The sequence below is a fragment of the Saimiri boliviensis genome, chromosome 1, assembly GCF_048565385.1.
Source record: "Saimiri boliviensis isolate mSaiBol1 chromosome 1, mSaiBol1.pri, whole genome shotgun sequence".
NCBI lineage: Eukaryota > Metazoa > Chordata > Mammalia > Primates > Cebidae > Saimiri > Saimiri boliviensis.
In genome coordinates, this window is record NC_133449.1 from 131,670,414 (window position 1) to 131,741,953 (window position 71,540).

Here is a 71,540-nt window from a genome sequence, read left to right on the forward strand (position 1 = left end):
GTCCCAGGAAACTACTGGCCCTTCAGGAATCAAACACCCACAGAGCAGACAAATCCAGCCCACAACTGGCACAGAGCTGATCCTCATGCATGAGTAAGTGATACAAACTCGAAAGCCCCCAGAATCTGGGACTGTTTATGAGACAGCATTAGTGCAGTAAAACCCTGACTGATGCAGCGGCTGTATCAGGTGCTGGGGGACAAGGTGCAAGAAGTAGAGAACGGAAGGACGACTGGGAGTTGAGTCGCACAGTGCGAACTCTGAGCATGTGCTCTGAGATTTGCATGGCAGCTTCCTGCCGAATGCAACCAGTTCCTAGCTCCTTTATTTCCCTAACAGGTAAATACACCTTTGACATTGTCACAGGTGCTCAAGGAGCTGTAGGTGAGGGTGTGAACTGCAGCACTGCTTGTAAAAGGGGATACCACATACACATCCATCTACAGAAGATAGGATAAAATCTATGAGGGGATATTCAAATTCAGTGCAACAGGAAACAGGGTAAATTCCATGGGTTAGAACCACATGTATGTTCACTTGGACGCACTGCACAAACAACACAGAGCCAGAAAAGCAATTCGTGGAATGATGTCCTCTGCATGACAGTATTTTTTTTTTTTTTTTTTTTGAGACGGAGTTTCGCTCTTGTTACCCAGGCTGGAGTGCAATGGCGCGATCTCGGCTCACCGCAACCTCCGCCTCCTGGGTTCAAGCAATTCTCCTGCCTCAGCCTCCTGAGTAGCTGGGATTACAGGCACGCGCCACCATGCCCAGCTAATTTTTTGTATTTTAGTAGAGACGGGGTTTCACCATGTTGACCAGGATGGTCTCGATCTCTCGACCTTGTGATCCACCCGCCTCAGCCTCCCAAAGTGCTGGGATTACAGGCTTGAGCCACCGCGCCCGGCTATTGCATGACAGTATTTATGTAAAATTCCAAAACCTACAAAACCCACATCTTGTTCGTGGATGCATAAATATGTATTAAAAGCATGAAAACAAACAGGTGAAGGAGAAACACCCAGTGGATGAGCGAGGACCCACAGGAGAGAGGAGAGGACAGGGCTTAGCGGCGGCTACACGGGGGCCCCGGCGACTCCAGGATGTTTTATTCCTTAAAAAAAGAAAACCAACCAGAGAGATCTGAGGAGATGTGACACTCAGCTGAGATTTGATAATGCTGTCTGGGGCACACGGGCATTTGTTGTGTTGTTCTTTTTGTGTGTCTTTGAAAGAGTGTGAATAATACTGTTTTCAAGACAGACATGTCCTTCCTATGTGATGCGTGTGGGGAACAACAGGGGTGAGGCGGAGGACTTGAGGGGTGTGTGGGAGGTAACGGGGCAGAGCTGGGGCTGCTGTGGCAGGCTGGGTCTCTGGGAAGCCGCCTTTGAAATGGAGGGCTCAGGAATCTTGACTTTGTTCTGTCAACAACTGTTCATTTCATCCTTAACAAGCCTGGCTGTTACACCTAGCATGTGTTTTGGTTTTTTTGAGACAGGGTCTCATTCTGTCACCCAGGTTGGAGTGCAGTGGTGCCATCACGGCTCACTGCAGCCTCAACCTCCTAGGCTCAGGCGATCTTCCCACCTCAGTCTCCTAAGCAGTTGGGACTACAGGTGCGCACCACCATGCCCAGCTGATTCTACTTTTTTTTTTTTTTTTTTTTTTTTTTGTAGAGACAAGAGTCCCCCTATGTTGCCCAGGCTGGTCTCAAACTCCTGGGCTCAAGTGATCCTCCTGCATCAGCCTCCCAAAGTGCTGGGATAATAGGTGTGAGCCACCATGCCTGGCCACACCTGGAATTTTGGTAACATTTAAAATGTTTACTTCGAAAAATTGTCTAAACCTATGGAAAAGTCACAGGAACAGAACAGCGAACTGCCACACACAGACCCTTCCCCTAGGTCCCTTCCTTGTTAACACACAGGTTCACCAATAGTGTCTTTCAAGGTCTGCTCACGAAAGGACCATTCACTGGCCCTGTCAGTAAATGAAGGCATAACTGCATATAATGCTTAGCTCACATTATTATTAAAAGACATGGAAACCCAAATACATACACACATATATATTTCTTCCTGCTAAGATAAGCAAGGAGTGCCAACATACAGAATTTTAAATGGAGAAGTAAATATAAAGGACATGAGAGACAGTCTACTGAAATTTTCTCGTAGTATATTTCCTTTATATATCTATTACTGAGGACCCTTAAAGGTCCTCAACTGTAATAAATAGCAGGCAGCGTGATATTTGTCCTTAAGTATTTCATCACGTGTCCCATTTGTCCTTAAGTATTTCATCACGTGTCCCCTATGAACCAAGGCAACTTCTTCTGTAATTACAATATGGTGCCTGAGTTCAGGAAGCTCAATATTGATTCAACACTATTGTCTAACCAATCCATACTCCACTGTTTAATACCAGGCCATCTAGCCATATTTTCCATAATTCAGGCTCCCATCTAGGATCCTTTGCTGCACTTCAGAATCATGCTAAATATCTTTTCTTTTTTGCTGAGGTGGGGTCTGGCTATGCTGTTCAGGCTGTTTTCAAACTCCTGGCCTCAAACCATTTTCTCAAAGTGGGGGGATTATAGGCATGAGTTAGTGTGCCTGGCCTTAGTATCTTTTTAAAGAAACAACAGTTTGTGCTTTTTTGAGATTTCCTCACGTTTTCTAGATTTAACTCATGTGAAGTCTCTGCTTGGAAACAAAAGCTTTTCCTAACCCAACTTTAGCTTGGCCCAATGCTGGGGGTAGGAGGGGGCAAGCCAGAGTCCTCTCTTATCTCCAGCTACTCTTCTACATCTGCACCCCAATGCTGTCTTTTAAAATAAGGCCTGAAAAACTGATCTGTTTGTTAATTTAGTTTGCATTTATCTTTTTTTTTTTTTCTAAAGATGGGGTTTCACCATGTTGGTCAGGCTGGTCTTGAACTCCCAACCTCAGGTGATCCGCCCACCTTGGCCTCCAAAGTGCTTGGATTACAGGCGTGAGCCACCACACCCGGCCTATCACTTTTTGTTTGTTTGTTTGTTTTGTTTGAGATGGAGGTCTTGCTCTATTGTCCAGGCTGGAGTGCAATGGCACGATCTTGGCTCACTGCAACCTCCACCTCCTGGGTTCAAGAGATTCTCCTGCCTCACCGTCTGGAGTAGCTGGGATTACAGATACCTGCCACCATGCCTGGCTAATTTTGTTGTTGTTGTTTTTTAAGCAGAGTCTTGATCTGGCACCCAGGCTGGAGTGCAGTGGTGTGATCTCAGCTCAATGCAACCTCCACTTCCTGGGTTCAAATGATTCTCCTGCCTTAGCGGGAGCCTCTGCCTCACTCAGGACACTAATGGTGATTTGTGGGGAGGTGGCACGTGGTGCTCTGGTTCTCAGGCCCTCGGGCCTGGCTGTCTTTCTCCACATGCAGCTGCTCAAAGTCTGAACTCTCTGTTTCTGGGAACTCTGGCCTCACTAGGGGCTTGCAGCTAAGCTGGCTGTTGCACAAACACAAAAATACTACAATTAATGGAAAAATATTTCTACTATATATAGCAGTTTAATGGCCATATCCTTAAGACCAAAAAAAAAAAAAAATTTACAACCCCAATTTTTAAAAATGGGCAAAGCACTTGGGCTAGCAGTTTAGAAAGAACCATCAAAGGCCCATAAATAATCACGAATTCAATTAGGAACTAAAGAAATGCAAAATAGGCTGGGTGTAGTGGCTCACACCTGCGTAATCCCACCACTTTGGGAGGCTGAAGGGGGCGGATCACCTGAGGTTGGGAGTTCAAGACCAGCCTGGCCAGCATTGTGAAACCCTGTCTCTACTTAAAATACGAAAAAAAAAAAAAAAAAAAAATTACGCGGGTGTGGTGACATATGCCTATAATCTCAGCTACTTGGGAGGCTGAGGCAGGAGAATCATTTGAACCCAGGAGGTGGAGGTTGCAGTGAGCTGAGATCACACCACTGTAAGCCAGCCTGGGTGACGGAGCAAGACTCCGTTTAAAAAAAAAAAAAAAAATTAGCCAGGCATGGTGGCAGGTATCTGTAATCCCAGCTACTCCAGAAGCTGAGGCAGGAGAATCTCTTGAACCTGGGAGGCGGAGGTTACAGTGAGCTGAGATCGTCCCATTGCACTCCAGACTGGACAACAGAGCAAGACCCCCATCTCAAAAAATAAAATAAAAAGATAAATGCGAACTAAATTAACAAACAGATTAGTTTTTCAGGCCTTACTTTAAAGGATAGCACTGGTTCCCAATGTTGGTGAGAGTGCAGGGAAGCAAGCCTCATCTCACCCTGCTGGTGGGATTTCAAACGTGTATCTTCCCAGGGGGTCAGATTTTACAATCTCTATCAGGGCTTTCCAATCACTTAGTTTCTAGAAATGTATCTAAGGAAGTAATTATAGATGAGCTCAAAGAGCTTCAAGAATGTTCACTGCCTGTTACTTACCAATAGTGAATAACTGAATGAAATCTAAATGTCTAATAAAAGGGGATCACTTAAATAAATTCTGACCCTTTCACACAATGAAAAACTTTGTACCTTTACACAGTGATAGAAAAATGTTTACTAACTGAAAGTGTTCACAACTTACATCATTCAGTAAAAAAGTAGATTAAACACAAATTGTATGTGTAGTTCAATTTATTTTGGTAACAAACAGAAAGTTTCCTACCAAAGAAAAAATAAAGAAAAAATACTTAGAATACCCCTAAACCTTCAACAGTGGTTATCTGGTTTTGTTTGTTTGTTTGTTTGTTTGTTTTTTTAAGATAGGGTCTACATTACCCATTTTGGACTGGTTTTGAACTCCTGGTCTGAAGTGATCCTTCTGCCTCAGCCTCCCAAAGTGCTGGGATTACTGGTGTGTCAGCCAGTGTGCCTGGCCTTTACTATATTTTTTTTTGAAAGGGGGATAATGAAGGTTGTTTTTCTAGTTTCTTTGGAATCTTCTAGTCTTTTTAAAAATTAGAAAAGAATCTGGTTGTATGGTGTAAATTCTATGAGGGAGGTATACCAGATTACTAATTGAGAGGCTGACACATAACCCTAGAACAGTCTCCTTGAACATCTCACTGAGGGTTTTGGCCTTTGTTCTGTTCTAAGTCCAAAGAAAAGTGAAGTCATCTGCTTAGCAGAGTATTCATTACACAATAAGTCAAACGTAGCCACTGAAAATATTCATGCAAATATCTTCATTAGTAAAATCATGCAATTAACCTGAAATATGTGCTAAATGAAGCAGCCAAATTGTTGCATATTTTCCCAGCTCTTAATTATAATTTTGGTAATCAATTTTTCTCCTGATTACCAAAAAGAAAAAAAAAACCCTTCAGTGTATGCATGATCCAAGGATGAGCTGGAACGTGAGCTAAAACCCTGAATCATTATAGCAAAGAAAGCCATTAACCTTTCCTATGTTTTTGTTCATCGCAAGCATTTCCTGCTAATGCTCATTGCCGAAGAAGACTGGATTTTAACAAGAGCTTTTGGATCAAGCATCAGCCCTTACTGAACTATACGTTTTGCAAGAGCCACGGTCATTAAAGGTTACCAGCGCTTCCATTATCATCTTCCCAGCGTTTATTTCTTAAATGGCTTTTGACTGCAGTGTAAAAATCTTCCTTAAGTGTAAACTGACATCCAGGCTCCCAAGCCCAGGCATGCAGATGGCCAAAAATGCCCCAGAGCCACATTTTAAAAAGCGTGGTGGAGGACAATAAGGCCTAATAGATTTCTATGCTCTTCAAATTCTTATTTTCCAATTTACTGAGCAGTTACTGGATTTGGAGGTGGGAAGGGCCTCAACATATAGCATTTCATAAGGTACGTTAGGAGCTGCTGAGCCATGGGGTGCCTCAATTTCTACATCTGTAAAATGGGACGAAGCATGTGAGGATTGAGGTAAGATGAGTAAAGTCTCTAACATATGTGAAAGACAAAATATATTTGCCAATATTTAAGAAGTTAAAGTTAACATTTTAACTTCCTTTTTTTTTTTTTTTTTTTTTGGCTAGAGTGCAGTGGTGTGATCTCTGCTCACTGCAACCTCCACCCCCATGTTCAAGCAATTCTCTTGCCTCAGTCTCCTGTGTAGCTGGGACTACAGGTGCATGCCATCACACACAACTAATTTTTTGTATTTTTAGTAGAGACGGGGTTTCACCTTGTTAGCCAGGATGGTCTCAATCTCCTGACCTCAGGATCCGCCCACCTCATCCTCCCAAAGTGCTGGGATTACAGGCGTAAGCCGTCCAGCCAGGCCAACTTTCCCTTTTTAACAGGTCCTCCGGGAAGCAGTCTACTCCTCAGGCTAAATCAGAAATGCATTGCCCTGGAGACAGAGTGCCTACTTGATCTCTCTACGAAGATGCTGCTTAGAGACCCTCCCAAGATGCAGAAATCTTTAGTTCTGAGTGGTGAGAATAGAGCTGGGAGGAACAAAAATATATCAGACCTCTAGTGGGGAGCTGGGAGGGAGCCAGATGGGGAGAGCTTTTCTTCTAGTTCCTGTTTAGTTCTCTGCTATCCTGACTGCATTGATCTAACAGTTAAGAAGAAATTACTGGCTGGGTGTGGTGGGTCATGCCAGCACTTTTGGAGGCCGCGGTGGCCGGATCACGAGGTCAAGAGTTCGAGACCAGAGTGGCCAACATGGTGAAACCCTGTTTCTACTAAAAATACAAAAATTCGCCAGGTGTGGTGGCAGGTGCCTATAATTCCAGCTATCTGGGAGGCAGAGGCAGGAGAATCACTTGAACCCAGGAGGTAGAGTTTACAGCGAGCTAAGATCATGCCACTGTACTCTAGCCTGGGCAATAGAGTGAGACTCCACAAAATAAAAAAAAGAAATTATTAGATAATAAGGAAGGGTAAGGAAATCCTTAGGAAGGTTTTCATTTTAATAAAAAACAGCCCCCATATCATTTCTTTTCTAACAAAGAACAGCCTATAAAATCAAGCTGCAGACACACAAAGACAGGCTAGAAGCTTGCACAGGTGAAGAGGGCAGCTGTGCCAGTAGGAAAGGGGCTACCTGGGTCAACGCATGTCCAGCATGGCGGCTCCATCTTCCCTTCCCTTTGCCAGCAAGTGTACAGTAACGAGCAGACAACATGGCGCCAGCCAAGTGGAAAGCCTATTTTCGTAATAACATTAGGGTGGGATGGCCAGCTTTCTGGAATGCTAAGCAAACATCACACCTGGTCCAACCAATCTGTGAGCCCTCTGTAAATCAGACACCCCTCCTCAAGCCTGTCTATAAAATCTGGTGCACTCAGCTGCAGGCCAGAAGTCTCATTCAGGGACCCCTCTCTCCTTCAAGGAAGAGAGCTGTTCTCCTTTCTCTTTCTTTTGCCTATTAAACCTTTGCTCTTTGTTTTTTTTTTTTTTTGTTTTGTGTTCTGTTTTGTGTTTTGTTTTGTTTTGTTTTGTTTTGTTTTGTTTTGTTTTGTTTTGTTTTGTTTTGTGTTGTTTTGTTTTGTTTTGTTTTGTTTTGTTTTTGGAGACAGAATCTCACTCTGTCGCCCAGGCTTCAGTAGAATGGCATGATCTTGGCCCACTGCAACATCTCCTTCATGGGTTCAAGTGATTCTCCTGCCGCAGCCTCCCAAGTAGGTGGGATTATAGTTGCATGCAACCATATCTGACAAATTTTTCTATTTTTAGTAGAGACGAGATTTCACCACGTTGGCCAAGCTGGCCTCAAACTCTTGACCTCAAATGATCTGCTTGCCTCGGCCTCCCAAGGTGCTGAGATTACAGGTATGAGCCATTGCCCCCAACCTAAACCTCCACTCTTAAACTCACAACTTGTGTGTCCCCATGTCCTTAATTTTCTTGGCATGAGGCAAGGAACCTCGAGAATTACCCCAGACAAGGACACAGCTTTAGCATCAGGGTGAAGTCAGTAATGGAGTGAGACTAGGAGGAGAGGTCTTGCACATCCAGCAGGCTCTTGGCAGGAAACAGACGGCCCACACGGGTTGGGAACTTGACCATGTGTGGGCAGAGCACAGAGAAGGCTGCAGGGAGCCACAGGGCCTGAGGCTGGCAAGGTGTAGCCCAATCACCTTGGGCCCATGTTGTCAGGAGCTCCTGAGATGCTATCATGGGCAAGTCCTTAACCTTGGCAAAATAAACTTCCTATATTGATTGAGACTTGTCTCAGATACCTTTGGTTTACACTTCTAAGTTTTATCTCATACTTAGAAAAGCTTTCCTGATGCCAAGATTATTCATAAATTTTCACGCGTCAAAATCTGTGTGGTCCTTCTGCTTGCTTTTCCATAATGTATGCTGTCATACTGTTCCATGAGTCACCTCTGGGTGGCGTCAGTCAGTTCTCTGGACTGTGAAAGTCTGAAAAGTATCTCCTGACCAATCTGAGGTTTTGCAATAGTGATGTTATCTATAGGAGCAATTGAGGAAGTTAAACGTCTTTCCGGTTACATGACTCTGGAGCAGTAAGTGCGGGAACAATGGCTTAACTGTGCTTTACAGCTGAGCAGGATTCCCAACCCTCCCATAATTCCAACCTTGTGGCCTTTTATTGGCTTTACAAAGGCAGTTCTGGTCCTCGAACAAGGAAGTGGGGTAGTTTTGAGAAGGGGTTATTATCATCCTTGCTTCTAGGTTAAACTATAAACTGAATTCCTCCCATAGTTTGCTTGGCCTATGCCCAGGCATAAGCAACAGCAGTCAGCTTGTGAGGTTAGAAGCAAGATGGAGTCAGTTACGCTAGATTTCTCTCACTGTCATGACTTTTGCAAAGGCGGTTTCAGCACAGAATATTTGGAAGATAAATACCTGTGGTACGTCTCTAACATGTAGCATTCTGAAATTTCTATGTTGTCATGATCCAAATAATAAAAACATGAGTCAAGCAGAGTATGCGCAAGGTGAGAGATTCCCTGAGGCCCCCTCCTCAGGTCTGCCCAGCCCCTGGCAGCCCTCTGCTCACTTCAGTCTTCGTCCCCCCCACCTCCTGAGGGCACCGTTCTCTTCATCCTCTGCTCTCCTCGCCTCCTCTCTCTGCGTGATTTCATCTGAATTGGCCACAACAGTCCTTCGTATGCTATTTCACAAAAGCAGTCACTTTTCTGTATGCTTTTAAAGCCAGAAGTTTTGAAGTAGTTGTCAAACTCGGGAAAATAGGAAAAATATTTTATTTGTATTTTTTTTTTTAAATAGTGACTTTGTAAACCAAAATAACCTGTCCTTTTTTTTGAGATGGAGTCTTGCTTTGTTGCCCAGGTTGGCATGCAGTGGTGCAATCTCTGCAAACTCTGGCTCCCGGGTTCAAGGGATTCTCCTGCCTCAGCCTCTGAAGTAGCTGGGATTACAGGAATGCACCACCATGCCTGGCTAATTTTTGTACTTTTAGTAGAGATGGGGTTTCTCCATGTTGTCCAGGCTGGTCTCGAAGTTCTGACCTAAAGTGATCTGCCTGCCTTGGCCTCCCAAAATGCTGAGATTACAGGTATGAGCTACTGTGACCAGCCCCCAAAAATAAAATTCTAAGCCCTCCGACTCTCAGCCAAGAGGATTCCAAAATAAACCTGAAAAGCTAGTTCAGGCCATGATGGGAAGTGGTGTTGTACATGCCTTATTATGCTCTCCTTCCTCTGGAATTCAGGCACAACTGACCAGCATTAACATTAAAACAGAGATTCTAAGACTGATAAAACAGACTCTTTGTAGCCGTAAGACACCAAATTCCAACCTGATTCTTGTACAGCATCACATGACAGATGGCAGGTCCTGAAAGAAACTGAGGTATTTTATCTCAAAATATATTTTTTGACATATTCTGAAATGGCCCTGTAAAATTTTCTCTTTTTTTTTTTTTTAAGACGGGGTTTCACCATGTCAGTCAGGCTGGTCTTGAACTCCCGACCTCAGGTGATCCGCCCACCTTGGCCTTCAAAGTGCTTGGATTACAGGCTTGAGGCACCATGGCCGGCCAAAATTGTCTTTACGTTCTCTAGACTAGAATCCCCCTCCCTTTGCTGGTCTTTTCCTGACTCAGAAGAGATTAAGGATCTGGCACCTTCTTAGGTCTGTTAAGAGCCATTTAGCATCTATTCTCTCCAAAGCCTACTACTGGGAATCTTCATCTACATATTAAGAACCTTGGTCTCCACAAGCCCTTATCTTAACCCAGACACTCTTTTCTACTGATTTCAGGTCTTTAGCTAATAACTCTTGAAACCAATTGCCAATCAGACAAATTTTGAATTCATCTACCACCTGGAACCCAGTCCCCACCCCCACCTCTTTGAGCTATCCCATCTTTCTGGATGGAATCAATGTATACATGTATTGATTGATGTTTGCCTGTAATTTCTGTCCCCCTAAAAAGTACAAAATCAAGTTGTAACCCAACCACCGTGGACACACGTTCTTAGGACCTCTTGAGACTGCCTCAGGCCCTGGTCACTCATTATTTGCCTCAGAATAAACCTCTTTAAATATTTTACAGAGTTTGACTCTTTTTGTTGACAACTTTATAGTATTCATAAAACTATATATGGTATCTTAAAAAATTGAGCAATGTATAAAAGAGCAAAGAATAATAATGCTAATGGAAAGACACTCTCAATCTCCTGCTTCCCAGAAATAGCCATTATTATCAATATTTGGTCTCTGCTACACGGATAAAAAGACAAATAAAACGACGTTAGTTGAAAATGGGGAATTTTACTGTAGACGCTACTTTTAAAGAGAAAGCATTTGATTTTACTTAGATTTGATAGTAAAAGAATCTGAAGTTAAACTAAAGAAACTGCTGACCTTTAGATAAACACAAACGTAGACAACCACAGAGACACACAGAAATACACAAAGGGCACAGGAGCACACAAACACATTCAGGAGAAACGCGTTCTCTGTTCCTTTAAAGTTAAGAAAAATGTTGAGAAAAATCACAGAGGCTGAAGTCCTTAGCTTTTTCTTAAACTCCATGTTTTAACTTTGGGTGGTATTTGTTGACTCTCTGGCAGCAAAAATGAAAAAAAAAAATTGGCCCATTTATTTTTTTCTTTGTATTCTTCTCCCTGTCAGACCCAGGAAATCATTTTTTTAAAAGAAAAACTTGGTTTTATGGCAGTTGATTAACAAATTTTATGACATATAAATCCTGAAAACTGAACTATCAGCTGAATTTAAAATACTGAAAATTTGGGAGTAAAGCAAATTGGGTAACTACAATTGTGACACTTGAATTAATTAATCCGTTTCGTCTTCTCAACTCTGTTTTAAAGCTGAAATCTAAGAAGACATGAAGACAACCCATTGGCTTTGAACATTCTGTGCCTTCTGGTTCTGCCGCAGGAATAAAAAGAGCTTAATACAAGTGGAAAATTAAGATTTCTGTTACTTTATTTTTTAGAGACGGAGTTTTGCTCTTGTTGCCCAGGCTGGAGTGCAATGGCACGATCATGGCTCACTGCAGCGGCCTCCTCCCTGATTCAAGTGATTCTCCTGCCTCAGGCTCCCGAGTAGCTTGGATTACAGGCATGCATCACTGTGCCCAGCTAATTTTGTATTTTTAGTAGAGATGGGGTTTCTCCATGCTGGTCAGGCTGGTCTCAAACTCCCGACCTCAGGTGACCCGCCTGCCTTGGCCTCCCAAAGTTGGGATTACAGGTGTGAGCCACCATGCCCGGCCAAGATTTCTGTTATACATGATAAAGATAAAGTAAAGAATTCCACAGAGTTCAAATTATTGTCAGTGTTCCAAAAAGGTATTTTTCATCTGCATTTGAGGGAAGGAGAAATACCAACCTTACTAATAACAAAGATAACTAAGACAACTAATTTGAGTGTAATTTCCTGAAATGTATTAATGGACTTTTTTGAGATGGAGTCTTGATGTCACCAGGCTGGAGTGCAGTGGCATGATCTTGGCTTACTGCAACCTCTATGTCCTGGGTTCAAGTGATTCTCCTGCCTCAGTCTCCCAAATAGCTGGGACACCATCCCCAGCTAATTTTTGTATTTTTAGTACAGTCAGGGTTTCACCACATTGGCCAGGATGGTCTCGATCTCCTGACCTTGTGATCTGCCCACCTTGGCCTCCTAAAGTGTTGGGATTACAGGCATGAGCCACCGTGCCTTGTTCATTTTAGTTTTTAAAGTAGCCAGAGGATCTGGTTCTAAAATCTGGACATTCTTTTACTCTCCATGGAAAAGACACTGCAAGTAGTTGCAGTGCGATTAGGTGATGATGATGGCTGATCACACTTCCCTTTCTAAGCACATGGTCTATGAAATCAGCAATTAAAAAGAGATCATGGTTGTTGTAACTCAATCCTCCTACTCTGTGGAATTAATCTTTCCAACAGAATAAAAGGGTTGCATCTCTTTCTTCCTCCCTCTCTCATTTTTCCTTTCTTCCTTTCTCCCTCCCTTTTCTTCTTTCCTTCTCCCTCCCTTCCTTTCCTCCCTCCTTCCTTTTTTCCTTTTTCCTCCCCTCTCCTCTGCTCTCTTTCCTTCGTTCCTTTCTTTTTCTCTTCTTTCCTTTCTCCCTCTCTCCCCTCCCTACTGTATCATGCATTCATTCATTTATTCAACAAATATTGATTGAGCATCTACTAGTGCCAGCCCTTTATCCTCTATTCTAGAGGATACAATGGTAAATGTATTGGTTATTCTCTGCTGGGTAACAAGCCACCCCAATACTAAGTGTATAAACTTAGTTTGAAATGGCAATAATATTGCTTGACTCAAGATTCTGTGGTTGGCTGAATAATTCTTCTGCTGGCCTCATCTAGGCTTGCTCATCTGAATGCATTCTGCTAGAGGGTCAACTGGGCTGGAAGTCTTAATATAGCTCACTTGTATGAGTCTGTCAGTGCTGGGTATTGGTGGAGTGCCTCAGTTCTCTAGCAGGTGGGAGTTAGGTTAGACTAGCTCCCTTAGAAGGCAGGAACTAGGACTTCACCACTGGATAGGAGGAGTGGCAAATCACAAAGCAGAGGGACATGTATCAGGATGACAGGAATCTGGCACAATGTGGCCGTATTTTGCATTTCACCATAGTAAATGAGATGAATGGGGTTCCTACCCTCATGTAGCTTGCAGTCTAGTAACAACAAGTAGCAATGACAGTTCACACTTGCAGAGTTCTCACAATGCAATAAGCAAGGCACCATTCTCAATGATATATAAGCATTAAGATATTTCATCTCCTAGCAACCTCATAACATCATAGTATAAGCCCTATTATAATATGAGCCACAGGCGACCTGCCTTACTCCAGGATTGTTAGGGGCTCTTCTCCATGGAAGGGGTGATAAAAGAAGCATCAAGGGAAAAGGGCAAGGGTGGAGAGAAGAAAAAGGGTGCCATGGGAAAAGTCACTGAAAGGTAAGATTTTGTTTGAGAATTGCCATTGCCTACAGTCAAGTGAAATCAAGACCAAGTAAAGAAAGTTGCCAAGTCGGGCAAGAAAAAAGGGCATTCACCCCATCCCAAGACAATTAATCGGGAGATTCTGAAAATAAAGGTTATTGCTTAAAACTCCATGAATGAAATTAGATGGGCAGATACCAAACGGGAAGAATTATTAACAACATAAATTGATTCAACCATGTATTCATTCAACTACTGAGCACCCACTAGATTCTGCAGTTCCAGGCCCTTATATACCCCAATAGAAGCCTACCTAGGAGAGTATTCTCTAACATGGGTTTGAAGTTGATTCCATTTTCGCCGTATTTTTTTCTTTTTTTTAAAAAAAATCTTGAGTCTTTTTGCACATAAGCATATTTTTCTCTTAACAGCATATCTTGATAACAATCATCAGTCTGATAGGTCTAGCTCATTCTTTTTGAACAGATATACACCAATATTCACTTAAATCTCAATGGATTTTAGGTTGTTTATAATTTTACCCTATTGCAACCACTGCTACCGAGTGCATCTCAGTTATTGCTTCTAGGCACATGGAGAAGTATTTCTATAATCTACAAGCAAGATTATTTCAACAAATGGTATGTGCATTCTCAACATTTTAGTAGCTATTGCTATGACACCTTCCAATAAGGCTGAACCAATTCGCATCTTATCAGCATATTATGAGAGTATCCACCCTTTTGCAAATCATTAAATTAACAATCTGAGGGGCAACAACAACAACAACAACAACAAACCCACAAAAAAACCCCACAAACCAACAGCACAACAATGAAAACAACAAAAACCCCATTTTGTCACTATTGGGTTAGTTTGAATTTGAATTGTCCTAATTTCCAGAGCAGTCCTTACCAGTTTTCAAGGGGCCACATTTAAGAGACACCACTCATATTTCAGTAGTAATTTCCTTCAGGAAATTGCCCAGTTTTTTTTAAAGTTTGTGGATAAACTGAGGGTTAAACTGTTTCCAAATGAAGTTTAAGGTTTACAGTGAAATGTATGACTCCAAAGGATATCCAAGTAGCAGCACAGAGCAGTTTCTTTTCTTTCCTTTTTTTTTTTTTTGAGACTGAGTCTTGCTCTGTCACCAGGCTGGAGTGCAGTGGCGCAATCTTGGCTCACTGCAACTGCAACCTCTGCCTCCTGGGTTCAAGAGATTCTTCTGACTCAGCCTCCTGAGTAGCTGGGACCGCAGGCACATGCCACCACACCTGTCTAATCCTTTTTTTTGGTATTTTTAGTAGAGACGGGGTTCCACCATGGCCAGGATGGTCTCAATCTCGACCTCGTAATCTGCCTGCCTCAGCCTCCCAAAGTGCTGGTATTACAGGCATGAGCCACCGCATCCAGCCAAAGCAATTTCAAAGAACTTATAAGGCTCCTATCAGAGTGAGAGCAGAGATGAACAGCGGACCCATGATTTGTCGAGGGCTTATTTATTACAGAGTTATTTTTGGGATAATAATACAAATAGGCAGGCCACCTTACTTCTGAGCAAAATAAACATGATAATGTTCTCTACAAGAAAAGATGTCAATATCCATGGTGATAAATAAATGTATGCTTTATCATTTCAGAAGTTGTTTATGGAAAGAATGACTCAGCAGGAAATGCAGATGAGAAACCACAGGAAATCTGGACTGGGCTTTTGACTGGAGCAGGTTAAATAAAAGCCATTATGCTTTACTTTATGCCTAGACTTTGTATTTTAAATTTAATCACATCGATGTTGTAAGTGGCATAATTTTATTACACATAAAATTGATGAATACAATGCCTTTTTTTCTCATTAAAATTACTCCAAATTGGGCTGAAATGTTTCTAAATGCTCAGACTGAAATGTGGTGAAGTAGTGGGTGGGGGTAGAATATATCCTTGGTAAGTTATTAGGTCCTTCTTCTTATGGAATTTCATATTATGTTACTAACAGAGAATGCTGACACCCCTCTTTGAAGACTCACATTTATAGCAGAATGGTATTTTCTGTGGTGGTTTAGGGATGTGATTATTTGTAAACTGAATTTAGGAAAACAACCATGTAGTATATCCGTATAAAGCCTTAATTTCTTGTACCAAGCTAGCCAATCCATAAAAAAAAAAAAATCTATTGAGTCTTCCTATCGAATGCCTATCAGTTAATCCATTCCTCCCAATGTCTACTGCTAGTCCAAGGCACCTCAGTGATGTCTTGCCTGGAGCCCTGCAGAGGCTTCCAATGGGTCTTTGAGAATCCCCTCTAGCTCTGCGGTTTGGTACCTTCTGGCAACCAACACCCAAGTCGTACTTGATAAAAACACCCAACGACTCAAGGGAAAGTGACCCCTTCTCCAATCCAGGGCTGTCCTTTTGGCTACTCGAAGCCAGTTAGGGCAGTGGCTGGTTTGGAACAAGCAAATGAACTACAGAGTGGGCTGTAAATCCACAAATCTTCATAAGTTATGTCTCCGCTTAAAAACCTCTCACTCAATGGCTTCCTGAGTCTTTTAGGATAAAAGTCTTAATAAGGTCCTTTGTCATCTGTCACAGTGCTCTAGCTTTTCCTTAAAGCATCCTCCCAATGTCTGGGCTCCAGCACAGAGCTCTTCCCTGAGTTGCTGGAAGCTCTGAAATTGGTTGTTCCAAGAGCCTGCACACAAAATGATCATTTCGTTCCACAGACTATAGCAAGTGTTGAAATAACAATAATAATTATAATAATAATAGTGTCACTTTGCTTCAATCTTCTTTCTACTTTCTTTGTTCATACTACTCTTTCAGCTGCTCGGTAAAATCTTCCTATGTTCCCTTCCTCTGAGACATGGGAAGCTTCCCTTTTATAGGTTCTCAAAACACCCTGTATTTTCTCATAACCCTTATGTATTAGTCCGTTTTCACACTGCAATAAAGAACTGCCTGAGACTGGGTAAATTATAAAGGGAAGAGGTTTAACTGACTCATACTTCCTCATGGCCAGGGAGGCCTCAGGAAACTTACAATCACGGCAGAAAGGGAAGCAAGTACCTTCTTCACATGGTGGCAGGAGAGACAGAGCCCAGGGGAAGCTGCCACTTTTAAACTATCTGAGAGCAGAGGGGAAACTGCACCCATGATGCAATCACATCCCACCAGGTTCCCCTTGACATGGGGGGGTCACAGTTTGAGATGAGATTTGGGTGGGGTCACAGAGCCAAACATATCACCTTACCACAGTTTCGAAGAATTGCCTTGACAGTTTTGAGGCATACTGGTTATTTTGTAGAATGTTCCTTTATTGGGATTTGTTTGATGATTTTCCTCAAAAAACTGGGATTGTGAGTTTTGGGGACAAAGACTTAACAGAGGGAACATGTCCTTATCACATTCTATGAAGGGTGCCAACAATGAACAGAATGTCATTACTCATGGTGACCTGGGTTATCTGGCCAGGGTCGTGTTTGTCATGTTTTCCACTTCAAAGTTCCCCTTGTAGGCCTGGAGCTGTGACTTGCACCTACACTCTTGGCCCATTTGGAGGTTGTAACAGGAAGACTGCTTGGGGCCAGCAGATGGAGAGCAGCCTGGGCAACACAGTGAGACCCTGTCTCTACAAAGATAAAAATTAGCCAGGCTTGGTGGCATGCATTTGCAGTCCTAGCTACTCAGGAGGGTGAGGCAGGAGGATCACTTGGGCATGGGTGGTGAAGCTACAGTGAGGCGTGATCATGCCAGTGCACTCCAGCCTGGGTGACAGAACAAGACCGTCTCAAAAATCAATCAATCAATCAAGTTACTCTTTCGTCCCCTCTCTGGAAGAAAGTCATGGCATGCAGCCCACATCTAAGCAGGGGGTGTTATGTTCCTCTTGCAGTGCAGTTTTCAGGAAGCTCGGGCAGAGCTGTCAGGGAGTCTATGGGTCAGGGTCCCCCATCAGAGGAGTCCCGCATTCCCCAGGAATGGGCCTGGCTCAGTGTTTCTTTCATGCTCAGTCACTGGCTGGGAGCAGCTTATGGCAAGCATGGCCTTGTTGCAAAAGTGGGAGTGGATTTCAGGATTCCGCAGGTGGGGCTGTGGGCTGTTACACTCCCTGCAGTCAGAGATCTGCAAGACATCTTCTCATAGAGGCCTGGGAAATGGGCAGCAGCTGCATGTAGCAATCCTATTGATAGCCCAAGCTCAGGTCCCAGCCAACCACTAGCATCAACTACTGGTCACACTAGAGGTGGGGCCTGCAGCCTTCCAGCCCTGGAGTAGGGACATGCCCTTTCTGCTTTGCCCTATACAGACCTCCCAATGCAGGGCAGGCAGTCCCAAACTGGGGCTTAGCCTGGGAGGGCTTCACTCAGGAAAGAATATGAGAGTGAGCTAGTGGTGGAAGAAAACAGCTTTATTGAGGCAGCAGTGTTATAGCTCTGCGGCTGGTCCTCCAGAGCAGGGCTATCACAAGCAGTGTGCCATGAGTAGCAGCTCAGGGGCAGGTCTGCAGTCACACTGATACCCACAGATATGGTTTGGCTGTGTCTGCACCCAAATCTTATCTTGAATTCCCACGTGTTGTGGAAGGGATCCGGTGAGAGGTAACTGAATTGTGGGGGCAGGTTTTTCCTATGCTGTTCTCATGACAGTAAGTCTCACTAGATTTACAGTTATTGTAAGTGGGTGTTCTCCTGCACAAGCTCTTTGCCTGCCGCCATCCATGTAAGATGTGACTTGCTCTCCTTGCCTTCCACCGTGATTGTGAGGCTTCCCCAGCCACAGGGAACTGTAAATCCAATTAAACCTCTTTCTTTTGTAAATTGCCCAGTCTGTGTATGACTTTATCAGCAGCATGAAAACAAACTAATACACCAGGCGTCCCCAAACTTTTTACACAGGGGGCCAGTTCACTGTCCCTCAGACCGTTGGAGGGCCGCCACATACTGTGCTCCTCTCACTGACCACCAATGAAAGAGGTGCCCCTTCCTGAAGCGCAGCCCACCCACAGGCTGTAGTTTGGGGACGCCTGTAATACACTCACTTTTAAGTACATACAAACTAAAGGAAGGATTATGCAGAAATCTTAAGAAAAAGGGTAACTTCTGGGTCATCAGGTCATTGCCATGGAAAGGGGCAGTTACTTCCGGGTGCTGCCATGGCTATAGTAAACTGACATGAAACACTAGTAGGTATGTCTTATAAAAAGGTGCTTCCGCTCAGTCCCTGTTTAGCTAGCCCTCATTTGGTCCAGTGTCCAAGCCTCACCTCAAGAGTTGAGTCCTCACCCCCACTGGAGGGATCAAGGGTTGTTTATGCTGCCTAGTTTTGGGTGCTGTGTTACAAAGCACAGGCAACTGGGACACTGCTTTTGCTTCCAAGAGACCTGCCTGTCCCTTCATGGAAATGCCCCTATTTTGCTTAGACTGGGTGTGGTGGCATCTGTGATGCTGACCCAAGTATCCTGAAGACACTCCTTGACCTGTGGATTAGGCAGACACTGGAGCCACTGGTGAGAAATGCTGAAAAGATTCTGCTTCGATAACAGCAAAAACTAAGCAATCACAGGGGATTCTTCCAACCCCGGGGCTCGGTTGTCCTGGATCCAGGCCATGGGCATTTCTTTTCATTGGTAAAGGCAATTTACAACTCATTCTCACCTTCAAAAGTGCTTTTCTGGGAAGGGATTGTGCCACTGCGTAGAAAGAAGAGCCACAGCATGACTGAGAAGCTTTGTCTCACCTGGTTCTGTTAGAGGCATCCTCTCACCTAGCCAGGGACTTACAGTACCTTCTGAGCTACTCAAATAGAAATGGTAAGACCAATAGTCTGATACAAAGAACCTTCTGGCAAGGACATTAGAACTAGCATTTTCAGCTTATATAAAGAAATGGAAGCATGATTTTAAGCAAACAAGATTTGCTGATCGCTAATGCATTCCAGAGTGTTTATTCACCACCTTTCAGAAAATTAGAATTTCTGTTTAAACAAAAGATTTTCTTCTCATAATCTATTTATGGCTGACATTGCAAAAGTCATTTTATTATGCGAATCAAAGTATGACAAGTGGAAAACGAAGGTCAAGGCAGACTGGATGATGAGGGTCACAGGTGGGAGAGGAGCACTTATTGGATTTTGTTTCCCGGCTTATGCAAGCCCCTTCCCAGGGAGGCAGCCAAGGGAGAGGAGTAAGAGCAGAAGGGGAGGAGGGAGGGCTGGAGAGAGGAGGGCAGTGCTAGGACCCATTCAGCATCTAATTCTTCCAAAAGGAATTTCAGTTTCACTCTGGAATCTCCCCGTGCTCAAAGCAATCCAGCCCTCAGGAGAAGCTGCTCTAACCCCTGGCTCTAGGATGAGTCTGTCTCCTCCACTGGCATCAAGAGATAAGGATGTGGTGTGCATTAATGTAAATGCTGGAGTCACACAGCTTGGGTTAAACTTGTAGCCTATTTACATGCTGTGCAACCTCAAGCAAGTAACCCCACCTCTCTGGGCCATAGTTTCCTTGGCTGTAAAGTGTGTGGATGATCATTACAGACATTTCATAGGGCTGTAAGAGGACTGAATTTATATTGTAAAGTGCTTAGGATGATACTGGGTACAGAGCATTTTGCTACATAAAAATCTCAGTCTCATTGTCTTTATCAGTATTTGGTTCAGAAACGGATATGTGGCTGTCTTCCGCTAAATCTACCTGAGTGACATCTGTCCTTCAGACTTCTGGCTTTGTGAGGAAAACGCCTCCCTATTGGTGTGACCCAGCGTCAAGGGGGTCTCTGCTACCCGCTACTGAAGCCTTCCTCCCTGAGGCCTTCCACAGCAAGAAACTCCCTCTACTGCTGGCTATGAGTTCTCAGCAGTTATCCTGCACACTTGGGAATTTTTGTGACACAAGAAAATGAAACCTACAACTTACTCACAAACACAACATTCTATGCATGCTAAATACACCTGTTAATGACACTGGCATAATGGTATCTTTTGTAGATACTGATTCAAACGTGTTGGGCTTTGGAATTTCACTTTGTTATCAATACCATCTCCTTCCCCACAAAGGTCTCTAGTAAGTGCTCAGGTCCTGAGAAGTTTGTAGGCGCTGCGCCATTTACACCTAATGAGCAAGGCGGTTCCTTCTCGGATGTCCCACAAACTTCACCCTGCAGCAGGGCGTCCAGGCTGCCATCTCCTACAGCCGTGATTTCGAGAAAGAAACACCCCTTGCTACCAACGCTGGGCAAAGCACTCTGCTGGGCCTGGCTCGGCCACGCAGCCACCTTCAGATCAGGGTTGTGGGGGCCGTCATGTGACCCGAATAAGTCATATGGCTTTTTGCCAGTGCCACGTGGGAGACAGCCCTAGTTCACCTTTTCCATTAGCCAAGGTGACTTCTCAGCTGTATGGAGTCAGGCTTTTGCTATAATGATATCCTGTCCCTAAAATGACGAGACATGAAACGGAGGCGCCCTCGACAAGCATCACTGGCTGGACACAGCCCCTCGGCCCTACCACATGCTCATGGCTGGGATGTTCGGCTCCAGTGCCTCAGGCAGGGACCCAGGATGGGGCCGGCTCTGTCATCTCGGCTCACAGCCCTTTGGCCCAACTAAGTCACAAGGCCACGCCCCTGGCAAGAGTGTGTGGCTGACGCTCCACCCACTGTCCTCCTGTCCACACAACAGGGGAGCCAGGACCTGGCACGCGAATGCAACCAGCACGCTGCCTGCTATTGAGCCTGATGACCATGACTTGAATTGCCCGCCTGGCTCTGGCATGCCATGCCCTTGGCCGGGCTGCCACAGGGCAGAATGCAATTGACAGACTCACCGTTAGAATACGAATGTCTCTGTCATCCTGGGACCCCTGGGAACTGGTTCAGGGAACTTGTGAGCATCCCTCTCCCAGGACGCCTGCAGCTCTGTCACCATGGGGAAATGACGGAAAATGTGGGACACGGCTGTTCTGCCTGTTGGGAATTAAAACAGAAGACAAAGTTGATTACAGAGATTACATGTGAATGTATGTGCCTGTTCAAAAACGCAAACAATAAAGCAATGTACAAAATAAAATGAAATCGCCTTTCTCCCTGCCTCCCTGTAGGCAGACGCTGTGACGCCATCCTTCAGTGCTGATTTACCTGCACGCCTGCTTTCTACTTGAAAAAGTGGACGGCAAACAAAAGAGGAAGGGGCATGGAGGGAGGAGCGGGGAGGGGGCCAGGGAGCAGGTCACTCAGGCCTGGTCAGCACCTCGGCCTCCCTGTGCGCAGTTCCCTATAATCCAGGCCCAGCCACCCCAGCGACTCTCTAAGCCTCTGGCTGTGGGCTAGTTAGGAGGAGGCTCTCCCTCTTCCCAGGCTGCTGTTGGCTTCCTAGAGCTTCTGGAATCACACAGAGATGAACGTCTCTAAAAATCTACCAAGGGCCAGACATGGTGGCTCATGCCTGTAATGCCTTTACTTTGGGAGGAAGAGGAGGAGAGATCACTTGTGGTCTGGAGTTCGAGACCAGCCTGGCCAACATGGTGGAACCCCATGTCTACTAAAAATACAAAATGAGCCAGGTGTGGTGGTGCATGCCTGTAAACCCAGCCACTCAGGAGGCTGAGACAGGAGGCGGAGGTTGCAGTGAGATTGCACTATTGCATTCAGCCTGGATGACAAGAGCAAAACTGTCTCAAAAATAATAAATAAGAATCTACCAGGATTCCTTATGCGGACACGCAATTTGACGCGGCAGGTCGGAGGGGATGGCTGTGCTTGCTATGTGTGGCCTTGCTTTAGTGAGGACTGAGCCCCTATTCCCTCGCTGGTGTCAGGGCCCAGTGCCTGTCCAGGGCCTGGTGCAGCTCCATCATCCCCTAACAGACAAGTGCAGAGCACCTTCTTTCCCAGGCTTGTGCCCTCACTGGTCACAGGGCCGAGGAGTGGGGAGGACAGTGGTCTGTGCAGGATGGCTCAGGTCCCAGAGGCCTTCACGCCAGTCCCAGGGGACAGGCTGTTCAAAGTGTAGCTCTGTCACCCAGCTGATCCTCTGACCTCTCCCTCATCTTCAAGACCAAGGTCTCAGCTCCCTTCTCTCTGAGTCTTAGCCAGGACTAAGTATTCTGAGGGTCTCTCCCTCAATGCAATTGGACCATGAAAATGATAAACCCTTGACCTGTTTCGACTCACCCACCCTCTACCTTGCCATCGGCTTCTCTACTCTCTGATCTTCCAAGGAGGATCTGGCTTGGAGTAGTTTAGGGTAAGCTTTCATCAAGTAGAATCTGAGGTGAGTCAGAAGGGCTGCAGGTTCCTGAACACAGACACACCTGGGAAAGCGAGGCGTTCAGCAAGGCTCAGGGAAAGACCCTATTGCTGGGCCCTGTGGCCTCTTCACAGCAGCGGAAAACTAAAATAAAGACTTCTGCAGTGTTTCTCAGACAGCAACGCCATCCTGGGACTGCCTCGCATGGCTCCCAACACTGCACACCCTCTGCTGCTAGCATGGATAGGGCAGGAGTGCCCTGGGTGAAGGGACGCCCTGCAAAGCTGGGGGTAGGGGAATTGCTGATCGAAGAAGAGGAGAGAAACTCACTACATAGCCTCGAGGAGCAGATACCACAGCACAGAAAGCTGGCGTGCCAATTACAAATGGTGTGACGCTGTTCTGAGTTTTCCAAGCCGCATGCACGCTGTGGTAGTCCCAGTCACTGGCACGAAGCTCCCCGTTCACCGTTGCGGCACTGTAGGGTCCCGCATTAATTTCCTGGGGCCACGGCAATAAAAATACCCCAGACTGAGGGGCTTAAACAGCAGACATTTACCCTCTCACAGTTCTGGAGGGGAGAAGTCCAAAATTAAGGTGTTTGCAAATCCACGCTCCTGGGAGGACTCTTCCTGCCCCTGCAGCTCCTGATGGTTCCTGGCTCCCAGCTGCGTCACTCCACGCTCTGCCTCCATCATCACGTGGCCTTCTCCCTGGTGTTTCCTATCTGTGAAAATTACCTTCTTAGAGGACCCTAGGCATTAGATTTGGTGCACACCCTAATTCAGTATGACCTAATCTCCACTTGATTACATCTGCAAAGAACCTGTTTCCAAATAAGATCACATTCACTGACGTCGGCAGTCAGGACTTCCACACATTTTTGGGGGTTAACCTTCCCATGTCCCCTGCCTTTATCACTTCTGTAAACTCTGCCCTGACATCTGACCACCAGCAGCTGCGCTTCTTTGTTCAAGAGCTTTCTGCTGCTGCTGGAATTCACACTATCACCCATTCCAGGGAATTAGCACCACCACTCCTCCACCCCAGGAGTCCCCAACCGTGACTGACAGGTGTTGGTATATAAATCCCCAAGGCCCCTTTGTGTAGGAGGACTAAAAAAATAAAACCCCCAATTTTCAACACTTGCTCTTATTTGGCAACAAGATAAAAGTGAGACGTCGACTGATGAGCTGGTCAGAGAATCCACGTGGAATGTCAGATCTGCCTCTGACCAGCTGTGCGACCTTGGGAAAGTTCATTCAACAAATAAATATTGGAAGGGTGTGCCAGGCAATATCCAGGATATAAAGGAATAACAAACAGTTCAGGCCTTCTTGGTGCTTACAGGCTAGAGAGAAAGACAAAGAGGCACACAGATACACATACCACGATGATAAAAGCTCTGAAAAGAACAACGTGGTATGAGAGAAGAAACCGGAGCACCAGGCCAGGTGTGCAGGATTTGAGCAGAGCTCTCTGAGGACGTGATGTCTGAGCGGAGATGGACGTACCTGGAGGTGTTCGCCAAGTGAGGGAGGGGTGCGGTGGGAGGATGGCATTTCTGCCAAAAGCAATGGCATAGGCAAAGGTCCTGGGGTGGAAGGGAGGCCAGCACATCTCAGAAACCGCTCGCGGACTTTTATTTACTCTTCCATTGAGAAATGAAACAATATATACAAATTGCCCACCTTTCAGGTTATTGGGAAAATCGAATGAAATACGGCACAGGAAAGTGCCTACAAAACATCCTTCTTTCCAGCCTTGGGAAAACGTCACAGGGGTCTGAAGCTTCTCATCCTGGGAGCTGGGCAGGGCTGAGCGGGAATTTATATCGTCCTCCAAAGCAATTACTTCATGCTGCCTCTTTATTTGCATGCAGGTCATGTGCCTCTTAGGTATCATTTCTTGGGGCATTGTTTGCTTTAGTTTTGAGAATTAGGAGTAAATTATGCAGGCTTCCTGCCAGACCTTCTAGCAAAGTTGTCCTCTGGGTTTGGGGACTTGCCCAAATCCTGGGGCTTTACTTACACAACGCTGCCCTCTGCTGGCCACTGATGGAGCTCTGGGCACCACTCTTGAGCAGGGCAGGACACAATACCACGTGGGTAGCCTTCATCCTGGCTTTTGCTGTTTCTGGTTTGAGATGGGGCTTCCACTCGCATTGAACAGTCAATGGACTTCCCTTCCTCTCTTCTCCATTATTCCTTTCACCCAATAAATGAGTGTTTAAGCTCCACCCTAAGCATGGCACGTTCACAATCTTACCGCAATCTGCACACAAACTTGGAGATAATTGCTGCTATTCCTTTCTCAGAAACGAGAGCCAGGAGGCTTGTGGTGGTCAGATGGCTTTCCCAAGATCATGAGCAGTGAAGCTGGAAAGCAGGGCTGGCTTCAGGTGCCTGCGACCTAGGCACAGGGCCCTGTGCTCAGTTTAATGTTCTGCTGTTGACATCTTGAAATTTTTTTTTTTTTTTTTTAACACAATACCTTGCATTTCTTGGCCGGGCACGGTTGCTCCTGCCTGTAATCCCAGCACTTTGGGAGGCCGAGGCAGGCAGATCACAAGGTCAGAAAATTGAGACCAGCCTGGCCAGCATGGTGAAACCCCCATCTCTACTAAAACTACAAAAATTAGCTGGGCATGATGGCAGGTACCTGTAATTCCCAACTACTTGGGAGGCTGAGGCAGAAGAATCATTTGAACCCAGGAGGCTGAGGTTGCACGATCACACCACTGCACTCCAGCCTGGGCTACAGAGTGAGACTCAGTCTCAAAATAAACAGACAAACAAACAAACAAGCAAACCAACCAACCAACCATGCATTTCCATTTTGTACTGGGCCCGGCAAATTATGTGTCCACTCTGCTGTTAGAGCTGTGGGTTCCAACCAGACCTCCTTCACTCCAACCCCAGGGCTTTACTACCTCCTCTGGGCTCTTTCTAAAAGGCACACCTGGCAGCTCAACGTTTAACTCCCGAGACAGCGCTCCATTGTCTACAGGATAATGCAGTTGCGAGAATATTTAAACCGAGTGCACACCTTAATAAACAGATACCTGCTTTCCCGGGGCAGCTGCCGAAGATGGCAGAGGGACGGGTCCTGGTGCTGGATGGTCACGGCCAACTCCTGGGCCGCCTGGCGGCCGTCGTGGCTAAGCAGGTACTACTGGGCCAGAAGGTGTTGGTCCTACGCTGTAAAGGCATCAACCTTTCTGGCAATTTCTACAGAAACAAATTGAAGTACCTGGCTTTCCTCTGCAAGCCGGTGAACACCAACTTTTCCAGAAGCCTCTACCACTTCCGGGCATCCCACCACTTCCGGGTGCCCCACCACTTCCGGGCCCCCGGCCGCATCTTCCGGTGGACCGTGGGCGGTGTGCTGCCTCTCAAGATCGAGCAAGGTCACACTGTCCTGGACCGCCTCAAGGCGTTTGACGGCATCCCACCGTCCTACAAGAAAAAGCGGAGGGTGATTCCTGCCGCCCTCGAGGTTGTGCGTCTGAACCCTACAAGGAAGTTTGCTTATCTGGGGTGCCTGGCTCACGAGGTTGGCTGGAAGTACCAGGCAGTGACAGCCACCCTGGAGGAGAAGAGGAAGGAGAAAGCCAAGATCCACGACCGGAAGAAGAAACAGCTCAGGAGGCTTTGGAAACAGGCCGAGAAGAACGTGGAGAAGAAAATTGACAAATATACAGAGGGCCTCGAGACCCGCGGACTCCTGGTCTGAGCCCAATAGACTGTTAATTCCTCCAAAAAAATAAAAAATAAACAGCTACGTAGTAGGTAGCCAAATTTTGCCACACTAGTCGTGAGACAAAACTGACAAAAAAGAAACATGCCACAATTTTTTGGAGTTTTTTTTTTTTTTTTTTTTTTTTGAGACGGGCTCACTCTGCTGCTCAGACTGGAATGCAGTGTCACGATCTTGGCTCACTGCAACCTCCGCCTCCTGGATTCAACTGATTTTTCCACCTCAGCCTCCCAGGTAGCTGAGATTATGCAGGCATGCACCACTACACCTGGCTAATTTTTGTATTTTTTTTGGTAGCAACGGGATTTCACCACGTTGGGCAGGCTGGTCTTGAACTCCCGACCTCAAGTGATCCACCTGCCTCCCAAAATGCTGGGATTACGGGCATGAGCCACCGCATCCAGCTGGTGCAATAATTTTTGAAACAAATTTTGGCCATTGGTGTTATTGGCAGGGAAAAATGAATATTTCCACAAGGAATCTGATGATAATGCTGGCTTCTTAAAGGGCTTTGAATGTTGATAACACAGGTTCTTTGAGGACACTTTGCTTTGGAGACATTGGCCCATCTCAGTGGGGGCCTGGAGCCCTCTTTTCCTGGCAGTGTCTTGTGACATGTGCCATGCCAGATCCCCTGAGTCAGAGATAGCAGAAAGCAAGCAGAGTCACACGTTAGTAGTTGACTTTAGGTGGTATTCAGGTGTTCACTGCAGAAATTCTTTTAGCTTTGTTGAATGTTTAAAATTTTTCATAATAAAATGTTGGAAAAAAAACTTGGTTCAAATTTATTCCCCCCCCCTTTTTTTTTTTTTTTGCAATTTTCTGTTTTTCTTTAGCTTCTCTTTGATTACTCAAGTTGCCAGCCCCAGAGCAATTACTTTCTGCAAACAAGTTCTCAGAAGCCTCAGATGAATTTTGGACCTAATTTAATTCCCAATTTACTTGCTTATGGAAAAAAAAGACTTAGTTTCTTCGCACCACATCAACCCTTGGTGTACCAGTTTTGATTTCTTTTAAAAAGCTGGCTATAAGAAGCCAAGCCAGGCAGCATGAGATAGCCCCAATGAATTAACAAAAACTGGCGGGGAAAGGGGTGTTCAGAGCTTGCAGGACAATGGCAAAACCCATACACAGACAAAGGAAGCCTGGGAGGGGACAAGCACTCCCGGAAAAAGGGAGAGCGCGGATGGTGCCTATGATAACGTGCAGACAGGAGCGAGCTGTCCAATGGGCAAGGGTGAATGAGGCCAGTCAGAGCCTCTCTCTGTATCTAACACGTGGCCTGGTGGTTCCAGGCACAGGGTTGGTAAAACAGGTACAGATTTGTCCTTTAATTTGCATCCTCCCCAGAAGATATGTTGACATCGTCACCCTCGGTATCTGCGAATGTGACCTTATTTGAAACTAGCGTCTTTGCAGAAAATAACTAGTTAAGATGAGGTCATCATGGATTGGGTGAGCTTTAATCCAATAACTGGGGTCCTTATAAGAAGAGGTTAACTTGGACACAGACACACTGGGAGGAGAACAGAATGTGAAGACACGCGGACACGGAGGGAAGAAGGCCATGTGATGATGGACGCGGAGATGGGAGTGATGTGGCTGCCAGCCACGGGCTGCTGGGAACCACCAGGGCCACCAGGAACCATTAGGAGCTACCAGGACCCGGAAGAGGCAACAAAGGCACCACCCCTCCCCTAGAGCGCCATGAGGAACAGAGCCCTGCTCACCCCTTGATATTGGATTTCTGGCCTCCAGACCGTGAGAGGGCACGTATCTGATGTTTTAAGGCCCCTGGTGTGTGGAACTTTGTTAGGGCAGCCCCAGGACAGCCACACACAGGGTAATGGTGGAGCCCCAGAGAGGTCTGCAGAGTGGCAGCTTCAGGGTTTAGTATGACCTTGGTCTGCCCTTGGTGTCAACAGCCACAGTCCTCCTTGGTTGTTGTTTCTGTATCTTGATCCTAAAACAATGACTTGTCTTAGAGCAGAGGACTGTGTCCGTCCATTTGCTCTCTACTCCTCTCTTCTGCAGGCAGCCTAGAGACACGAGGGGTTCTGGGAAGCCCAGCTTATCCTGGAGTCAAACCGTATCAACATTACTGGTAAAGAACAAAAAGCAACCAGGAGGAGGTGGGTCAGCCATGGGACCTCATGCGAAGACAGCTGGGGTGCAACCGTGGGCTCTCTTGCCTCCTGCCTTCTGGGACTCAGGCCCACGCAGTGGCTGGTGCCTGCTGGGGAGGTGGGTGTGTCTCACCTGCTTTGGGAGCATGCTTTCCAAACTGCTTTCTTGGTGAAGTTCAGCTTCCCGGGTAGATTGGCTAGCAGAGAGAATTCCTTTATACTTTGATTTCTCACTGAACATTAACACGGAGCCCAGTGCGTGGAGGAGCATGCTGTGGAACTCAGGAACGCAACCAGGGCTGGGCCAGCCTGGGGACCTGTTTGGGTGGGCGGGCAGCCCATGCGTCCTTTGTGCCTTCCTTCCCCTTCTTGAAAATACGTCCTGGGCTCAGAGCAGACGAGGTTGTCCCCCGGCTGGCCCTTAGTCAGTCAAGGTTATTTGGGTCCCTCTTGCTAGTGATGGCTGTGAGGTGGGCATGTGACCAGCACTTGGCCAAACACATAGAAGGGCAGGTCTGTTGGAAGATTACGGGAAAGTGTGTTGGCAGGTGGGGCGGGGGGAGAAGAGGGAGAGAGAGAGAGAAAAAAAAAAGTCAAAGCCCCCCTCATGCTGCCTCCCTGCCTTGGATGGGGCCTCCCCCTTGGATGTGTATCTGAGTTGGGATGGTTTTAACAAGGGAAAGCAGCAAGCCCATATCACACAGGCCTTCCCTTCCTCCCACAGGGGTAACGGTGCGTGGCCAGGTGTCCTTCAACTTTTTTTTTTTTCAAGACAGAGTCTCACTATGTTGCCCAGGCTGGTTTTCTTTATTTCCAAATAAGGCCATATCCACAGGTACTGGGGTTAGGACTTCCAACAGTCTTTTAAGGGGGCACAGCTAGGATGGACAAGGAGGAAAGGTTTGGGGCAAGGATGCTGGGTTGGCCCACAGAGGCGATGCTTATAGATACTGTGTAGCCCCGAGAAGAAAGTCACAGGCCCCACAGAGCAGTAGGAAGGGAGGGTGGGCAGAAGAGGTGACAAGTCTCCCACAGCACAGCCCCCTCTGGGCATCTCATGGGTGACATCACTCAGTATCCTCGTGATTTAAACCGTTTTTAGTCATTGCTTGCAGTTGAAAACATTCTAATGCTTTTATTATAGAAATAAAATATGTAATTGTAAGTACTTGAAGCCAGTTCGATTTGGAGCTAATGTATTACATGCTTTTCTTTCCACCTATAAGTAAAAGAAGTTATGCATTACTTACTTCCTTCAGGATCAGTGACCCAAATGATAAATGAGAATCTTGTTCTTTTTTCAAAACAGCAAATGTGATTGCTTTTTAAGTACATGAAACTGCTTAAAACTCACTGAAAGTTCAAATTAAACTGTGATTTTATAGCTATCTTTCCCATTATTAGTGAAATCTTGTTATTTTCACAAGTTAAATTCTATTTAAATACATTTATGTATTACAGAATTGTCAAGTGGCAGTTTAACCTGCTGAGGTAGTAGAAAAAAGTATGCCTAGATTAAAAGAATGCACTTACATGAAAATAAAGATAAATGAACTAATAAATTACTAGTTTTTAATAAATAATCTCCATATTGAATAACTTATTCTTCTGGTAAAATATTTACTATGCTCTTTAAAACCTTTTTAATCAACCGAAACACTCAGGAAGCTTTAAATGATTGGATATCCTTTTGTGGCTGAAGAATTGAAATGATTTTTTACTGAAGTACATTTTAATAAGAGGCAAATTGATTTAAAGTGATTCAAGTCTTCATGGAGTGAGGGCTCTTCACACTCAGTTCCTTGGGCTTAGGGGTGGACGCCTCTGTTCAGAAGGCGGAAGAGGTCACACTCGGTCCTAGAGCTTGGATGTTCTGGGTAATTAAGAATCAATTCCTTTTCAATTATTTTAGGACTAATCCAGGCCTGAGACTCCCAACATGCTCCCATTTCTCTACACAGTGCTTTTGTGCATGGAAAATAATATACAAAAACAATAAATGAGAAAATTTATTAAAAATATGAATATCCAGCCCGTCCCAGATATTCTGAATCAGGATCTACAAAAAGGGGTCCTGGGACCTGCATGTTAATCAGTCCCCATGGGCCTTCTTAGTTTGGTCACAGATCATTGTTAAGACTTGTCCGAGCCTGAGAAAATGAGAGTGGACCGGTGAAAGAATCTTCCAGGTATCTCCTTCTGAGGATGCTGGCAAAATGTGCATCTGGTGTAATCAACCTCCCTGATAAGGATTCTGATAGGAAGTCCTGCCCTGGGGATGAGGGCTCACAGACCCAGCGCTGACCCACAGTAACCATGAACCTCTTTAAAAGTCTACAAGCAAGACTGCATAATTTTGACAGATGGCTTTCAAAAGACTCTTTGCCTTTAAGATTCTTTTTTTTTTTTTTTTTGAGACGGAGTTTCGCTCTTGTTACCCAGGCTGGAGTGCAATGGCGCGATCTCGGCTCACCGCAACCTCCGCCTCCTGGGCTCAGGCAATTCTCCTGCCTCAGCCTCCTAAGTAGCTGGGATTACAGGCACGCGCCACCACGCCCAGCTAGTTTTTTGTATTTTTAGTAGAGACGCGGTTTCACAATGTTGACCAGGATGGTCTCGATCTCTCGACCTCGTGATCCACCCGCCTCAGCCTCCCAAAGTGCTGGGATTACAGGCTTGAGTAAGATTCTTAATTACGGCCCAGTGAACACAGGTTCTAATTGATGGGCATCTGAGCCTGGCCTGCAGGAGAGATGCCTATCAAGGAGAAAGGCTGATTTCTTTTGAGGGCATTGTTCTGTAGCATTTCCTGGACTTACCAGTCCTAGGCTTCTGTTCCATGAAGAATTCGGTCCAGTTTTTTGCCTCATTAAGATTTTAGAGCAGAATAAGTCAAATGATCTTGTTTTCAGGAGAACACATTCTTAAAAGAAACAGCCAGCCCTGTGCAGTGGCTCACACCTGTAATCCCAGCACTTTGGGAGGCCGAGGTGGGTGGATCACGAGGTCAGGAGTTCAAGCCTGGCCAATATGGTGGAACACATCTCTATTAAAAATACAAAAAGTAGCAGGGCGTGGTGGTGCATGCCTGTAGTCCAGGTACTCAGGAGGCTGAGGCAGAAGAATCACTTGAACCCTGCACTGCACTCCAGCCTGGATGACAGAGCAAGACTCTGTCTCAAAAAAAAAAAAAAGAAAAAAAAAAAAAAAAAAAAAGCCATATTAAAATTTCCAGAAATGGCTCCTCTGATGATTATTCATAGCCCATCAAAATTAACTGGATATTCTGCCTATAAGGCCTTTAAGATATTGAATATTTAAAGTTTCTTTGGGCAAACACTTACTGGGTTTTGACAGCAACTTGTAAAGACCAAGATAGGAGGTAATAGAACTACAGCAATGATTTACAAAGGCGTTTTTGAAGGCTGATTAGAGGGAGACGAATTCCAGCTGGAAAACTTTTTGATAATGTCAACAACTTTGGAGAGCTTCTGAAGAGTGAATGAGATGATACAGGTGAAAGCACCTAGTGCATAGCTGGCACAGGACCGGCAGGGAAAATGTCAGGCAGATCTGAAGCTGAATCCAGTTACCAAGTCATCACCTGTCAGGGAATTAGAAATCCTCTGATTCAAACAGTTGGGACACAATAGAACAGTTGAAGCATGCGTGACACATGGATTGAATTGAATGCCAGGTAACCGGGGCCAAAGCCCTGACTGTCCAAGTTGGAAGTGTCAGCTGGGTTGACACAAGCTTGGCGGAACCCCATGGAACTTGGTGAATTACATCATCAGACGGTCCGCAGTAGGCAGGCCTCTTGAATGCAATTCTCGGGACCTTGATTGTGCACTGGGGTCTAAAACCAACATCGCTGTCTGGCCCTGCCCACAGGAATTTGGAAGAGAGGCACCTCTGGTGCCGCCCAGTCTCGGGCCTTTGAAATGCTCCTTAGGTGATTCTAATGTGCCACCAACGTTGAGAGCCAGCTAATTCCGGATTTAACCAGTGTTCCCAGTGCTTATACTCTAGAAGCTATGCCTGGAAGGTCTGAAGCAAACACTGTAGCTTGTCTACGCAGTAGCCATTCTGATACAACCCTGGTTTTGTTCTTGTATGTCTCTACCTCTGAGGGTCCAGAAGCTATCAGCAGAGCCTTTACACCAGGCGCAAGTGGTCTCATGAATGGGTTAAGCTGGGATGCCTCAACCACAGCACTGCTGACACTTGGGGCTGCGCTATTCTTTGGGGTGATGGTTGTCCTGTGCACAGCAGGGTATTGAAGCAGCATCCCTGGTTCTGCCCTCTTGATGCCAGCAGCACCCCAACCTGAGTTGTGAGAACCAAAAAACAACCACACAGCTTAACGTATCATGCAGGTCCTGTATGCCAGAATCATTTAAGGCACCGGCTGTCTTTTTTTTTTTTTTTTTTTTTTTTTTTTTTTTTTGAGATGGGAGTTTCGCTCTGACACCAGGCTGGAGTGCAGTGGTGCAATCTCAACTCACTGCAACCTCCGCCTCGCAGTTCAAGTGATTCTGCCGCCTCAGCCTCCTGAGTAGCTGGGACTACAGGCGTGCACCACCAAGCCCGGCTAATTTTGTATTTTTTAGTAGAGACAGCGTTTCACCATGTTGGTCAGGATGGTCTTGATCTCTTAACGATCTGCTCGCCTCGGCCTCCCAAATTGCTGGTATTACAGGCATGAGCCACCGTGCCTGGCCCCTTCTTCACTCTTATGAGACAAAGGGAAAGAAGAAAGACATTCTCCAGCTGGACACACCCAGGTGGAACAAATCTGGAGTCTTGTTTTTTTTTGAGCCAGAGTCTTGCTCTGTCGTCCAGACTGGAGTGCAGAGACAAGATCTCAGCTCAATGTAACCTCTGCCTCCTGAGTTCAAGCAATTCTCTTGCCTCAGCCTCCTGAGTAGCTGGGATTACAAGTGCCCACCACTATGCCGTTAATTTTTGTGTTTTTAGTAGGGACAGGATTTCACCATGTTGGCCAGGCTAGTCTCAAACTCCTGACCTCAGGTGATCCACCCGCCTTGGCCTCCCAAAGGGCTGTGATTACAGGCCTGAGCCACTGTGTCTGAACAGATCTTGGTCTTAGTTTTACTGAGGTGCGCAATTTACTTGCCCCAGAGCTGCCCGCCCTTGGGATTTCTTGCCATGTGAAATAATACACCCTGCCATTATTCAAAGGGCTGATTTCTGCTATTGGTAGCTAAATGCTTCTAAGATGCTGGATCCTTAATCCAAACAATTCTTAATTATTGGGAAGCAATATCATTCTCTTTTGGAATGTGGACATTTTGCAAGACCAATGTGAATAAATGGTCAAATTCTGTTTCCTACTGTAGGGACACAGAATTTGACCATTATTAATTAGATTATTACTGTGAAGATTATTATTGGGAAGCGAGACAGTCAAGAGTGTTATTGTGAAGCAGGACAGCATCTACATGATGGGTAGGTAGTTCACGTATGTGGTGTATATATAAGCTTTGGCAAAATGCGGCTCTGTTGAGGAGACAGCCCCACATTACATATCATCAGTGTCAGGGATCCCACAGAGGCTGATGTTGTACAGCTTTTAGGTATCACTCAAACCCTAGGCAGGGGTCTGAGGAGCTTCCAGGCACCTCTTAGTGAGCCACAAGTGTGAGAACCAAGCCTTAGGATTTTTTTTTTTTTTTTTGAGACAAGTTCTTGCTCTGTCACCCCGGCTGGAATGTAGTGGTGTGATCACAACTCACTGTAGCCTCAAACTCCTGGGCTCAAGTGATCCTCCCACCTCAGTCTCCAGAGTAGCTGAGAGCACAGGTGTGTGCCACCACACCCAGCTAATTCTTCTATTTTTTTTTTAGAGATGGAGTCTCACTATATTGCCGAGGCTGGCCTTTTTTTCTTTTTTTAAATAAATGATGCCATCCTGACATGCTGGAACAAACTCTTCCTATTCCCACATTAATGTGTGGGGTTAAGTGCAATGTGCAGTCGCAATTCCTCTTTTTATTTTTGGGTAGATCCACTCTCCCCCTGCTCATTTTCATTCACTGAAGTTCTCAAGTGGCTGCAGCTAAAATCAGACACTTAAATTTAATACAAGATTCCAGGTGGTGGCTTCATGAGTCCATTTTAAAGTCTCTGTTGCCTTAAAAACAAAACAGAAAAACAAAAACCACCAAAAACACAGTGACCCAAAAGGATGGTAAGCTAAGAACAAGCCATGGAGGGGGAGTTCTTCTCCCCTGGGTTGGGTCTCAAGCAGTAATTTTTGTGGGAGACCATGACGGGTACAGGAATGAAAAACCAACGTGAAAACCTGTTTCTGTAGTTGTTCTCATTGAGGAGACCAAAAAGACACTGATCCAGGAGCACAGTTTTGTACCAGCTCTGAGTAAATTCCAAATATAAAACTCACTTTAAGTGTGTTTATTAATTTTAGGTCATGTTTAATTGAAAACACTACATTAGCCTCTTGAAACTAAATTTCAAGATCCAGCGAGAGTGGGGTTGTTAATTTCCAGACAGCCTGGACAGCTGAGATTTGAAACTCTCAGCTCACATGAAGAGGCAGAGGATCAGCTGTGTGAGTGAGCAGGGCAGGTGTGCAGCTGCGAGTCCATTCCAGGGCCATCATTACCAGCTGTGACCTCGGGCACTTGACTCCCAGTCTTGGGTTCCTTCTCTTTAAATGGGACTCATCATATGAAAGCCTAACTCAGTGTAGTCGTGAGGATTAAGCCAAATAGTGCAAACAAAATGCTTAGCACAGTCCAGCGGTTTATTATCAATGCTTTCAATTGTGCTAGCCGTGAACAATCATTAACTGTAGCCAGTTAACTTTCAGGGCTAGATGTGATCACATATCCTGCAAGTTCCTCCATTTTAATCTAATTCAAGATATATAATCTGCAAAATACAAAATAAAAGAGGAACACAGTCCCTGTTTGCTAAGGCTTCCATTTACTTTCCCTTGTTTGGAGGACTCTATGTTCCCATAGCAACAGTGCTAAGTAGCGGTTAGAATTCCCAGGACTCACAAGGGCCAATTAACTCTTAGTTACCTGAAGTATTGTGTGTTAGTCCTGATGGGGTCAAACGATGGTCTATTTTACTGGTAATGAAACAAAGACAAAATTGATATGAAAATACTTTAAAATCCTGTGGCTCAAAGGAGAGCAGGACCAACTAATGGCCAAATGAGGAAGCTGTGGGGCCACGGGGTTTGGGAGACAGGGCTTCATCAAATATAAGGCTGTTTTCCTTGCTGCAAGGGCCCTCAGCCCCCATACTCATCTGTATTTGTCAGCCCTCAAGGGAATCTTCACTGCCTTGTAAATGAACAACAGTTAGAGAAGGAATACTTCATACAGGCTTCATAAAAAAGATCGTTGGCCAAACACGGTGGCTCAAGCCTGTAATCCCAGCACTTTGGGAGGCTGAGACAGGAGGACTGCTTGAGCCTAGGAGTTCCAGACCAGCTTGAGCAACACAGCAAGACCCAGGTGTGGTGGCACGAACCTACACTAGTAGGTACTTGGGAGGCTGAGGTGGGAGGACTGCCTGAGCCCAGGACTTGGGCTCCTAGTGAGCTATGATTGTGCCACTGCACTCCAGCCCGGGCAACAGAGAGAGAACTTGTAAACCAGCAGGTGAGAAGGATAAAGCTGAGCTCTCCGCTCTACCTTCAGAGCCTTTAATGTGCTAATTTCTTCATGAGGTTCATGAGGTTTCAGCATGTTACCTAAACCCAAGTGACCATAACCCCTTCCTTCCTGGAGCATCTCCAGGGGCAAGTGTTGCGGGAACATACCTGAGAAAATTCTAGAATGCCAGTCCTGGCAGGCCCTCCTCCCGCTCCTCAGCTTCCCCTTCCAGCCGGCAACCTCCCCCAACAAATCCTCTCCTGTTTTGCCTTGGATTACTTGTACTTAATCTGTCCAGAGGTTTCAGTTGGTACTCTAATGTGATTTGTGCATTTCAATCTGAAAAACAAACAGATTTTTGACACAAAGGAAGCTTGATAGCAGGATTTCAGGCACCTTTATTCATGGCAGATATTTTTGGTCAGGGCAGCCTGCCTTTGAAATCGTTCCAGTACTTAAAGAGGTCGACTCCTGCCTAAGTCACAACTCTCCTACGACTGCAATCGGCCATATCATTTCCATTTGCCACTTACGAGGCTTGAGAACATTCAGCAGAGATGCAGGTTTCAGCTGGTCTGGTCAAGGCCTGCACAGCGTGTGCGGGGCATTCTGGGGACTCAATCCTGCAGCACAGCCTACTTGCCTGATCAAAGGAGGTTCTGTAGTTGGGTACCATGGTGGTGAATTCATCTTATTAAAGGAGGATTCCACTCCTTTATGTTCCCCATGTAATCTGTATATAGGACAAAGTATTTCTCACTATTATAAATTTGCAATATAAACACCAAGACTGGTGATGTAAGTTACTTAAAAAAGTCACATCTTTCAATTTTTCAAGTTTTTATGTAAAAGCACTTTGTGGTGACAATCACATGGATCACCTTCCAGGTTATCAATATCGGCCTGGAGGCTTAGCACTCATGGCACTGCATTTTTGAGTGACTAGAGTTAAAAGGTATTATCCCTGTCTTCTATAATCAACAATAACACTGTTACTCTGCAAGAATTTAGATAAGAAACAGCTTAAGTAAAATACTATTTCTTAAAAACTTGAGTCTACAAGTCATTGATCATATTCTAGCCAAGCAACCGGCATGGATTTCATGTGGTCTCTTTTCCTTCTTTCTTTCTTTTCTAGTCAGTAGCACAAAGGAAAGATGGAATGACTGAGTTTTAAAATCCTGCCAGATTTTTTTACGGTAACTATTGTAGATGAACCACTGTAGGGTCCTATTGAAGTATCAGAATCTCATGCAAAACTAACAAATGCCTCATTACAGAAGGTTATTCTGTTATTTTCTGTACTGTAAAAGTTCTAACAAGAAAGTGGCAGTGGTTACTTTTCACTGACTTCCACATGTGATCTCGGGGACTTCGATATAAGTCTAAGTTCTATACTGAGTTTTAGCAACAGAGCAGTGACAGATATTCCCGAATAAGCAATCGTTAGGTGTTTTTAGCCATTTGAAAAGTATTGCCAACACACTATTTGGTGTCAGCTCAACAGTCACTTTGTGCTGAGAATTAAAGAACCCTAAAGTCTACAAACATCTTACTTCACCAAGACTAGAAGGGTTTACTATTTGTCCAATGAAAAAATTACACAGCAACTTTTATCCAAACAGCAACTACTACAAAAGGAATGGCAAGAAAAAAATATGACTTCACAAAAATACACTAAAAAATTTGACAATTTTATGCACGAACCGCCAAAGTTTTAGTGTTTAATAATGAACAGCACAACTGACCAAGGTCCAAGATGTGAAGATACCATGTTCAAGAAACTGGGGGGCAAATCACTCTATAAACTAACTATATAGTATATAAGAATGCACACGTTATAATATAAAACCTGTTTACACATAGTAGTTAGCTGCAAAAAGCCATTCAGTTTTCTCTTGGCTTGGAAAAATGGTGTTCCGGATTCCAGTATAAATTATTAGCAACCTGTTGAAAAAAGAAAAATCATCAGCATGTTTTTCATTATATGAGCACAAATAAAAATGACATATAGAACTATCAACTAAAAATCCCTTTACATGCCCATTTTGAGTTAAGCTTATTTCTTTGCACAATATTTTAGCAAAAATAGATTTAACTGGAAATACTTTTTAAAATTCAGAGTCAGTTTCCTACTCCCATTCTTTTCTTTGAATGACCCCCATCACTAGCCAGTCTACAATCCTGAAATCCTTGTGGTAATATTCTCAAGTCGGTCGATGGGAGTTTTGACTGCCACATAATATAAAAAGAGACCCACAGAAGCATCTAAGACTGGCAGGACACTTTTCTAGATTATCTCTGGTTAAGAATGATGACATAACCATAACCAGAAAGCAGTTATGTGATTTACTCACACAGTCAATGAACCCCACCTATTGTAAAGATAAAAGCAAATTGAAGAGTCTGTCTTCAACATCCCAAATCTGTACTTCACAGTAACTTTAAATGTGGTCCAGAGCAGGCCCAGAAAATAGGAAATTAGGCATCTTTAACTGTATATTCTCCTTAGCATTCTAGCAATCTAAAAATTCTTAGGAACCTTCTTTTTCTTTTTTTAACATAGTCTTGCTTTGTTGCCCAGGCTGAAGTGCAGTGGCATGATCACTGCAGACTCCACCTCCCAGGTTCAAGCGATTCTCCTGTCTCAGCCTCCCTAGTAGCTGGAATTACTGGTGTGCAGCATCAGGCCCAGCTAATTTTTTATTTTTTGTAGAGACAGGATTTCACTATGTTAGCCAGTTTGGTCTTGAATTCCAGACCTCAAGTGATCTGCCCACCTTGGCCTCCCAAGGCGTGAGCCACTGTGTGCCGCCAGTAACCTTTTTTTTTGAGACAGAGTCTCACTTTTTTGGCCAGGCTGGAGTGCAGCAGTGCGTTCTCAATTGTAACCTCTGCTTCCCCCAGTAACCTTCATTTTTACAGAGAATTAAAATGTTATAAATGAAACATGAGAAAAGGGAGTTCATTTTTCATATAGAGGAAAAAGCTTACAATGCACTGTGCTGAGTGATACTGTACATTTACCTATCTTGCTATGTGGTATTTTTGTTTTTTTGAGACAGTCTCACTTTGTCACCCAGGCTGGAGTGCAGTGGCATGATCCTGGCTCACTGCAACCTCCACCTCCCAGGTTCAAGCGATTCTCCTACCTCAGCCTCCTGAGTAGCTGGGACTACCAGCATGTGCCACCATGTCCACCTAATTTTTGTATTTTTAGTAGCAACAGGGTTTCACCATGTTGGTAGGCTGCTCTCAAACTCCTGACCTCGTGATTCATGTGCCTCGGCCTCCCAAAGTGTTGGGGTTACAGGCGTTAGCCACTGCACTCGGCTGGTATTTTTAATTATTAGGCTTTTCTCTGACATCTGGAACTATTCAGTGGAAATTTAAATGAACTCCAGAGTAAAAGCTTAATGTGGCTGGCCACAATCTAGTTCACCTATGTCAAGTTACCAAGAAAGTCCCCAGAATTTAGGGCATTTAATAAAGTGGTAATGTGGGTGACTTGTCAGCTATTTCTCAAAACAAAAAAACAAAAAAACAACCAATGGAAAATCTTCCAGTGACAAGCTTTACAGGCCAATAAAAACACCTTTATTAGCTGGAATGATAAAAAACTCAGTGGTTATCTAATGTTAGCCTGTGGTTTTTTTTTTTTTTTTTTTTTTGAGACGGAGTTTTGCTCTTGTTACCCAGGCTGGAGTGCAATGGTGCAATCTCGGCTCACCACAACCTCCGCCTCCTGGGTTCAAGCAATTTTCCTGCCTCAGCCTCCTGAGTAGCTGGGATTACAGGCATGTGCCACCATGCCCAGCTAATTTTTTGTATTTTTAGTAGAGACGGGGTTTCACCATGTTGACCAGGATGGTCTCGATCTGTCGACCTTGTGATCCACCCGCCTCGGCCTCCCAAAGTGCTGGGATTACAGGCTTGAGCCACCGCGCCCGGCTAGCCTGTGGTCTTAACTAACAGTGATAGAAGTCTAATTAATAAAAACTGGGAAAATAAATTTGTGTAAAGAATGAGTTTGGCATGAAAAATTTCAAAACATGAAGTCCACAGGGGATAAAGAATACAGGGATGCTTGCTGGGATCATGGCTGGGAACTATCTACAGAAAGTCTGACTACATCAAGATTATACTTATAGTTTCTCTCTACTCTTTTAAGAAAAAAAAAAAAAAATTGCCCCCTTCCTCACCTTCAGCTCTTTTGTGTGGCAGGTATCTTGTTTTCACCTTCCAGTTCTTCCACCCCAGCCTGTGTCATGAGGTCTGCGATGTTCTTCTCCAGATCATCAATGCGACTACTCATATCATCGAGTGGTGAAGTTAAAGACAATGCTTGCCAACATCTCCTCATTGAGCCCTTTTACTTTGGTCCCTGTAGACTACGGCCTTAAACACAACGATTCTAGGGAAACTGGTCTTCCAATTACCTTTAGACACTGTTACATGCTGGCAGCTAAGAGTATAAGACTCTGGGGCATGGCTACCCAGCACCGGATTGCAGTCCTGACCTTTACTAGTGATGAAATCCCTAAACCTCAATTTCTTAATTTGCTAATAACACTACAACCCACTCAAAAGGTCATGCTGAGGATCACAAGAGAGACACAAACAAAACGGCTTAGTTCACAGTCCATAGTCAACCACACCAGCCATAGGGATTGGTGGACCGTATGCTCCTTGAGCCAGGGATCTGTCTAGCTCAACCCCAGCCCTGGGTACAGTCCTTCTCAGAAACACGGTACACTCCAAGCTCAGTAAAAAATTCTGTAAGTGACTGGCGGAAGCTGGCCTGAAAACTACTCATTTATCCCCACTGCTGCTGTCAAAAAGGCTCCAAAGGCCCACAGGAGGCCGACTACAGATAAAAAGGATATTTCTCCCAATGATCTGGTCAGACATGGTCTGAAATTTATCTTGCATCTGCTGCAGCAGTGTCTGCACCTAACAAAAATCGAAACACACAAGGTCCACACTGATCCCGAGACATCTTCCTGGCATCACGATGGGAGCCCTGGTCCCGTCGGCGGCACAGCTGCCCGGCTCCATCTCTGCCTCTGGGCAGCTGTGCCGCCTTCAGCAAGGATCTTCCTTCTCGGGTCTTCCGTTTTTCCCACCTGTCCAATCAGTCAGGTGGGCTGGGGAGGCCGCCGCGACTCAAAGCTCAGGGTCTTTAGGTTGCTTCTGCCGTGCTGGGGCACCCGGGGGTGTGTGAGGAGCCGAAGGGCGGGGAGGGTGCCCGGGGGAGGGGCGACGGACTCGGGGGGCGTTCGCGGCAGGTGAATGGGGATACCGGAGGGGTTCGGGCTTGGGGGCGACCGCGGGGAGACTGTCCCGCACAAAACGCCCAGGGGCACAAGGTGGCCGGGCGCCTCGGCCAGAGACGCTTCCAGAAATGGGGCCTCCGCAGACGCGACGCGCAATCGCGGTGGGCGCCCCTCTGTCCGGAAGGGCCTGGCCCGACGCCGCCCGGGAAGGCCGCGACGTCGGGCCCGCGCACAGCCGTCCCTTACCACCGAGGTGAGGTCCTGCACGGTCTTGGGGTCAGTCTCGGCCATCTCCCCGACGCCCAGCTTGCCGGTGATATCTCAGACCGTCACCTGCACTTCCGTCCGTCCGCGCAGACGCCCCAGGCCGCTGCTTCTCGCGACAAGACAAGCGGCTCGCGGGACCGCGGGGCATTATGGGAGTAGTAGTTTCTCCCGCACCGGAAAGGCCTCGAGGCCGCTCGCTTCTGTTCCAAGGAGCGGCCCCACCCCGCGCTCCCCGCCGTCTTTTGCATAGCCCCGCCCCTTCCCTCTATGCCCGCCTCTCCCGCAGCTTGCAGCTGGGGGCGTGGGAAGTGAGACCCACTCAGAGATGGAGTCATGGAGGTAGAGGGTGGTCTTGGCCTCCTTTCCAGGCTGTAGTCAGTCGAGAGACGGCTCTGGGTTAGTTTGGACTGTCAGGACGAACTTACTGAGCTTTTGCCCTTCAACAAGACCCGCTGTGCCCTTGTAACTGCCCCAAGTCAAGGAGCATTCCCCCCCAGGAAGCCCCATGGCCTCTGTCCCTTCACCCCGAAGTTTAGCCCAGTGGGTTCATTTTACCCGTCAGGTTCGTACGAGGGGATTCAGACAGGAAGCTGTCCATCATGCCTGGCTTCTTTCACTCTGCCCCATGCCTGCGCTTGAGGGGGGAAGGCTTCCTGCGTCAGGGTTAGACTGTGGGTTTGGGTGTAGAAGGAGGTGGGCACTGCTGAGTTGGAAACTCAAGTTCCAACCCCACAGATGGTATTTAGGATTGGGTCCCTTGGCAAGGGGATAAGAGAATCCTTGACTGCGGGCCTGGCATGTTCCAGAAACTTGCACACATCTCATTTAAGCACTGCGCTACGTGAGGGTCAGCTCCCCTTTGAGTTAATCTGGAGGGAGGCTGTAAGGGGTTAGACCAGTTACAGGAAAGGGTCCTCATCCAGACCCCAAGAGACCGGATTCTTGGATCTCATGCAAGAAAGATTTGAGGACGAGTCTGTAAAGTGAAAGCAAGTTTAAGAAAGTAAAGAAATAAAAGAATGGCTACTCCATAGACAGAGTAGCCCTGAGGGCTGCTGATTGCTTATTTTTATGGTTGTTTCTTGATGATATACTAAACAAGGGGTAGCTTCTTGACGTTGCTGTGGCATTTGTAAACTGTCATGGCGCCAATGGGAGTGAAGCAGTGAGGACAACCAGAAAACGGAAGTTGCACTGAGCCAGAAGTTGCAGTGGGATGGCACCACTGCACTCCAGCCTGGCAACAGAGCAAGAATCTGTCTCAAAACAAACAAACAAACAAAAATAACTAGTGACTAGCCAAGGTGGAGTAGGGCCTCAAGCTTCTGACTTTAGACTCCAGTCCCTGGGGCTCCCACACTCAGCAGAGAAAGCAGGGTGCCTGCACCCTGAATTTCTAGGCAGATCTGTCTTACGGTCTTCTGAGGATTAAAACATTGAGATATGTTTATTTCAAGTAGTCAGGTAAAGCTCTAGCCAAATGCCAGTTGACAACAGCCAATCACAAAAGAGTTTTGCATCTTTACACTGAAAGGACGATCTCTTGGTAGGGAAGGATGAGGGGTGTAGGGTGAGGGGCAAAACTGTGCGTGAGGGGGAAGGAGTGATGAAGGGAGTTGGGTTAATTCAAGAACATGAATTAGCACTAGATTCTGGAGTTTTTCCTTTTCTTTTCTGGCAAGAGACTTGGGTTTTTGTTTTTGTGTTTTTTTAAATACCGATTGGAAATTTTCTTTACATAAACAACAAAAAAACTTGATACTCTTTCAGTGGAGACATTATTTGTTCATTTATCTTTTGCACTTAAACAGATACTACGTATGCTTTCTCTGCGTGGAGACCAAGGTCTGTTAAAGAGCTGCTTTTCACATAAGCTTCACTAATTTAAACTCAGGCTGTCATACTCACCTTGTGAGGCTGACATACTAAACCTAACTGAATATTGTTCCATTAACAAAACTAATGTACTATGTGTAAGGCACTGGTAATTAACCTTTAAACTTTAGTTTTGAACAACCCTCATTTTTAACCTTTATTTAAGTGTCATGGTTGTCTTACCTCCTCTTAGCATTTTTTAAAGCTCTTCTGAGATTAATTGCATGTTCTAACTCCCGTTTTTCCATTCAACACAGTTTTGTTTTATGTGTGCATATTATGGTACTTTTTTTTTTTTTTTTTTTCTGAGACAGAATTTCACTCTTGTTACCCAGGCTGGAGTGCACTGGCGCGATCTCGGCTCACTGCAACCTCTGCCTCCTGGGTTCAGGCAATTCTCCTGCCTCAGCCTCCCAAGTAGCTGGGATTACAGACGTGCGCCACCGTGCCCAGCTAATTTTTCTATTTTTAGTAGAGACGGGGTTTCACCATGTTGACCAGGATGGTCTCGATCTCTTGACCTCGTGATCCACCCGCCTCGGCCTCCCAAAGTGCTGGGATTACAGGCTTAAGCCACCACGCCCGGCTTATGGTACTTTTATAATTGCTTTTGGGTTCAAGCTGGGCCATTCTTTTGACACACCTCTTTCTTAGATCTATACTATGGAAGGTGGCCTGGTGCAGTGGCTCACACCTGTAATCTCAGCAGTTTGGGAAGCTGAGGCAGACAGATCACTTGAGATCAGGAGTTCAAGATCAGCCTGGCCAATGTGGCAAAACCTCATCTCTACAAAAAACACAAAAATTAGCTGGGTATGGTAGCCAGCACCTGTAATCCCAGCTACTCAGGAGGCTGAGGCAGGAGAATCGCTTGAACTGCAGAGGTGGAGGTTGCAGTGAGCTAAGATTGGGCCACTGCACTCCAGCCTGGGCAACAGAGCGAGACTTGGCCTCAAAAAATAATAATAATAAAAGACACTATGGAAGGCGTTGGTGTGTCCATGTGGTCACATGCAATGAGGTGCTTTGTGCGTTTGCCTTGTGTGGGCAGCGATGGGATGATCCCAGCCAGGCTTTGGAGAAACTGGAATGTGTCATTTGCCTAGTTGCACCAGCATCAGCTCTGTAGGCCCAGCCTTGGGGCCCAGCAGCTGCTCCCTCGGTTTGCTTTCCCCCCAGGTTGCCTCAGGCTGCTCAGCCCCGCTTCAATTGATGGACAGTGCCATAGCAGGGTTAGCAAAGGGCTCCTCTTCCTTCTAGAGGCCTGGGCTGCCCTACCCTTGGCCTTTCAGTGGCCATTCCAAACCTTTCCGGTTTCCCCAAACCCAGGATTTTGTCTTTTTCACTCTCAGAGGATGACCTTATATTCTCTTTTGTCGAGAAAACAGAGACTGTCCATCAAAACTCCTTAACTTCTGTCCTGCATACAGTCATGGTTCCTCCATTAACACCAGTGTTACTGCTTAACAATCCTTTCTGTTTCAGGAAGAAGCATCCTTCCTCACTCACAGGGCTCTGCATTTGTCTAAGGCAGAGGGACCTGGGCCCTGATCCTATTCTCTTCCATCAACTCCAGGAACTTGCCTCCTGCATTTGTTTTCTTTTTTCCAATGATTCTTTCTTTTCAGCACATAAAAGTGACCCCCCCCCCAAAAAAAAACCCCAAACAAATAGAAATGGAAACCACTCCAACCAAGGTGAACCTCCACTGGCCCTGTGCCCTTGTTGAGCTCCTGTTCACAGGCAGGTTCTAGAAAGGAAGGAGATCTTGTCTTAGTTGCTGGATCCACCTCCTTACCTTCTGTTCATGCAACTTCGCTTGTTCTGCTTCTACTAAAATGATTCTAGGTGCTGTGTGGACAGGTACTACGTAAGTGTGACTCGCATGGTAGACATTCATTCATTCCATTTTCATTTCTCTTTGAGTGATCCTGACAGGCAGAGGGTCTCAGCTGAATGTTACTGTGTCTTTGAGACCTCTCTAATCCTTGTCTCTCCTTTTAATACAGAGAGTGTCATACACAGACCTTAAGTAGACATAGTATCTAGCTGAAAGTTAATTATGCTTTTTTATTTGGTTTCATTGTATTTATTTTGATTGCTGCTTTAGTGTATTCCACATGATACTGGTATTTCATTCAGGTAGTATGTGTGGTTTTCCTTTTCTTTCTTTTTTTTGAGCCGGGGTCTTACTCTGTCACCCAGGCTGGAGTGCAGTGGCTTAGTCACGGTTCCCTGTAGCCTCAACCTCCCAGGCTCAAGCAATCATCCTGGAACAGGCATGCGCCACTACGCCTGGCTGTAATCTTTGTATTTTTTGTAGAGATGAAGTTTTGTCATGTTGTCTAGGCTGGTCTTGAGCTCTTGGGCTCAAAATATCTATCCATCTTGGCCTCTCCAAATGCTGGGATAGGTATGAGCTACCATGCCCAGCCAATGTACAGGCTTCTTTTAAAATAAATTTAAGCCAACATTATAAATGTAAAATTATATAGTTTAAAACCAGAGTCATAGCTGATGGTACAGGTGGCATTTTAGTGTGGCAGAGTTAGTCAAGGTGCTGAGAAGTGAGACAGGGAGATGGCTAGTGGTGATATCCTCTTGGGATTAAAGTTTAGCAAATTCTGCCTTGAGAGAAGGCAGGGAGCCAAAGGGTAAAGAGATGGGGTGTGCTTTGAAACCACATGGTTATATAATTTGATAAGGGGAAGCACAGCAACTATGACTGCATCAGGACAACACTGACTCACTTCTCCCTGGGGAGAAAGTCAGAAAGGAGACTGAGGAATGTTTGCAGGTGTTGGGTCCCTGTTTCTCAGGGAACAATCCTTCAGGTACTAGTAAGCCTCAGGAAGAGGATGCTGTCCTGCTGGCACGAGGAGGGGTTGGGGCAGGACGGTTACCAGCCAAGCAAAGTTACGGCTTAATTACAGACACAGAATGGCAGATTTAATTTAGAAATACCACCATCCCGGTACCAGTCCTCTTGGCTTGGATTTCCATGTAAAAATCCAGGGTTGCTAGGCTCTCAGGAGTGTGCACTGGCTAGAATGAGTGGATATTTTGCCTTGTGTTACCAAAGCACAGAAAGGTCTCTTTGAGGCCTTGTTTATAAACAAACAAACAAACAAACAAACCAAAATGCAGAAAACCAGAAAATTGCTTTTCTGGGGAAGAATGGTGTGATCAGTAGTTGTTCTGACACATCTCAAATTCTCTTGCTTTTGAATTAAAGCATTGGTTTCTGTTTCTTATGTTCTTTTGAGGCAAATTTCCAAATCAGCGTCTCCATGACCGCCTGCCAAGGCATCCATTTGCTATTTATTTACCCAAACGAGCAGTTTCCAGGAGACAGAGAGCCCAGTGGGGAGGGAAAGTTTTCTATAGAGTAGATTTGCAAGTTTGGGTTTCCTCTGCTCCACCCCACCATCATTGTCAACCTGCTCAGTCCTCAGCACTTTCATGCATTATTTGTGATGACACAGTTTGTACCTGGTGATAAATGGGGTGGTGCTGCCTTAACATACAGCAGGGAAAGTGCCAGGGTGGAGCCATGCATACCACTTAGTAGTCATAAGACCCACTGTGAGACAGTTTTAACTGTGTGAGCCTCAGTTTCTTCGTCTATAGAATGGAATTAATGTCTATTTCAATATCCCATGAATTACATAAATTATGTATATGATGTATAATTATGTATTACACATAAATTACATATATAATTACAAGATGTATATACACATCTATATAGATACCTGAAGTATCTGGATCATAGGAAGCACTTATTAACATTCCCTTCCCTCTGTGTTTTTTGAGACAGAGTCTCGCTCTGCTCTGTTGCCCAGGCTGGAGTGCAGTGGCACTGTCTTGGCTCACTGCAACCTCTGCCTCCTGGGTTCAAGCGATTCTCCTGCTTCAGCCTCCTGAGTGGCTGGGATTATAGATGCCCATCACCATACCTGGCTAATTTTTGTATTTTTGGTAGAGATGAGGTTTCACCATGTTGGCCAGGCTGGTCTTGAACTCCTGACCTCAGGTGATCAGACCGCCTCTGCCTCCCCAATTGAGGATTACAAGTGTGAGCTACCGTACCTGGCCCCTCCTTTTTTTAAAAAAAATGATCTCACTAAATAACCTTCCTGCTATCTGTCTTTATCTATCTATCTCTCTATCCATCTATCCGTCTATCATTTACGTATCTGTTTTTCCAAATCAAAATGATTGACTGTTACAAAAGGAGAAGAGAGCCAGTTATTAAGTGGGAAGCACTTGGTTTTTGAACATCATAGACTAACCTGGTGTGGAGTCCTGATAAGTAAGCAACATGAGGAAGGGGGGACCCAGGGAGGGGAGAACAACTGTTCCAAGAGACAGCTGATCATAAACAAGCCACTGGGACAACTACCTGTCTCTGAGTGTAGCGTCCTTCAGCACGACCCTGTAAAACTTCTGTCTAGGCCCTGCCTCTTTCCAGACAGCCCCTTCTCTGCTGTGCTGCCCGTTGCAAGGAAGTAACGTACTTTCTCTGGAATAATCTGCCTTACTTTACCTACAACTGTCTTGGCAAATAGATAAATTCTTTTTTTTTTTTTTTTTTTTTTTTTTTTTTTTTTTTTGAGATGGAGTCTCACTCTGTCATCCAGGCTGGAGTACAGTGGTGCGATCATGGCTCACTGCAATCTCTGCCTCTCGGGTTCAAGCGATTCTCCCACCTTAACTTCCCGAGTAGCTGGGATTACAGGCATGCGCCACCATGGCCAGTTAATTTTTGTATTATTAGTGGAGACAGGCTTTCACCATGTTGGCTAGGCTGGTCACGAACTCGCAGCCTCTGGTGATCTGCCCACCTTAGCCTCCCAAAGTGCTGGGATTACAGGCATGTGCCACTGTGCCCGGCCGGTAAATTCTTTTACCATCCACACCACCGGCCCCAGCCAGTTGCACCCGTGACACAGCACCAGTGGAAAAAAAGGTCCCTTTGCTCTGTCACAATGTTTAGATTAGCCTGTACTAAAGATGGTCTAAGACTAAACACACAAGTTAAAAATCCCAGATAAGCTTTATTTGAATATTTCACAAACAGGTTACACATTTCTTTGCAACTACATAGTAAAGCAAATGTTAGTTTACAGCTCAGAAACTGTAAGCCATTCAGCAGTGAGGCCCAAAGGACTGACATCTGCCATAGAGTGAATATCTGAACATGATTAACTTTTAGTCTCAGTGTTTATGAAAAAAAGCATTTACACTTTCTTAAAATGTTTATCTGGGGGGATAAAATTTCATCATCAGGACAGTGTTGACATGTGAATTGACAACACAGATTTTTTTTTAATATAGCCTTCATTTTTAACTCTCTACTAGTCTAAATTCACATACACATTAGATATAGAATGGTTTTATTACTCTCTAAAGAAAAAGCTTTTTAAAAAGTAGCAGGAAATAGTTTCCAACTTCTTTTCATAGTGATTCTATAAACCTCTTTCTCCAGCTCTTCATAACTTCAGAGTGAAAACCTCCCTAGTCCTGCTCCAACGAAAGCATTTCACCATCTCCCTACCGACCAGCCGGCACGTGGAAAGTTAAATAGAGTGGTTCAAAGGCTTATCCAGCTCAGCAACCCTCCAACGACAGATGTGATGATAGCAACATAGCATGAGAGAGATGAAGTTTTTCTGCTTCCTTAATTTGCTGAGTATCTAAATTATTTCTGCTCAAATTATAGACTTACTCTTAAATTATATAATTGATGTTCTTATCCAAAACCCTCATACACACATCCATTCCCACCATTTTTCACTGTGTCTCTCTATCTGGTGTATGCTTTTATATGGACATAGTCACCACTGCAGAATTTTTTCAGTCATGGGCTAACCTGTTAGCAATAGGAAATATAGTAAGGGTAATACTATAGTATGTAAGGGTAATACTATAGTATAGTAAGGGTAATACTATAGTATGGATGTAGTAAAATAATTGTTAATTGAATTAGATGAACAATTTTGAAAACATTTTATCATTAGATGACTATGAAATATATCAAATCTCAAGTCAGTTAAGGAGAGCAGAGGCAGGTCTTTATGAAAGATGTAGCCAGATTATTAGATTATTCATCTTAGTATTTAGTAAATGGAAAAGGTAGGTGGTTTTTCAGTGCTTGGGGTTGTTGTTGGTGTGATTTACCCTGTTGATTCATGTTTAAGGCAGCTACACATAAATAGATTAATGTGCTAGTTTTATAAAGTCAGAAACTAGAGAGCCTTTAGAATTTGCCTGTTTGAATAATTCATAACTAAGCACAGTTAAAGCCCTTCGAGATCTCACCCCACTTTCTCCCTGTTTTCTCTCCCCTCAGGTGGTTTGGTAGGGAGTAGGTACTCTGGAGTTCATAAATTTCCTTTTTTTTTTTTTGATGGAGTCTCGCTCTGCTGCCCAGGCTGTAGTGCAATGGCTCACTGCAACCTCTGCTTCCTGGATTCAAGCAATTCTTCTGCCTCAGCCTCCTGAGTAGCTGTGATTACAGCTGCCCACCAGCATGCACAGCTAATTTGTATTTTTTAGTAGAGACGGCGTTTCACCATTTTGGCCAGGCTGGTTTTGAACTCCTGACCTCAGGTGATCCACCTGCTTCTCCCTCCCAAAGGGCTGGGATTACAGGCATGAGACACCATGCCTGGCTACTTTTGATTAATTGAGATGTCAAATTAATCTAGGAGAAGCTCCTCATGTACTTGCTAACAAGCCATGGAAGGGAAGAGACAAATAATTATGTTATCTTGTACAGGAAAAATTTCTAAGGTCTCGATACTAATTTAGAATGATTTTTTTTTTTAAACAGAAAGCTTTTAGAATGAAGAAATATAGCAAGAACTTAAAAGTTGGTAACAGAAGGTACTGTTGGTAAGAGGTACCTAATAGTTAAGGGCACCTCATAATAAAAGGTACTGTTGCTTAACAGCAAGTTGGTCTAGCTGCATCGTCATGCTAATGGAGGCTTTAAACTAGGATCCTCTGGTCTGCAGTAGGCAGTTTGTCTGGTTTTGCTGTTGAGTTGAGAGTGGCTTTGCGATGTCGTGGGAAGAACATGAACCCTGGAGCCAGACAGCCTGGGTTTTGGTTCTGGAGGCCACTTACCTTGGGTAAGCCATTCAGCCTTCTTTTTTGCGGGGACTGAGTCTTGCTCTGTTGCCGGGCTGGAGTGCAGAGGCATGATCTTGGCTCACTGCAACCTCTGCCTCCCAGGTTCAAGCGATTCTCCTGCCTCAGCCTCCTGAGTAGCTGGGAGTACAGGAACGTGCCACCACACCCAGCTAATTTTTATATTTTTAGTAGAGACGGGCTTTCACCATGTTCTCTAGGATGATCTTGATCTCTTGACTTCTTGATTCACCCGCCTCGGCTTCCCAAAGTGTTGGGATTACAGGTGCGAGCCACCACACCCAGCCTCAGCCTTCTTTATCTGTAAATTGGAGATAGTAGTTCTTGCCTCATCTGCTACTGTAGGGATTAATGAGTTACTATCTATAAGGATTTTATACAGTGTGGGCCCATAATAAGCAATCAATAAATATAAACTGTTATCATAATTATTAATCACCTTTTTGGTACCATGTTCATAAATCCCCCCAGGAAAATTGTAGCCTCCTTTCCTCAGAATCATCTGGAGAGCTTGTGCCGACGTGCAACTGCACCAAACCCAGGATCAAACACAGACTTGTTAATAATGTTTTAGTTGTCACATCTTAAGATCAAGACCCAATGTATTTAGTTTGGATAAAATGCCATCTGAGCTACTCTATGAGTATGATGGTAGATGGCTGTTACATTTATCAGATTTTTAAAAATGACATTCTGGAATTCTGGGATGAGCTATCAAAAATTTCTAACGATCTTAACTTTAAGAGCCAAAGCCTTATTTGCTACCTACCATGAAATCTGGCTGGATTTATTTTGTTATGATGGGTAGAGTTGCTGGTGTCAGGAAAGAGGCATAGAAGGTATATCTGCCCTAAATGATGCTCATTTGGAGAGACTGGCAGTACTGAAGGTGAAATGAGAAAATATGTGCATATTCTTATTAAAACGAATTATCCAAAATAATTAATTTATCATAAGTAAAATGAGGGAGAAAATGTGATTTTTAATCAACCAAGGTGGTTGAGTATTAATAAAAAGAGGTGAAGGTGTGACTGTTCAATGGAAATAAAACCCTCAGATCTGTAATTGGGAAAAGCAATTTCTGGTTCTTACTTGACTTCATTTTTTAATAACCTGGACTCAGATAAAACGCGTAATAATGAAATAACATTTTGATTCTACTATGGTTTTCAATAAACAATGTAATATATTCCAGCAGGTTAACAAAACATCCTATGATTCAGGAAATGCTACCACTTTGGCCTATAAGAATTGGTTTCTTTTTCTTTTCTTTTCTTTTCTTTTTTTTGGAAAGTATTAGAACAACATGCCAGAAATATCCTGGTCTTGATTAGAACTCTGGGGACAGAGAATATGTTTAAATAAGGGAAAGTTGAGGCATATTCTGCTTATTAATGAAGTATACACTTTACTCCTATTTTTTCTGGATTTTCAGCAAAGGTAAGCTTCTGGTTTGGTTTGCAAAGTGCAGGAGAGCCTACTGGCTCACGAGAAAAGGAGGAGTCTTGTATTTGTTTCTTTCAGTGAAAGGTCGCTCAGCTCCTGTATTTCTCCCTGTAGGTGGCTGAAGTTTACACTGAAAGGTGATTTCCTGATTGCCAATTAGCATATGCAGCATGCTACCAGCCACTTAACTGGCTGAGGATGCTCTTCGTTTATTCAAGGGTGAACATTCTCCCCATGCCTTGCAGCAAGAAGGGAGCAAGGTGCATCAGGGAGGCACGTGATAGTGCCCTATAAAGCCAGTAGAAGCAATCTTGTGAAGTGTGAATGCACAGGCTTAGATTCTCCTGTCCTTGAGTTGGGGGCATGTGCTTGCGGAGAATGACCCTGCCAAGTTCAAGGAGTGGCATCTCCTGATCCAGCAACAGGATTTGTTCCAGAGAAGAATCCCCAGGTCTTGGGACTGTTGACAGATGGCCGTGACTGTTTTGTGTGGTCACTGAACTGAGAAAGGTCCTCTCATCTTTGAGTATGCAATTACCTTTATGGCTGATTGCGACACCCTCAAATTGTAAGGTGGATGAGTCCACTGCCCATGCTGAGAGCTGGTACTTCTGCCTTTATAGACTTACTCACCTACCAGAGATGTATGAAGGACCCCAAACGGTCAGTCAAAAATGTTAACTTGCGCTAAGACAAGACCCAGCATCAGCGACACTAGACACAACATAGAAATCAGAGAAAAGTTACTGTCCAGCAGTTTTAACCACCAATACCCATTTATTTTAATGGAAAAAAATTCTGCATTCTATATGTTCCAAAAAGATTTACTACTGAAACAAACACAATATATGGAAACTCTATCTGTATAATTTCACTACAACAAAGACAACATATGACTTCTACTTCCTACAGAAGGCTAACTGAAAAGTACAGTGCAAACATAGATTGCATAAGAAAGCGTGTGTGTGTGCGTGTGCGGTTAAAACCTTTAGTAAGCAGCTGCATTAACATATGCTAAGACACTTACCTTACCCTAGTTCGTGGCGAGCTCTAATAAAAAGCCACAAGCCGTCACTAGCTTTTGTTTGATAGAAAAATTTGGTGTGAGCTTTGATGATTCATTTACGGTTTATCAACAAGAAGGTAATCTTAGAACAAGCACTAACTTTCCGCTTTTACATGCTCACAGAATACAAATCAGTTACTTTTCATACATAATGAACGTCTTTTATTTTCAGGTTTGCAAACAACGGTAGTCAATTCACACAAAAGAGTACTTTTAAAACTACCTGTATTTACTCTATTTTATGCCTGTATATATGAAACAGAGTGAATGTGGATAAATGTATGTCTGTACATGTGGGTATGTATATATGTGTATACAAGATGGTACCTGTAGACCTCTTTGTATGCATGTATGACCTCCATGATGACATTTACAGTTGTACCTTTACTTAGGAGGGAGAGATTCTCTACCATGATCTGTGTCCCCATAAGAATCAGTGCGACTGTGGATTCGGGACACATGCAAATGCAGGTGGATGCCCACGAAAGAAAATATCAGCCCTTTTCTTGGCATTGGGTGGTGAAATTGCCTGCTCTGCTCCTCACCACCTTGGCTCAGGATCATGGCATTGGATGGCAGTGAAAATTGGTTGTAGTCCTCGAACTCAATAAAGAGAAAGGACTTCTTTCTCTGCTCTCCCTCTCTGTGGACCAGCCTGGCTGGCCGTGGCATCATTCAGACTGAACGGGACAACGGAGAAGTAGCTTCAGAGCAAAAGTGACAGCTCTGTGGTTTGTCCTCATGCTGACCTGGATGCCGGAGACCCTGGAGGGTTCAGTTGTCTTAGTTTCCACCCTGCCTTGCTTAACCTGGCAAGGAAGAACAGCATCAAAACGAGGCTTCTCTGGGATAGTCTCTCTCTACAAATACCGTGTATATACACATACAGATACTCATACATATACCAATACTAACCCACAGACAAAGCTGGGTGCCTGGAGCACTGGCTAGCGACATGTTAACACACCAGAAAAAGTAGTCATTGTTCCTGCTCCCAGAAGATCAAGTCGTATGTCATGATCTTTAAACATTCAGGGAAAATGCAGAAGATTCCATTAATTAAAGGAGGGAGGAAGATGCTGTCAAAATGATGAAGTACAGACTAAGTGAAACTGCAAAGAAACAAAAATCTGGAACAATTGAGGCCTAGTTGTGAAGTTCGATAGCTGTAAACCGCAATCTTCAGATTTGGATAGATTTTTTTTTTCTTTTTCCTGTTGCTATGGAAACTTGGAAGTCAAGCTTCAGACGTCAGGCGTTCTCACAGACCTGAACAGAGAAGGTTCAGAGTTAAGTCGGGAATATCACCTCTCAATTCAAACATTTTAGCTAAAAACCAGATAAATGACCGGCAAGCTCTAATAAACACATTTTAAAACATCACACGACTTTGGGGTTTTTTTATCCTTAAGGATCACACTGGAAGACAGAATGAATGCTTATATCATAAAAAGCTGGACTTCTCTGAAAATGCGTATGGTGATTTTAGATGCCAAACACCACTCAGACTGAGCTTGGTTGCTATTACCATTGTTACCATTGAGACTATGTCCTTCTTGTCTCTTAGCACAGAGCTTGGCTATTTTATGAGCAAGCTGTCCATGTATTTTAGAGATTAGTGATTATTCCATATATGTATTGACTTCTATGACTATATATATGTGATGATTATATATATGTGTGTGTGTGTGTGTGTGTGCGCGTGTGTGTGTGTGTGTGTATAAATGCGATGACTATATAGATATAAAATGTATATATTGACTTAAGGATCACAAGTTACAAAGCAAGATACCTATTGATGGTTCTTCAAACGTGGTATCCTTTTATTTTATTTTTGAGACATGGTTTCACTCTATTGCCCAGGCTGGAGTGTAGTGGCATAGTCTTGGTTCACTGCAACCCCTGTGTCCTGGGCTCAAGCGATCCTCCCACCTTAGTCTCCAGAGTAGCTGGGGCTACAGGCAGGCACCATTATGCCTGGTTAATTTTTACACTTGTTGTAGAGACGGGGTTTTGCCATGTTGCCCAGGCTGGTCTTGAACTCCTGGCCTCAAGTGATCATCCCACCTCAGCCTCCCAAAGTGCTGTGGTTACAGGCTCACCTGTGAGCCACTGCACCTGACCCCAAACATGGTATAATAATTTCCTATTGCTGCTGTAACAAATGGCCATAAACTTCAAACAACACAAACCTATTCTTTTACGGTTCTGGAGGTCAGAAGACTGAGATGAGTCTTATGGGGCTAAAATCACTGTTGGCCAGGCTGCGCTCCTTCTGGAGGCTCTAGGAAAGCATCTGTTCCCTTGCCTTTCCTGGCCTCTAAGGGCTTCCTGCATCCCTTGGCTCATGGCCCCTTCCTTCGTCTTCAGAGGCAGCACTGCGGCATCTTCTCTTTCCACCTCTGGCCTCCCTTTGTTTCTGTCATTGCATGGTCTTCTAACTGACTCTTCCTTTGTCTGTCTTATGAGGACTTTGTGATTATGTCAGGCTCACCCGGTTAATCCAGGATAATCTCCCTATCTCAAAAAATTCTTCACTTAATCCCATCTCCAAAGTCTCTCTCTTTTTTTTTGAGACAGAGTCTTACTCTGTTGCTCAGGCTGGAGTGTAGTGGCACGATCTTGGCTCACTGCAACCTCCGCCTCCCAGGTTTGAGCAATTCTCCTGCCTCAGCCTCCCGAGTATCTGAGATTACAGGTACCTGCCCAAAGTCTCTTTTGCCATAACAGGTAACATGTTCATAAAATCCAGGGATTGGGACTAGTAGTACATCTTGGGGGGCCGTTACTCAGCCAACCACGAAAGTAGCATTGTGTTCCCAGAGGAAAAAAGGCATCTTGTGGCCTACTGTGTTAGTCCTTGAGAACACGTCACTCACATAGAAAACCCCACAGAAAGAGACATCAGCATGCATTTAAGAGGCTGTCTTCCCAGCACCTGCTCGTGGCTCCTCCTTACGGTCAGCTGGGGGGTTGGGTTCAACATGGAGTCTGTCATGCTGCTCAACTCAGCAATGTCGGCAGGGAGAGGCTCTGGCTCTAGGATGCCCAGATCCAGTTTCAAAATGAGGCATGTTTTTGCCTGCATTTTCCTCTTTTTTGCCACCTTACTTCTTGCAAGCACTTTCTGTCTGGGTAATTCCAGCAGAGCAGTGAATTCTGGCCCAGGACTAAGAGTTCATGAAACTGAGTTAAGTATTGTGTCTACGGTAATAGTTGCCAAAGTCCTTCCTCACTCTCACGATTCTGTACGGTCTTGCTCCATCAAAAGGAGAAAAAAGACGCATTAATCAGTCTACAAGGGCTGTGTACTCATTCATCTGACCTTTGTTCTCACTCCTACTGATAACCCAGTCCTGCCTCCATCCAGAAGTGCCCACGGAAGGCAGGCTGCCTTCTGCTCAGAACTTCAGACGTCTTGAGCCACTCTTTTCATGTTTACAACGATTAGGTCTCCTTTATGGCCACGCTGCATGACAGTTGTAAAATATGAACTCTTTTTACAGAAGCTTATTAGGAAGAATGTTCTTAAGATGTTACTTTAGGTCGCATACATATTCCTATTAGTTTTTTTTTTTTTTTTTAATGGTCAAAAGGCATTTATATTGTCAGGAAGGTAGAATGTCTTCACTTTCTGTGTCTAATTTTGGTTAGAAAGCAGAGTGGGGTTTCTCAGCCTCCACACTGTTGACATTTGCGCTTGGATGCTTCTTTGTGGGGAGTGCTGTCTTGTACATGGGAGGATGTTTAGCAGTACCCTTAATCTCGACCCCCTAGATGCTATGAGTGGTGTCCTGCCAGGCATAATAATCAAAGTGTCTCTAGACATTTCAACTGTCTCCTGGGAGGCAAATTAGTTAGAAACAGAAAAAAAACCAGCTTTGGCTGCATAAAATCCATGAAATAGGCTCCCATCTCTTGTTTTCAAATTAGAGTCTCACATTCCTGTTTTAAGTCAATTTAGATGATAACGTAAGTGATTCCTCCCAGGGCTATTGAGATGGTTACTCAAGGAAATTTATATAATTTATGTAAAGCCCTTAGCTTGCATGTGCAAGGTACATGGAAAACCCTCAAGGGTCAACTGTCATTGCCCATAATGTCATGTCACTTTCAGTGACCACAGTTCATCTCAAAGCATGACTGCGGCCATCTGCAGGTGAGGACAGCCCACCCTGCCTGGGTTTGATGCCTTTTCAGGCCCTGTCTCTGCCCATAATACATTTGACAATAGAAAGGAACAAAATCCTGATACACTTTAGGAAATTCTAGAAAAGACAAAACTGTTATTAGAGAAAGCAGATCAATGAGAGCCCAGACTGGGGAACGGGGAGCAAAAGCCAAGGAAAATGATTTTGATTAGGACGTGGTATACAAATCTGTACAGCTACCCAAATGCATCAAACTGTACACTTGCAATGGGTGCGTTTTATTGAATGCAAACAATAGATTGAAAAATAAAATTTAGAAAGTGTTTAGTGCCTGTCTTTTGCTCATCTTGGCCCCCTATTTTTTTTTAAGGCATACATGTTTTATTTTATTTTATTTTTGAGATGGAGTCTCGCTCTGTCCCCCAGGCCGGAGCACAGTGGCATGATCTCAGCTCACTGCAACCTCCACCTCCCAAGCTCGCTCGATTCTCCTGCCTCAGTCTCCTGAGTAGCTGGGAGTACAGGTGTGTGCCACTATGCCTGGCTAGGCTGGTCTCAAACTCCTGACCTCAGGTGATCGGCCTGCCTAGGCTTCCCAAAGTGCTGCGATTACAGGTTTGAGCCTCTGTGCTGGCCCACATTTTATATAATGTTAATATTTAGCTGACATAGGGCGGGCTTTTTTTTTTTTTTTTTTTAAGAGATCGGGGTCTCACTATGTTGCCCAGGCTGGTCTCAAACTCCTGGCCCCAAGCAATCCTCCTGCCTCAGTCTCCCAAAGCGCTGAGATGATAGGCACAAGCCACTGTGCCCAGCCCACTCACCTCTTTAAACTTCTTTACTGTGTCTGAGTTTGTCCACCTCCCACCCCCCCATATAGAGACATTTAATTTCGGTAAACATAAATCACGACATTTGGCAGGCATCTCTAACATTTAAATGAAAAATATCAGAAAATCTTACGCCTTTTATTCAGGATCAGACCAAGTGTGTTTTTGAAGGTAAGTGGTAACACCTGTTTTAACTGTTTTTTTTCTTCTGGGGCTGAAACTACCTGTATCTGTGGTGCAAAACACTGGAGTGTCAACTGAATACCCTTCCAGCATTTTGAGAATGATTTCGACTTTACATACAGGCCCCAACTTAAAGTGGGATATGATCATGTGATGCTAGATACGGTGACTCCCCTTAGAGGGGAGCATAAAGCACATTCGGCGTCTCACACTGAGCATGCCTGGATATGTCTTTTATCAATGATACTAACTGTGAAGCAATTCTTTAGGGGTTATCGGGCAATTCTGTCTTACATTAACTTGATCCAAGAGCTCAGCTGAGAGATGAGAAGTGGGAAATCCTTGGGAACCTGCTCATGATTGACAACTGTAGGTCAGGAGTCTCAAGGTGAGGACCACAAGAAAATCCCTTGTTGGTAAGAAAAAAATACTGCCAACTCCGTTTTTTTTAAATCTAAGAAAAATTCAACAGTTACTAATACTTAATATGTGGAGTGGTGGTAGCAGAATGTGGGTTATTATAAAAATATTGTATAAAAATAATCAAACGCTGGGCTTTGTGCTGGAGGCTCCTGTCACCTGGGACGTTGATGCTATAGGTTGGATGGGCCTGGAAATCTGTATTTTAACAAGCAGGGGCACAGGGGCTCTGGTCTTCATTTAAAACACTCATTTCCAGTCTAGAGTAGCTGACCCATAAGCAGTGTCCTGCAGTGCCTTGGTTCTTCAAAGAGGGGTCACTGAATCGGGCTTTGACATCCCGAAACTGGATTTACAGAGGGCAATGTGTGATGTGACCCCGCAAGTGTCTTTCTGTGTACACACGTGTGCGTGCACACACACAATGCAAATACATGTACACGTGCATATGCATTCCCACGTGCACACACAGAGAATTTTTATCTTTGCAGTCATATAGAAAGTACTGCCCTCCAGGTTATCCAAACTCCATTATACTTGAGTTCCAATTGCTCCTGGATCTCTGCAAGCATCGTTTCTTGCTCTGTTGCTCAGGCTGGAGTGCAGTGCTGCGATCTTGGCTCACTGCAACTTTTGCCTCTCAGATTCAAGGACTTCTCCTGCCTCAGCCTCCCGAGTAGCTGGGATTACAGGTGCCCACCACCAGGCCTGGCTAATTTTTGTATGTCTAGTGGAGATGGGGTCTTCTCATGTTGGTCAGGCTGGTGTTGAACTCCTGACCTCAAGTGATCCTACCACCTTGGCCTCCCGAAGTGCTGAGATTACAGGCGTGAGTCACCACACCTGGCTGCAAACATTATTTCCAGAGCAGTGGCTTCTAAGTGCTGGTCCTTGGGAAGAGCTGGACTTGCGGTCTAACACTCACTCCCAGAGCTGGTGGAAAATGGAGATCTCTTACTGTAGTAGAGTTGGTCATGGTTAATAACTCAAATGCGTCTGCCGATAGAGGAGTCCATTGCACTGTCTTGTGGTCAGAATGAATGAAGCAGAGTGGGGTGCAGCCAAGGAAGGCTGTGGGCTGATTCTAACATGACGTCTGTGTTTGTATAGCTCCCAGGCAAAGAATGGTTTTCACTTCTTCTTCTTCTTCTTCTTCTTCTTCTTCTTCTTCTTCTTTTTTTTTTGAGACCTAGTCTTGCTCTGTTGCCCAGGCTGGAGTGCAGTGGCGTGATCTTGGCTCAATGCAACTTCTGCCTCCCAGGCTCAAGTGATTCTCCTGCCTCAGCCTCCCAAGTAGCTGGGACTACAGGTGCATGCCACGACGCCTGGCTAATTTTTTTTTTGTATTTTTAGTAGAGATGGGGTTTCATCATTTTAGCCAGGATGGTCTTGATCTCCTAACCTTGTGATCTGCCCACCTTGGCCTCCCAAAGTGCTGAGATTATATGCGTGAGTGTTTTCACACTTATAAAGGGTAGTACAAAAGACAGAAACAAAAAACAATAAAGATGAATACGTGACAGAGACTAATATGGCCCACAAAGCCATCTGGTCCTTTACAGAAAAAGTATGCTGAGCTCTGAATTAGAGTGCCAAAAATGGACCCTGCAAATGTAATACAGAGAGGAAGAAGAGTAAGTTGCAGAACGGTATGCCAAATATAATATGAATTATACAAGGTTTAACAAACTGCACAAAATAGAACTGTATGTGTTATGTGTGAATATGTGTGAGTGTGTGTATGTGTGGGTTTGTGTATAGTAAAAGTAGAGAACATCTGGACACACACATGAATAGCTAATTCATGGTAGCTTTTGTTTCTGAGGAGAGAGAACAGAAAATAAAACTGGGTAGAGAAACATAGGCAATTTCACCTTTGCCTGTAATATTTCATTTTTTGAAGAAAGAGAAAGGAAGGGGCTGGGCATGGTGGCTCATGCCTGTAATCCTAGCATTTTGGGAGGCTGAGGCAGGCAGATCACCTGAAGTCAGGGGTTTGAGACCAGCCTGGCCAACATGGTGAAACCTCATCTCTACCAAAAATGCAAAAATTAGCTGGGCATGGTGGTGCATGCCTATAATCCTAGCTACTTGGGAGGCTGAGATAGGAGAATTGCTTGAACCCAGGAGGCAGAGGTTGCAGTGAGCTGAGACTGTACTACTGCACTTCAGCCTGGGTGACAGAGTAAGATTCTGTCTCAAAAAAAAAAAAAAAAAAAAAAAAAAAAAAAAAAAAAGACAACAAAGGAAGAAAAAAGAACAAAAGAAAAGAGAAAGAAACATGTACTTCCTTTCATTCATCTGTCTGTCCATGCATCCGTTCACTTCTATTCCCCAACTCCAAGTTGTGATACAGATCACAGATGAAAGTTTCTAGGGTACTGAGCCCAGGAATTCATATTTTAAAAACGTTTCCTAAGTGGTTCTGATGTGCAACAGCATTTCAGAACTACCACTGCAATTAACATGTTGCTCTTATCACACAGTGGCAATTGTATACAGCAAGCCAACAAGAAGCTCATGCCAAATTCATGTCAGTTAACTCCATCCCCAGCTCTTCCTAGTTGGTTTCTCTTCCTTGTGAAGTTTAACTTGCTGTCTTGTCCAAGTTTTAATTCTGTAAGCTTCTGAAACACTTTTTGGAAAACTGGTGCTACAGAAATTCTTACACTGGATGTGTTCTGTCATCTCACTCTACTTTCCTCCCTGGAGGAGGGATGGTGCCAGGTTTTCTGGCACCATCAGTAGCAAACATCTTCACACTCATATTCTTTTTTTTTTTTTTTTGATATAGAGTCTCGCTCTGTTGCCAGGCTGGAGTGTAGGGGCACGATCTTGGTTTACGGCAACTTCTGCTTCCCAGGTTCAAGCGATTCTCCTTCCCGATTAGCTGAGTCTACAGGAGCGCACCACCATGCCCAACTAATTTTGTATTTTTACAAAATTTCACTATGTTGGCCAGGATGGTCTCAATCTCTTGACCTTGTGATCCACCCACCTCAACTTCCCAAAATGTTGGGATTACAGGCACAAGCCACCATATCCAGAATGTTTTTTTTTTTTTTTTTTGAGACTCATATTCTTAAGTTTACCCTCCTCCTTGTTTCCTATTGAGTTGTGAACTGAAGGAATGACCATGTGTTCAGGGTGTGGACCAGATCAGAGGATACCGTTAAACATCCAGGAGCCTGTACCGAAACACTGGAGTCACTCACCAGGACGGTCCTGCTTTCCCAGTGTCTTTGGACCACCCGGTGAGGCTTTAAAATGGACAAATGTCGGGGCCAGGCACGGTGGCTCACGCCAGTACTTTGGGAGGCCAAGGCGGGCTCATGCCTATAATCCCAGCACTTTGGGAGGCCAAGGTGGGCAGATCACGAGGTCAAGAGATCGAGACCATCCTGGTCAACATGGTGAAACCCTGTCTCTACTAAAAATGTAAAAACTAGCTGGGCATGGTAGCGTGTGCCTGTAGTCCCAGCTACTTGGAGGCTGAGGCAGGAGAACTGCTTGAACCCAGGAGGTGGAGGTTGCAGTGAGCCAAGATCCTACCGTTGCACTCCAGCCTGGGCAACAAGAGCGAAACTTCACCTCAAAAAAAAAGGACAAACATCTGAGATGCCTTTCCATTTATACTCTCATAGGGTAGGGCCCAGGTATGGGTAGCTATGTTTAAAAATTCCCCAGGTGCTTCTATTGTGCAGCCAGACTTGAGATCCACCATCATCTCCCCAGCTGATACTATGTAAGAATGACTTGCAGGTTACTATCGATGACTCAGCAGACCAGGCCCCAGACAGTACATGCTCATGAAGGGAACATTCTTACATTCCTACACTCTAGAAATCTAGGTCCAGGTTATCTGTCAGCATAGCACGGGGCAAACAAGCATAATGTGTTGCTATAAATTTATGGTATGTGCTATGGTCTGAATGTTTATGCCCTCCAAAATTCATATGCTGAAACCTAATCCCCAAGGCAATGGTATTAGGAGGGTGGGCCTCTGGGAAATTAGAAGGTCGGGAAGTCAGAGTCCTCATGGATGGGATGGGATGAATGCCCATATACGAGAGGCATCTGAGAGCTGCCTTGCCTCTCCCACCATGTGAAGATGCAGGGAGAAAGTGTCATGTATGAGCCAGAAAGTGGGCTTTCACTAGACAGTGAATCTGCCAGAATCTTGTTCTTAGACTTCCCAGCCTCCAGAACCATGAGCAGTAAATTTCTGTTATTTATGAGCCACTCAGTTTATGGTATTTTGTTATAGTAGCCCAAACAGACTAAGACAGTATCCAGTCTCCCCTGGACCACCCCTGCTCAAAGTACAGCACAATTGCCAACTATTTGCCCTTTGACCAGGTTTCCTAATTTCTTCTCAGTCCCTGGCCCCATGTCTATCCCTTCATCTGAAATGGTCTCTACTTTACAGAAAAGCCTCAGAAGAAGCCTCTGAGGGGCAGCCTCCTGATTCCTATTTTCTCTCTCTGATTCTCATGCTAATCAGATGAGATGATGTTAGAAAGCCAGTGAGACAATCGAGGTAAGTGAACATAAGCACCTAAGACAGTTGGGTGGAGGCAGGGAGGGATGGAAGTGTTGGACCCATAGACTCTGTTGGGCTTTGCAGTGGGAAGACTGGGAAGGAGACATGGGGATGATGATGATGATGATGGCAGTGGTACAGTCATCAGAGACAAGTCAGGCAAAGGGGCAGGACACAAGGGGAAGACACTATGTTCACTATCAGAAATGTCCAGTCTGAAGGGCCAGTGAGATGCTGTAATGGCTCCTTCCTTCCTTCTTTCCTTCCTTCCTTCCTTCCTCCCTTCCTCCCTCCCTCCCTCTCTCTCTCTCTTTCTTTCTTTCTTTTTTTGAGATGATTTCTCACTCTGTCACCCAGGCTGGAGTGCAAAGGCATGATCTTGGCTCACTGCAACCTCCACCTCCCAGGTTGAAGTGATTCTGCTGCCTTGGCCGCCCGAGTAGCTGGGGCTACAGGCACGTGCCACCACGCCTGGCTAATTTTTATATTTTTAGTAGACACGGGGTTTCAACATGTTGGCCAGGCTGGTCTTGAACTTCTGACCTCAAATGATCTACCTGCCTTGGCCTCCCAAAGTTCTGGGATTACAGGCATGAGCCACCACACCCAGTCTTTCTTTTTCCTTCTACCCACAGAACTCTGGTCTTGCATACAGCTTTATACACATACATGCCCAATATTGGACTATGTGATTTCCTGGTGGCTTGCCACTGTCAGCAGGATGTAAAACCTTCTGTTTTATTTTTCTGTCAATTTCTCAACTTCCTAATTCACAATTACACCGATACCTTCTCAAAAGGCAAGTAGCAAGGCCCCAAAGACTTTTGGATGGTAACAGTTACATATAAATGGCCGCTAAAGTTAAAATTGGACTAGTAGTTCATAAATGAGGAATATTTGACACACGTATTTATTCATTTTATCCTCACATCTATGCATCTATATTACTCTGCATAATAATCCACTTGTTTAAAATAAAGTTTCATTATATTATAGTCATTATTCCTAGCAGTGAAAAAACATTGTGAATTACACATTTATCATTTCCCCTGCAGTCCAAACTGCATCCAACCTCCACCCATAAATTCTCATGAGTATTCTCAGAAAGTCTCATCATACCTGTTTTAACCTTGCAAAAGATTATTCCGCATAACGTAGAGAGAAACAGGCCTCTGATAGAACAGTTAACTAATCTGGGCACATTTTCATTAGTTGAAGTTGAGCGGCACCTGTAGGACATTTTGCTTACCATCCGGTTTGCAGGCTAGCAATGAACACCTTTGTACAATTCCTCAGACTGTCTGCCAGGGATTGCTAAGATGCCTTTAAGCATTAGTTGGATCACTTTTACATATAACATGTTCTATCATAGAGACATACACAAAAGATGAATGATTCTTCTGGGATGCATTTTCTCGGAAAGTTATTTGGAAAAATGCTGGTGTCACGGACCCTGTGAAGTTACAGATTCATACCTGTGCATGCACTGGAGTTAGGCCAACTTACAAGCTAAGCTGAAGAGGCTGAGGAGGAGGAGTGAGGGCAGGCTGAAGCGCAGGGCCCCCGCTGCGTTGCAGTCCACTTTGGAATTCCTGCAGGAGCACACTTGTACCCTGAGATCTGTGATGTTTGTCATGGGTGGTTTCCCTGAATCTGTCACCATGATGGGCAGGTTGTAGTTTGCTTTGTTCAGATTTTGAAGAAGGCTTACCAGGGCATGCGTATCTGTAAAGGGAAGAAGGGTCCTGGTGAGAGCGGATCAGACTTTTTCCAATAAAAGAGTGAGGTTTTGGTGACTAAAATCACACCAAACAGACGTCACATTTTCATTTATAATCATGGGAATGCTTAAATTTAAATTGATTAACTAAAAATGCCAGTTAAGATCCTCAACGGCACCTGCCACATTCCAAGGGTCTGGGAGGCACACGTGGCTGGTAGCTACTGTAATGAACCACACAGAGACATCATCAGTGTTCTGTGCCTCAGTGCTGTCATCATCAATTTCAAGGAGAGCTCCTTTCATGAAGATGACCGAGTACCAAGAACTCCTCCCTGCAAATTTATTACATGAAAAAGTGATCTCGACAGAGAATGTATTCCACATCTAGAAAGCTAAGGTGAAAATCCACCTGCTCTCAATGCGGGCAGGGCCCTGATGTGCTGTCATGGAGATGGGTTCTATAGCCTATGTTTTTTGTCTTTAGTTTTTTTTTTTTTTTTTTTTTTTTGAGGCAGGGTTTCCCTTTATTGCCCAGCCTGGAGTGCAGTGGTATGATCTCAGCTCACTGCAACCTCCACCTCCTGGGTCCAAGTGATTCTCCTGCCTCAGCCTCCTGAGTAGCTGGGATTACAGGCACACACTACCACACTGAGCTAAATTTCGTACTTTCAGTAGAGATGGGGTTGCACCATATTGGCCAGGCTGGTCTTGAACTCCTGACCTCAGGTAATCCACCCGCCTTGGCCTCTCAAAATGCTGGGATTACAGTTGTGAGCCACTGCGCCCAGCCTTGTTTTAAATTTTTTAAATCAATCATCAGTCCACAGCTCTAGATTTGGGTGGGAACCCTCAACACAGAGACTGGATCTTTAAGCTTCCCCTCCACCTCCCTAATGCCATGTGCGGTGGCAATATCCACCATCACCCAGGCCCCTGGGTGACACTTGGTAGTGGCTGTACCAGCTGGCCTCTTATTTAGCCTTGGGCTAAAGTCACTCAGATGATTAGGGGCAAACATATTTTTAAATGCCCTTTTCTGGGTATAAACAGGTCTAGATACTGAGAAAAAAATGTAGGAGACAACAAAGTAATTTAGAAGGCATTTATCTATTAAGTAAAATGAGGAGAAAAAAACAAGAGTGTAATGACATGGAAATAAAAATAGATGAAGCATGGTCATTACCGGAAGGTAATGGCAGCAGCAATAACTAATGTGATGGTCACCCAGTAAGATGGCAGATTAAATCAAAGAGCATTTTTCTATCTTCCCTGAGCAGAGGAGAAACTATTTTTTTAAAAAAACCTTTTAAGTTCTGGGGTACACAAGCAGGATGTGCAGGTCTGTTACACCGGTAAACGTGTGCCATGGTGGTTTGTTGCACCTATCAACCCATCACCTAGGTATTAAGCCCAGCATGCATTGGCTATTCATCCTGATGCTCACTGCCCTCCTCCACTCCCCACCAAAAAACCCTTGAATGGGAAAGCTCCAGTTGGAAAGAACTGGAGATGCTTATTCAAATTGGTTATATCCATAAAAACCAGCAAATAAAACACTAACCCCTCAAACAAGAGAAGGGCTGTTTTAATTAAAAATAATCAGTGTAACAGAATTCATTCTTTAAAAAGCAATAAAATAGACAAGCAGGCAAATAGAATCAATACCAAGCAAAAGGCTCTAATACAATAAGATATGAGATAGGGCTATAACAATAGATATGAGATTTTTAAATAGAAAATGTTATGCACAACTCTACAATACATTTGCAAAACCTAATGAAATGGGTAATTCTCTGTCTCCCTCAAAAGTTCTACCACAGATATAAGAAGTGAGAACCCTGACTAGGTCAATAGCAGGGTAAGTTCATTATTGAAGATGTCGTGTCTAATGTCTTTTTTTTCTTTTACTTTCCTTTTTCTGTTCTTTGACTTTATTGGGAGACAAAGTGAACTGAGTTCACATTTGGGGAAGAAGGTGGGTGAGACTGTGGATATAGGGATACTTCATATTAATACATTGGTGTTTCAGTCTTCATAAGGCAAATGATAGACGTTGGGTTAAGTTTTGAACTCCACCTACCCATATGGAAGGACAGATGGGAGGAGACATTGCTTGCAAGTTTCATAACGGAGAAAGAAGAAACATGGAAGAAGACATCAAAGTCAAGGATGATGGCCAAGGATTTGAAAGAAAAGCCAAGGCCATCATTAGACTAAGTCAAGTTCAAGGAGGTCTGCAGCATACGATGGAAGGTTAGAGGCTGAAGACTGTAAAGATTCTTATCCTAGCACTTCTCTTTCCTTTAGTCTTTTATGAAGGCAGGTATACCATGAAAAGTCTCTTGAATGCGCTGGTGAAAATTAACGTAAACACACTTCTCTGTCTCTGAGACTGGAGAGACAGCTGAGCCAAGAGCCATGTGGGGAGAAGCAGAGACTCCTGTCTTTTGAAGGCCTACGACTGGGCAGGTTGGCCAATATTCTTTGTAAGCTAGTTACAAAGAAAGAATCTGTGGAGTTTAATTAAAAGAAAAAAGCAACAGAGAGAGGAAGGACAAAGAATCACAGTCTCGTGGCTGAGAACTCTGGAAATGGCAGAAATGCAGAAACTACAGATGAGTTAAGAGAAAGTTCACTATTGGGTGATAGGGACACTAAAAACCTAGATTTCACCACTATGCATTGTATGTATGTTAGAAGTCTGCAGTTGTACCCCCTAAATATATTACATTTTTAAAGAAAGAATACTGGAGTTATAGTATATAGTATATACGGTAGACAGGATAGGGTATACAACACAGGGCGTACAGTAGAGAAAAGATCGGAGAGGAAGCAGAAGAGAAAATGTCTATGTTTGCTTTTGTAAGAAACAGACATTCAATATTTTTATAAATTGCATTTGTTTGCTGCCGGGAAAATTACCAGTGTTTATAATATGTCGATAACTTAAAATGAAACGAATGAGAATACATGAGAGAGTAGTAGAGAAGGAGCATTTTGGGAAAGAGAAACTAAACTGAAAGCTGGAAGAATAAAGAGGAAATGTTTTCACCAGACTTACTGTTGATCTTGGAGATCTTCCAGACTTTATCAGGAACGGTTTGTTTGTGGATTTCAAATTTGAAAGGATCTGTATTTGGGTGAAGATCCTTATCCGATGCTCCCAAAATGACCACACTGAGGTTTTTGGCATCATCACAGACTTCAGCTACTGTGGGGTAAATGAAGGGGGCATTGTCGTTCACGTCCTCCAGGGTTATCAGCAAAGTCCCAGTGCCCGTAGCAGGAGGGTTGCCTGTGGGAAAAAGGGAAGATGTTGATACGCAACTGGTATATTTGAGAGCAATTTGCCATAGTACTTTATCTGTTGTAAACTTGGTACACTTTACAATTATTTTATTTTTTGACACATGGTCTTACTCTATCACCCAGATGAGAATGCAGTGTTGTAATCATGGCTCACTGCAGCCACAACCTCCTGGGCTCAAGAGAAACTACCACCCCAGTATCCCGAGCAGCTGGGACCACAGGCACGTGCTACCACACCTGGCTCATTTTGGTTTTTTTAGCATCTGCATCTCAGAGGATAATTTTTGTATTATTTTTTTGCAGAGACAGAGTCTCACTATGTTGCCCAGGCTGATTTCAAACTTCTGGCCTCAAGCAACCCTCCTGCCTCAGACACACAAACTATTGCAATCATAGGCATGAGCCACCATGCCCAGCCCATTTCCCAGTTATTAATAGTTGCAAACAAGACTATCAATAATAGATTACTTTTTTGGTATAAAGTTTAGTGGTTTACAAAGCCCTTTATCATATATAAGACTTCTGATTGAAATTCTTCAGGCTTAATACTTTACCCTTAGAATGCGAAGCTTCTGACACAAAAGTCACTCTCATACACTGAAATCTATTTAAAGAACGGAGATAAATATGACTTCTCCTCACTTATCAAATTAAACTTTTATATAAGTAGCCAGGCATTCATGCATATTGGTAGTATGGGGAGGAAGGAGTTTCCGTGAGAGATGGCCCTGGTCTCACTGCTGCAGCTTTACCCTAACTAGAGGGTTGACTAAAGCGGGAAAGATTAATCTGAGAGATTTTTTTCTGGGAGTGAAAAAGAGTCTCAGATGCAGATGGTGCCACTGGGGGCTGCAATGGTTGGCTCTGGTGGACAGGACAGATTTAGGAAAGTGGGCTAGTGATGAGAAATGAGATCACTAGCTGGCTACAGGGGCACAGAAGCAATCATCATATAATCTTTGGGCCTTATTTTTAAAGGCTTGCTTTTTTCCTAATATTTCAGCTTCTTCCAGGAATGTTTTTCATTTTAGGGGATATAATTTTAAGAAAACAGCCCTCATAATCACTAATGTAATAATGTCTTTTTTTTTTTTTTTTTTTTTTTTTTTTTTTTTTTTTTTTAATTTTAGACAGAGTCTCACTGTGTTGCCCAGGCTGGAGTGCAGTGGTGCAATCTTGGCTTACTGCAACCTCTGCCTCCTGGGTTTAAATGATTCTCCTGCCTCAGCCACCCAAGTATCTGGGATTATGGGTATGCACCACCATGCCCAGATTTTTTTTTGTATTTTTAGTAGAGATGGGGTTTCACCATGTTGGCCAGGCTGATCTCGAACGCCTGACCTCAAGTGACCCAGCCGCCTCAGCCTCCCAAAGTGTTGGGATTACAGGCGTGAGCCATTGCACCTGGCCCTAAAATAGTCTTTCACTTAAAGAAAGGGTTTTTAATGTTAAAACTCAGCTTGCTTTAAGTTTTCTCTGAATTCATTTTTAATCATTTGTGCATTAGAGGTTTGCTCTTGGTACAAATCATTTGTTGGTAGTTTCTAATTTTCTGCAAGAAAGGTTAGAGCCAAATTCACAGGTCACGCGTTTTAAATGCACAGATTTGCCTTATTCCTGAAAGAAAGTGCGGCACCTCTAAAATTGCGGCACTATAATTTGATACCATAATACGATCGTTTCTTGGCCTTTTGGCTTACATCAAGGGTAGATCCGTTCTTATCAATTTAATACAGTAACACTATACAGTATTAACCTAACACATGGCTCCGTTTCATTTTTCTAATCCTTATTTTCACTTAGGCAGATTTCCAAGTTTAATTTTATTTTGTCTCGTACAGTATTTATGTTTTGAAATGCACGTTGTTGGCAGTTTGGCCCTCGGGTTACATGGGGGTTAGAAGGGTAGTGAGTATTTGAAGTGGGCAAACAGGACGTAGGCAAGGCCTAGTGAAGAAACGAGGAGACCTCTTTAGATGCAGACGGTTTATTACTGACAGAGACAGTAAAAGGAGGCGTGGGCATTGCGGCCTTCGTGCGGGTCATGGCAAAATAAAAGGGACTGGACAACTGCAGCAGAAAGAAGGGGTGTTGCAGCAGAGCCAACTCCAAGCTGCTTCTCAGCAGTTCCACAGCAGCAGCTGTGCCCTGAGAGGGGCAGGAAGAAAGTCCCTGCACCTCACAGAACCCGGAAGGCAATGAGAGACTGGCTAGGGGACCGCAGGGTGTTCTGCCAAGACTTAGCGCCGCTGCAGGCCACACTCTCCCCACGTGGCTCTACACACCAAGTTGGGGGTGCCGTGGTGGAGCTGCTCCTCCTCGTCCTTGCTGAGTGCTCCTGGAGAGCCTTGAGTAGCATCACAAGGGGCCTGTACGGATTCCACAGAGTGCACGAGGCCACCAGAGGCTTTCCAGGAAGGCAGTGATCCAGGAACAATCTGATCTAACTTATTCTGAGAAAACACACAATTGGATTGCTAGGAAATGTGAGACACTGCAGGCCGGCAGACCAGCCATGGATGAAGAGAGGCAGGAAGTGTGCAGCTTGAGCAGGAAAGCGGTATCTTGTCTTGCTGATCAAGCACTCAGACAAGGCTGCCAGAAGAATAGCAGAGTGCAGTGGGAAGTGGGAAGACAAGCAGTTCAGCTGTGACTGTGCTAACGGCCCCTCGAATTGAATGCACCTGTGCAGACGTGTGCAGCTTGGGGGAAGTGCCCAGGTTGAGTTAGGGGTTGGAAAGTCATCAACATATAGATGCCTTTGAGATCTCTCTAACAAAGTGGTTAGCCAAGGTGACGGTTCAGAATGCCAGAGTGGTGGAATATGGAATCCTAGGAGACCCCAAAATTTAAAGGGCAGATGTGGGCCAGACGTGGTGACTCGCATTTATAATCTCAGCACTTCGGGAGGCCGAGGATCACAAGGTCAGGATCTCGAGGTCAGGAGTTTGAGGCCAGCCTAACCAACATGGTGAAATCTCGCCTCTACTAAAGACAGAAAAAATTAGCAGGGCCTTGGTGGTACGTTCCTGTAATCCCAGCTACTCGGGAGGCCGAGGCAGGGAAACTGCTTGAACCGTGGAGATGGAGGTTGCAGTGAGCCGAGGTTGCTCCACTGCACTTCAGCCTGGGTGACAGGGCAAGACTCCGACT

The 71,540-nt window shown here is 44.6% G+C and overlaps 2 protein-coding genes and 1 pseudogene across 4 annotated transcripts in view; 1 reads left to right on the forward strand and 2 right to left on the reverse strand.

The window, feature by feature from the left end:
- The first annotated feature begins 25,690 nt into the window (after positions 1 to 25,690).
- LOC101039204 (large ribosomal subunit protein uL13 pseudogene) lies at positions 25,691 to 26,335 on the forward strand (annotated as a pseudogene).
- A 10,179-nt stretch (positions 26,336 to 36,514) lies between these two features.
- HSBP1 (heat shock factor binding protein 1) lies at positions 36,515 to 41,804 on the reverse strand. Its single transcript, XM_003938057.4, has 4 exons — positions 41,663 to 41,804; positions 41,027 to 41,093; positions 40,343 to 40,463; positions 36,515 to 38,087 (listed from the first exon to the last, which is right to left on the reverse strand). The coding sequence occupies exons 1-3, from the start codon at positions 41,705 to 41,707 to the stop codon at positions 40,345 to 40,347; spliced, it is 231 nt and encodes a 76-aa protein (XP_003938106.1). The 5' UTR covers positions 41,708 to 41,804; the 3' UTR covers positions 36,515 to 38,087; positions 40,343 to 40,344.
- An 11,115-nt stretch (positions 41,805 to 52,919) lies between these two features.
- CDH13 (cadherin 13) overlaps positions 52,920 to 71,540 on the reverse strand; it is a 1,266,064-nt gene continuing 1,247,443 nt past the window's right edge. For 2 of the 3 annotated variants that reach the window (XM_074404611.1, XM_074404604.1), the window contains exons 12-14: positions 68,140 to 68,373; positions 64,831 to 65,080; positions 52,920 to 54,497 (exon numbers count right to left, since the gene is read on the reverse strand). In XM_074404611.1, the coding sequence (XP_074260712.1) occupies positions 64,848 to 65,080; positions 68,140 to 68,373 (467 nt within the window). In that variant the 3' untranslated portion in view covers positions 52,920 to 54,497; positions 64,831 to 64,847. The remainder of the gene's footprint in view (positions 54,498 to 64,830; positions 65,081 to 68,139; positions 68,374 to 71,540) is intronic. The other variant, XM_003938055.4, reaches the window with a different exon arrangement.

What these genes read in the sequence shown, in the direction of transcription:
- HSBP1 (XM_003938057.4), bottom strand. Translation starts at nt 41,707, where the DNA reads ATGGCCGAGACTGACCCCAAGACCGTGCAGGACCTCACCTCGGTG. An exon ending in TGCAGGACCTCACCTCGGTG is followed by an intron (nt 41,094 to 41,662) that starts GTAAGGGACGGC and finishes GATTTTTGTTAG; the next exon opens with GTGCAGACACTGCTGCAGCA. An exon ending in TGACCAGATCATTGGGAGAA is followed by an intron (nt 40,464 to 41,026) that starts ATATCCTTTTTA and finishes TAACTTCACCAC; the next exon opens with TCGATGATATGAGTAGTCGC.